General features: G+C 39.7%; 1 protein-coding gene and 1 pseudogene across 4 annotated transcripts in view; both read left to right on the top strand.

Moving 5' to 3' along the window:
• The window catches only part of LOC101423060 (zinc finger protein 596-like), an 88,718-nt gene extending 72,128 nt beyond the window's left edge, over positions 1 to 16,590 (top strand). For all 4 annotated transcript variants that reach the window (XM_004482014.4, XM_012521011.4, XM_071215067.1 and 1 more), the window contains 5 exons: positions 9,558 to 9,640; positions 12,124 to 12,250; positions 13,072 to 13,164; positions 13,682 to 13,764; positions 14,211 to 16,590. In XM_004482014.4, coding sequence (XP_004482071.2) covers positions 9,635 to 9,640; positions 12,124 to 12,250; positions 13,072 to 13,164; positions 13,682 to 13,764; positions 14,211 to 15,164 — 1,263 coding nt within the window. In that variant the 5' untranslated portion in view covers positions 9,558 to 9,634 and the 3' untranslated portion in view covers positions 15,165 to 16,590. The remainder of the gene's footprint in view (positions 1 to 9,557; positions 9,641 to 12,123; positions 12,251 to 13,071; positions 13,165 to 13,681; positions 13,765 to 14,210) is intronic.
• A 43,696-nt stretch (positions 16,591 to 60,286) lies between these two features.
• Positions 60,287 to 70,484, top strand: LOC101427187 (DCN1-like protein 4 pseudogene; annotated as a pseudogene).
• Positions 70,485 to 72,089: the final 1,605 nt, after the last annotated feature.

The following is a 72,089-nucleotide window of genomic DNA, read 5'->3' as shown; positions in this document are numbered from 1 at the left end:
CCGAAGGGAGCCCCATCATGCACTGTCAAGTCCGCTGGTCTGAAGATCCACTCAGTGTGCTCAGAACATCCAGCCTGCTACGCCAAATGTCGGAGTCTGAGCTGGGCCCCTCAGTCAGAGTGGAAGAGTTAGCCATTACAAAGAAAAAGGCACACAGAGCTGCAGGGAGTTCATGCATGTTGAATTTATTCCATGTTCTTTTCCACCTTCCTCTGCTGGCTCTCTCCTGTTCCTTTAAGCTTCCTTGGTTCTCTCCTTGCCTCTGTTTACATGGGAGCTGCTTTTAGATTGCTACTATCAGAATATATGTTTGGCTCTTACAGTGGCATACCTGTCCTGTTACATGTACTGATTAGCTGGTGTATGGGTCAGTTGGATCAAGTTCATCCCCCAGAAGCTCAGTGCAGTTCTGTGTCTTTGTTTCCCGGAAGTAGCAAAGAAGTATCTAGGATGCTTAGGGTGTTTAACTATTGGACTCTAATCTCCCCCTGCACAGGGTACCTTTATTGGTGGCAGCTAAAAGGTGAGCCTATCCCAGAACCTTTTGATTCCCTCTACTATTCAGTAGACCTACTATTGTGAAAGTAATTCTAAATTAAACTTACCTTTGTTTATGGTTACTTCAAGTCAAGCCTCACCCTCCTGTAGGCTTGCTATTGTCATGGTAATTTTGAACTGAGTTTGCTTTTGCATGTGGGTATTTCAGAATAGGCTTCACCTTTCTAATGGTAACTATTCTTCCCTGTTTGAATTTTTGAAAACTTGTGTTCCCCATGGCTTAAGAGAAGGCAACTTTGAGACACCCCATTCTCCTCACCTTCCTCTGGTGTTAATAACCTTGCTTTCTCTCATGAGGAAGTGCGGACTCCACCTGCTCCAGGCAAGAGTCCTGAGGGACCCCACAACCTTTGAGGAGAACAGTGCCTGATCAAATCCTTCGGTTTTGGGGTTGGGCATCTACTCTTGCTGTCCAGTAGCTGCCAGGGACCTGTTATCTCTGAGGACTGGGGAGTGGGGCCTCCCACCTCGATCCTAAAAGCAGCACGTCATGGGAGAAACCTGTTTCCCTGAGACTTCAGTGACCTCAGTGAGTATATACTGCAATTTGTATTGCTCAGCTGAGGTCTCTCAGTCAAAATAAGAAATAAGCAAAGCTCTAAAGTAAACAAAAAAAGTTCTAGATTGTATTTTAAAGCACTGAGAGCAATTTGATTATAACCAATAACTAAAAAGAAAGTTTTTGTGCAAAACTGCATGGATCACAGTACAGGTTAAAATAATCAGAAATAGCCTTCAAAGAGATATTTTGAATGTAGTGCTGTTTTACAGTTAAAATTATTTTGTAAGAGAATGAAATTTTTAAGTAACATTAGTGGGTTGTGTGTTTTTTTCATATCTTTGTGCCTGCCTATTTGCATAGTGTATATTTTTACACTCAGAATGGTAATATCAAATTAACAAATGAAAATCCTTAAGAGAGTTATATTCAAATTGCTTAAGTTAAATAAGCACTTATATGTGAATGAATATTCCTAGAGCCCAAAGTAGAGATGCGAAGCAGGATAGAAAGGTCATATAGAAATCTGAATATAATAACTGTTGGGAAAAGGAAAAAAGTTTTTCCTGATCTCCCTAACCTATCCAGTCCCCTGGGGTTCCCTTCTCTTTGCAAGGGGAGGGACTGTGCGTAAAGAGAGAGAAATGCAAGTTTACCTTAAAACTCTTAACTACTAGGCCAGGGAATTAAGAATCATAGTTTGTCCTGTAATTCCTCTTAAAATAAGAGTAATTAATAATCCAATCGTCAAATTTCAGTAAAGAAAAAGTCCTTGAAAGCTATGAAACTAGAGATGGAAAAGCATTGGATTTCTCTAGGTTCTTGGCTGTAATATTTAAAAGAATTTATGAACACACCAGTTTAGTTAGACCGGTAAAAAGAATGTATTTTGGAAATGGGGGGAAGAACAGAGCTTGCTGAGTAATGAGAGAGAAAGATGGAAATACACACTTAGATTTGGTTCAGGCTCCTCCGGGCAGAGAGTGAGCTCTGCCTCATGTGAGTACCTTTTAAACTATTAATTATTCCACCCCCTTGCTAATAGTAAGGGAATGGTTCCCAGCGGTTATTGGTTACCCCACCTATGGTGGGAACCAGTGGTACAGCCTTTTTGGAATATCCAGGGCTAAGCGGAGGTCCCAGAAAGAGAAACTGGGATCTCAAGATTAAACTCAGGGTCTCAGTGAGGTCTTGCAGCGATGTTGTCTGCTGGCCACATGGTCTGCCGCCATGTTGACTATCAGGCATGTTGTGGGTTGTCTCCTCCATTATCCTGTACTAACCTGCCTCAACTGCCGCTCAGAAAGTTTATGCCCTTATTCTTAAGGGGGTTTTGAGGGGTGATGGTCATTCCTCTGTAGTTACTTCCTGCTGGTTAGGGCAATAGTCCTGCCCGACAGGGCATAAACCTTTCTGGCTATTCCACTGTGGGTGGAACTGGATGAAATCCCTGTATGACTAATATCTTGTTTTGGAAGGCATTGATTCTGGAAGAAATAAACTTAGTTAGAATTTTGAAGATACGTGGTCCCACTAAAAGGATAAAAAAGATGGTGGTAAGTGGGCCCAAAAAGGAGTGCGCTAGGACATGCTGGACCATGAGAATGAGAAAGGCCAGGTGATTTTAGCGGCTACATCCTCCCAAAGTTGGTGGCTTCATTTTGCAGGATTCGAGTGCTGTTTAGGACCATTCAGGAGTGATTTGTAAACAGTATTTTTCCTTAATAGGCATGTACCCTGCTGTGCTGCCGTTAGCATGTTGAGGACTCTGTGGTTTTGTAGCACCACAGTAGTGAGAAAGTCCATTTCCTGTCTAAGACCTTCTAAGGCATGGCTTGTTGCTTCTGTGCTGTTAGTTAGCTCTTAATAGATAACAAGGTTTGGTATAAATTGATAAACCTAATTTTTCATGGTGGTGGTTATGTTTGAGACAGCTGAGAAGGGGATGAGAAGAGATATTTCCCTTTAGTCGTTGTACAAGGAGAAATTACAGGAAATGAAAACAGACAAGATTTTGTAAGGGATGTCTGGCTTGCTTTCCCCCTAACAATAGGTGGTTGGGCTAGGGTTAGTGGTTACAGCTGGCTTTGACACAGACACTACTTAGCTTAATTCTTAAAGAGGTATTTCAGGCCATCCAATGACTGGCACTCATACATCCTGCCAGGTGATTCAGGTAAGCTGGCATTTCCTTGGGCAACTGGCTTCACTCAGGGTAAGTGCACCAAGCTAGCAAGTCCTTTAACTTTAATACTGTGGGAGTGATCAGAACCACAGAGTAAGGTCCCTTCTATTTTGGCTCTAATTGAAAGTGAGACCTGTTCTCCTGCCAGGCTTTGATCAAAACCTGGTTTTCAGGTCCTGGTTGAGAATAGGTTACCCATTGACCACCTTGAAGGGGCTAAGCTGAAGTGGGTCCTAGCCACCTTGTTTGCCATTTCTCTTCTTGTGGGAAAATGCTTAGCCCTGGCAGGATGGTCTGTGGGTTTGCCAGTCCTCGCCGGGGTATGAGTGGAACAGGTTCTGGAATAAGGGCTAGAGGGAAGAACTGGGTTAATTAAGCACGTCTTTCACCTGGTATGGGGTGAAGACTGTGAGAGGTCAGGACACCCTCAAGTTAATTTGGTGGCCTTTCTAATTAAGAGAGTTGTTGCCCCTACTGCTTTTAGGCAAGGTAGGCCATTCCTTTTTCTAACAGGCATATTTATTAACTACTTAGAAAATGAAGTTTACTAGGGCTATTAACATTTACAGTATCCTTCTGCATATGATCTAGAAAAGATGTCATAATTATCAGGCATGTATATACAGTACTTAATACTAATCACTGCACTAACCAATGCATAGGTTTCTCTTTGAGCTACAGTTAAATAGGCCCAAGCTCCAGGTTTGCAATACCATACATGTCATCTCTCCATGGGAGCAGGCCATAATGCCAATTGTGTTTAAGTTCTACTTACATTATTCTAGTAATTATTGCTCCACTTGTTATGTACTGCACACAGCCAGCATGCTGCAGCACCATTGACCCTAGAGAGAAACTAGGAAGATAGGCTCCAGTATTCCATTGGCCTGGTGCATAGAGGCCTTCAGCACTGTGAAATAGTTCCAGTATGGAAGCAATATCTATTGTGCATATGGCCATATTGAGCCATCACTGACTGCTGCAGGAATTTGAAACTGCATCATATTCTCTATCCACTTAAGGACCATAACCAGAGATGTAGTAGGTTACCTGTAATAGTCAGCCAAAGGGGTGCTGATGCAAAAACCAGGAATTATAAAGGGTATTTATTTGGGGTAGGAGCCTATAGATACCAGGCCATAAGGCATAAGTTACTTCCCTCACCAAAGTCTATTTTCGCCTTTTGGAGCAAGATGGCTGCCAATCTCTGCTAGAGTTCAGGCTTCCTGGGTTCCTCCCTTCCAGAGTCTTGCTTATTCCTGTGCTCACTGTTCCGCTCTTCCTGGGGCTTGCTTCTCTTTTCAACATTAAAACTCCAACATCAAAAACCCTCAACTCTGTCCTTTGCCATGCCTTTTACCTGTGAGTCCCCATCCACCAAGGTGTGGGAACTCAGCGCCCTAATGACATGGCCCAATCAAACCCTAATCGTAACTTAATCATGTCCAGGTACAGACCAGATTACAGACATAATCCAATATCTATTTTTGGAATTCATACTCATATCAAACTGCTACACAGCTTTCCTATTTAGGCCCCTGAGTTGCTCTTCAAGCTGCTGGTATTCATCAATCAGTTACCCAGCAGCCTGCCCTCTGCAGGTTTTGAATTGCATTTTGGTGAGTAAACTAAGTTAAATTTTTAAAAAGGAACCTTTTTAAGATAATAAGAGACCCAAGAGAAGCTAATAAAAATACTGTCTTCGTGTTCCCTGTCCTAAAGTATCAGCTCAGTGTTTGATAACCCAGGATATCACCACCCAAGGACAGCTGGAAATCAAGCCAGGGACCTCATATATTCAAAATGGAGATTCCTCCCCTGAGCTAAATTTTCTCATTGGGTCTGTTAACTAGAGAGCTATCCAGTTACTTTCCCTAGGGCAGGTTTGACTCCTTGCAGTTGGGGAGATTCCTGCTGATTAGGAGCCTGTCTGTCTCTGTCCCCTTTCTATTCTTACTGCTTTCTCTCCCAGAGTAGCAGGATGGGATAGCCTGTGTGATCAGATCCTCCCTCACCTCTCCTGGTAAGATTGAGTTCCCTTCTGAAATTCAAATGGGACCCTGGTATCAGAACTCACCACAGAGAATTACTCTCAGCCTTTTCCAGACCTCCCCCTCCTCCCAGGGGACCCTAAATAGACCCTTGCAAGGTTGTTAAGTGCTTCCTACTGCCTGCCTCCCTTAGGGGGGTTGGACTTTTGATAGTTTACTGCACCAGACTAGTGAATTGTCTGACTCCACCCTCTCCCACTCAAGCTCTTCTCCCGAGGTCAGCTAGGTAAACCAAGCTGCCTGGGCAGATTGCCTCTTGCCTCTTCTCTCTTCCAGGGGCCACCTCTTGCCAGTTGGTATGCTCCCTTTAGTTCAAAGGGGGTCCAGGTAACCAAACCCACAGAAAGGAAACCCCTCTCCACCCTTTCACCAGAACCCTCTTAATCCTGGAGAATGCTCCCTCCTGCTTGGTGGCTAGTTTGAGTCGGGGAGTTCGCAGTGGCTTTTTGTCTTGAGGGTGGAGTTTAGCCACTACTATTTTCAGCCACTGGGATGAAAACTCGTGGTTTTCCCTTGGGCTTTTTATCTCTTTGTCCCTTTCCCTCCAGATCGATGCCCTGGATCCTCCTGCTCTGTGGGTTCCCAAAACAGCTCCCTCAGGCAGGATCTTTTCCCTTCTCAGCCGTTTTTTAGTGAGAGATATGGTGAGTGCTCACTTAGACCAATGCCATCTTGTCTCAGTCTGAATAATCTTAAAAATGCACTGCTAGTGTTTGGAAAACTTAAAAGATCATTCCATAGCTTTCAAGGACTTTTTTTTACTTACTGAAATTTGGTAATAAGATTATTAATCACCCTTATTTTAAGGCTGTCTAAAGGTGTAGATTGAGGGGTTACAGAATAAACTATGATTTTTAATTCCCCAGCTTTGAAGATAGAATTTTAATCTGTCACACCTCATCTTTCCCCCACAGCTCTTGCAAAGAGAACACCTTGTGGGTAGGGCAGGTTAAAGGGTTCTGAGGGGCTCCTTCCCTCACGTGCTCAGCTTCTTGTCTAGCTTTATCCATAGCTATCTGTCTTTCTTCTAGAGTCAGTAAAACATTCAATAATGCCTGAATACCTGCCCAACTACATGTGTGTGGCAAAGATAGATACCACAACCTTCTCATTTGTTCAGGATCTTCTCTATAGCCAGGGATGCTAATTTTCCAATTTATTAAATCAGAGATTGAGAACATGGTGTGTACCAGCATGAATGATTGTGACTGTCCTTGATCATCAATTCCTAAAGGGACTTGGAGCATTGGGAATTGTCCTACTCCAGAAGCAGTTGCTCTCTGACCAGATTGTACACCACTACAGGGGTGGTGAAGCCATTCCATCTGTACCCTCTCCTGGATCATGAGGAGGTGCCAGAGGGGCATCAGGAGCCACCACCAAACCTACAGGGGGTGGCAGAGGCAGGAACAGGATATCATGTAAGGCAGGGGTTCTTAACCATTTCTTTCTCATGGACCTGTTTGCCAGTCAGGTGAAATGAATACTTCTCAAAATCAACACATCCCCAACCTCAAAGCAAAAATATGATTGCAAAATCAACAGGTGAACTCTAAACCTGAGATCATGGATAATGGGACTCAAACCCACCAGGTCCATATTCATGGACTCAGATCAACTTAAAATTCAACAGTCGCCTTTGCATGAGCAGTGTGAGAAAGTTAAAATAAGTGCAAATCAGAAATTTCACATACTTACCTAACACAGGGAATAATTCAGCTTAAGAATCACCTTAACACAAAGTGCACAGTGTCTGCCCATGGCAAAAATCTCATGCAGAACCTCCAGCCTCTGTCCTCCAGGGAAATCCCTGGGCAGCTGCTAGGCGTGGAGCTGAGGGATCCAGGGAAGCCCCAGGGGGTTGCATCCCAGAGCAGATGACTCCTGGCCAGAGCAGCATGACTCCTGGCAGAGCAGCATGGCTCCTGGCAGGCTTGCCGAATTGTTACCATAAGCATGGCTATTTCTAATAGGCCCTTCCAATCCAATGCTACAAAGGACAAACATGCCTCTCAGTGAGAAGGTGATTTATTGCAAGGGCAATAGCAAGGAACTGGGGAAATTTTCCCAAATCTAGTTCAAAGTTGAGAATAGGAGTTAGGGTTTTTAAAGGTAAAGAAAAGAGAAGGGGGGAGTAGTTGAGAGGAAAAACAAGTAAAAACAAAAGACAGGTGATGCCGGGATCCTTTGAGGAGGGTACATGCAGTTTTTCAGTCCTGTGTTGTCTCAAACATGTTCAACTTGTCCTTAGTTTCAGGAAACTATGTGCAAAGAGTAAAATTCTAATTTTAGAATTTTCAGAGCTGCTTAAGTGAAATAAGCACATTTTCCACCTCTCAGAAAGACAAGAATTCAGTTGGAGGCATTCAGCTCAATCAGGTGTAATATGACCTAATGAGAGAGAAGGAAAAACTAAGAGGTATAAATGCAGGAGTAATTGTAGAGATTATGGTGCTAGAATGGGGTGATTTGTAAATTACATCATTCATATGATTATTATAAGGTAATCCAGTCTGGTAAAAGCAATGTGAAATGTGATAATATGTAATATTCAAAACTATGGGACTTAAGTGATTATGAAAATATGAGAATGATTCAATTACCAAGACATAGTTTGCCAGATATATTTTATAGAACTAGTAGTCCTGGCTCTACATTTAGTCCTAAAGCAATAGCTTAGTAATTTGCTGTGTCAGATGCAGTAATGAATGAGACAGGATATTAGAGTCACCTCCTTTGAGGGCAGATGTGGTAAATAGATATTTATTGAGAAGGGGGTAAATACAGCAACATCAGAAATGTTCACGGATGTTTATTCTGAAATGTGTATGTGTGGATTACCTGGGCGGTAAACCATAGGTAAAGTTGAAGCTAAGGTTTAGGAAATAGGTTCAATGCAATGGAGGTTTCCTTGTGACAGAAAAAGTGCAATTGTATGAACGAACTATATGAAGAGATAGTTTGACAACAGAGTGAGGACTCTGGTTATTGAAATGAGAGGTAACATTCCAGGTAAAACCTCCTAAGTGTGTCATGTAATGCTTAAGGAATTTGAGATTGGATGAGAGAAAGAAAATGTGTCTTTTTGCCATGTAATTTTCTCCATCTACTATTACTAAGGCCTTCTGAGCCCTTCTTTGGAACATTTGTTAAGTGAACAGGATTAGTGTGAGGATTAAAATTTTTTTTAATGTGATTGTCCCAGCATATTTAATAGAACCCTTTTCTTAATGGACTTCAGGTACAAAGGGCTAAGTTAATCCTAGCTCTGCTTATGACACCTTACCATTAATTGCCCATGAAATTCATAAAATTAGTAATGATATTTTAGAGGAGAATTTACAATAAACACATCCTTACACATATGTAAATAATGAAATATAGGGAGGTTGGAGCTGATGATGATTAATATAGGACTAGATTTCAGCTACCTCTTCATTAAAATATCAGACAGTTCTAATAGATTTTTTCCCATCCCTTCATTCTATATCTTCTGAGCCTCCTAATCCTATGAGAATTGTGGAACTTGACAAGGATGTTATGACCCATACACTTCTGCTGTTTTCTGAAGCAGGAGATATTCAGGACTAGATTGGCATGATGGGAGCCATTGACCCTTCAAATTGATCAAGACCTTGAATTGCTTATCCCCATAATAAAATATATGCTTAAGTTTCTTGGTTGGTAAATCCATTGGGGTGAAATCTAGAATTCAGTATTGAGGGACTTAAATTTTTAGACATCACATATAGAAAAACCAAGGTAATTTAAGGTAAGTGTAATTAGAAGATCAGGATCAGGGTACAGCAGGAAACAAGTGCGAGTCCAGAAGATGGGGATAGATGTTGGAGAACCAAGGCTAGTTCAAAAACCAAGAATAATTGTATCTGAGAAATTCCAGACTGCTTTCTCTGGTGGTAGAGACTGAATTCCAGATGTGACATAGGTTAGGAATTCCTGTGTTTTAGAATCAGGGATGGAATTGAAAGTCTCTGAATGTCATAGGCTAATTAATAAACACAATTCACTGATTTCCATGTTCTTATTTGTACAGTGAAGGTATTCATATCATCTTTATTTGTCACAGAAGCCAAGACCTCTTATCTTTTGACCCTGGGAGTAAAGAGTCCTTCCCTATTTTTCTTGAAGCACACTTCATGTTCCTGTTGATTGGATTGGGGTCGAAGGGTCTGGGATTGTTGACAGGCGTGTCTAGAAATTGTGGTCAGTACTTGAGTCTGATAGTTTCTTTCTCCATTCTCAGCTTTGGTCCCTACTGCTTGTCTGGTTGTGAGTAAAAATCCAGAGAAAGACAGTTGTCAGCTGAGTGAGCTATTGACAATGCAGGTGAGTAGAAAATTCTTCAACTGAAATTGCATCTCTATTGCCAGCAGATGATGAAGTTTCTCTTGTTGGCATGGATATTCCAAGTGCATTTAGGAGCTATTCAAGGATGTGGGATTTTATTAAGTTTACACATGACTCTGGAATAATCATGGTACATTAGGGACTCACCAATAAATTATCTCTTTCCAACCATTACAGTTATGTGTTCCAGCCTCTGTTAAGTCTGTGTGTTCTCTGAAGAAATGAAAGTTGTTTTCTTTTTCTCACATGACCCATGGCCTTATTGGATAAATAATGTATTCATGGATCATGTTAGTTCCTCAAATTGGCATACTCATGCAATGACCAGAGGTGATAGAGATTAGTAAGCACAGAGGTTTACAGTCAGTAGGGAGACTGAGGTTTCAGGGGGTGCTTCAATCAATCCATTGTTACAGGTTTTGGCATGTAAGACTGTACATTGTTGCTAAAAGCATTAGAGAAGGTTTGTAAATAGAAGGAAATGAGGAATCATTTATTCATCCCAATTTTAATTTTCTTAAAGTTTTGATGGAATATATTTGTACATTATGAAATCTTAAAAAAAAGAAACCTAAAATTCTTCTTTACATTAATTTTCCCAGTTCCTCAACCTCATTTTTAAAAAATTTTATTGAAGTATACATTCATACATGAATGTACATAAACAATAAGTGTATAGTAAATGTTGTGAACTTAAAAAACACACATGCATAGCATCATATAGGTGTCGCATGTATCAATCCACCACCAACACTTTGCATTGTTGTGAGCATTTGTTACAAATTATTAAAGAGTATCATCAAAATCTTACTACTAACTATAATCCATATCTTACATTTGGTATATTTTTCCCCCAGTCCCCCCTATTTTTTTTTTTAATATATTTTTACAACAGAAGTTGTGAACTTACAAAACAATGATGTACATGTATAGAATTCCCATACAACATCCCTTCACCAGCACACCACACCATGGTGGAACATTTGTTACAGATTATGAGATAATATCATTATACTATTACCACCAACTATGGTCCATAGTGTATATTTGGCATACTTTTTCCATACTCCCCGATTATCAACATAGTACATCTTTGGTATAGATGCATGAATATTACTGATGCTTAATGTATTTAGGAGTTTTAATTTTACTGTAAAAGTGTGGAAATTTATGGAATTGATGTTAACACATTATATAGTGAGTGACATCTGGTTTCTAAATGGGAATGTGGTTGGAAATGGTAGTCAAGGGGTATAACTGTCAGTTGAAAGGAAGCTAGGGAATAACCCAGGGATTGAATAACACAGTGAACCCAAAGGTGGATGAGAATTGTGGCTGATGGTATAGATGCAAGAATGTCCTTCTGTGAGCTCGAGCAGATATACATCACCATTGTAGGGTGGTGGGAATGTGGAGAGGCATGAGAAAAGTACAGTTGGTGTGACCTGTGAATTGTGTTTAACAGCCTCAATTTTTGTAAATCAACTTGATTCAACTTTTATAATTCGATACAGGAATGGGAAGTGTTTTTTTCCTAATTGTGGTTGTGCATTTAGGAACCATGTAATAGGTAGGAAAAAATGTGTTACTATTAAAACTTTTGAAGATTTGAAGAGACCAGAAGAATGAAGTGGCTGCTTTTAATCTTAAACAGACAGATTAGATGTAGATACAAGAGAGTTAATAGAAAGTGATATTTGTAGGCCCCAGAAAAATTTGAGAATGGCAGCTCTCCTACCACAGGAATAGTCAGGCTAGGGCCATCTTTCAGTATAACAGTCTCACAGGTCCCTGGCATGTGATCTTGAACTGTATTTGTATATGATAATGGACACCTAGTCATGTAGAGTTGAAGGAGCCAGCACTTCTTATTTCTGAGTTTTGGATGAAACCTGTTCAGTTCATTTTAATGAATAATAGACATGTATTGAATTTAGACAGAAAGCACTTGACAGCTGATTGGACAAGTCAAAATCCATAACATTGTTAAACCAGTTTTTTAAATGAGAAATAAGTGAGGTCATCTGTATATCTGAATAACCGTACTCATTATTTAAAAGTGACATATCATGGATATTGTTTGCCTTATGATGCGTCTGTGGATTTACTTGAAATTGGTGGAAAGGAGTGTTATAATTGTGAAAATTTTTGTGAAAATTTTATAATCAACATCAGGAAGTTATAATTACAAGTGTATCAGGAAAATTCCAGATATATATCAAACTACAAGTCATGCGATATTCCTTTGCAATGGATTTTTATGTATTCAGAGTTCGTATGTGTCTTTGAGTGCATCTGAAAGGCAATGGCAGTTAAGCACTGAGAGTGATCTAACTAGAACTCCAAACACATTTTGAGCTTAATATACACAGTTCCTGATTCCTTAGTGATATCATTTTGAGCATCACACTCAGGACTTTAAGGATGACCCTGCATGAACGCAAATTTCTGTGATGTTTTAGGAGTTAGTGACCTTCAAAGATGTGGCTGTAGACTTCACCCAAGAAGAGTGGGTCCTGCTAGACATATCCCAGAGAAAGCTTTTCAGAGAAGTGATGCTGGAGAATATCAAGCACCTTGTCTCAGTGGGTGAGTCTCTCAAAACTTATTTATCATCTACATTTATCTCTGTTCCTATCTATCCATCTCTCTCTCTCTAAACTATCTACCTGTACATCTGTCATAAATCATATTCTATTCATTTATTCAAGTTTCTAGGTCAGATCCTCCATATTGTATAATCCTTATATTGTCATTTTGTATTTTTATATTTTATATTTTTAATATATTTATATTATTTTATAACCCATACAACTGCCAAAATGAAATTTGTTTCCTTAGCTTTTACTTACATCTGTTTCACACCAATGGAATTTAATTCTCTTGAGGACAATTTTATGTCTTTCTTGAATCTCAGTTTCTAACACACAGGGCAGTGTTGAGAACTCAATGAATACATTTGCAGTGAATAAGTAAGTGGCTATTTTCAAATAAGTACTCTACTTCAAGTGCTATGCTCATGCATCTAATTACAGTAATAAAAACATTACGTATATAATTTTCCACATATAATTTAGATTGTTGTGGTGGAGTTTATGTTTATTGGATTATTTTTTAGCAAAATCAGTAACTGTAGAAACATGAAATTGCTCCCCATTTAGAATATAGTGGATTTTGCAGTCTCTCTTTGACCTTGTACATGGGCAGTAACAATGAATATTCCCCACTGAAATATGCACAAGGCCAAGTTACATCTTTCCTGTTGAAATATTGTCAGTGTTCTATGTTCAAGGTAATGTTGCATTGCTGACCTTCAATGCTTACCTTATTTTTTGATAGCTTGCCATGGACTTGATAGTGCACTGTTACAAATGAAATTCAAAATCTAGGTATCTTTTTCATCCCAACAGGATATCAGGTCTGCAAATCAGATGTGTTTTCCCATTTGGAACAAGGAGAAGTGGGTAGAGATGGAATAGGATTTCCCCAAAACCAGAGTCCAGGTGAGCTCTAAGAACCTGTGCATCAATAGAAGAGATACCTCATCAGATAGTGAGTAGGTGCTTGAAAATACCAACTTCAGGTCTCCTTAAGTGAGTTATGATTTCTGAAATGCAGGTGAAGATATTGGGAAAATTTTCCTCATGTATTGTCATTATTCCATATACTTCTCAAGCGCTAATCAATTATCTTTGACTTTGGGAAAGGGATATTCATTTGCTATTGGAATTAAATTTTCACATAATTAACATTGTTCTACTCCCACTCTTGAAAGGTTTTCACTTTTATATGTCCCTGACACCCCATCTTCTTTTTCTCATATTTCAATCCTGAAAATCTTTTCTGATTGTAATGTCCTATAAGTTTTTCATCTGCCTAGAGTATTCATTAATTTGATATCCTTTCCCAGCTAAGTTGGAATGTTTGAAACATACTGACAAGGCTATTTGGAACTTTCCAACATTTTCATTTCCCAAATGCTACTCTAACAGTTTATTGTGTTTTCTCCAATTACTACAGGGAGGAAAAGTGTCTTTAAAAAACCAGAAATTATATTCATCCAACCTATCAGCAGGAAAGACTCTTCTAACATGATATCATTGGTAAGTTTCATTGTATGAACCCTAGTTTTCCAAATAGATATCCCAAATGAAATCAATTAGGAATTCAGTATAATCACCTGTCATTAATGTTGGGATTAAATGTTAATCTAGCAAAAATCTGTCATAGGTTGAATTTAGGGAAAAATTAACCTGACCACAAAATTTTAACCTGAGTTCATAGATGATTGTATATATACCTGTTTCACATATATAATCTTAGAAATGTCATTAAGTTCTAAATTGATCAGATAGCACTGCAGTTGGATTGCTATAATAGAGAAAATATCTGTACATAGAGGAAAATAATGTGTATATGATAATAACATGGGAAAGATTTCCATTGGAGGTTATCACTGGAAATTTAGACTAGAATCACTTGGTACAGAAATGAAGAAATTTTTGTATATGGACAAAAACCTTACCATCTTTTATCTAATTCCCTACAGCAGAGCTACCACACTGAAAAGAATTCCATTAAATGTAATTATTTGCAAGAAGATTCCTCTCACACGTCCACCGTAAATCAACCTACATTAACTCATATGACAAAGAAACAATATTTAAGCAAACCACTTGCAGAAGTCCTCAGTGACCATTCATCTTTTAATCACTGTAAGCAGATTCACAGAGGGAATAAATCATATGAATGTCAGCAAAATGGTAAAGCCTTCATGAAAAGCCCTGGCCTCAGAAAATACAAGGGAACTCCAATTGGAGAGAAACCCCATGTATGTCATCAATGTGGTAAAACCTTCAGCCATCGTTATTGTCTTCGATACCATGAGAGAACTCACACTGGAGAAAAACCCCATGAATGTCATTTGTGTGGGAAAACTTTCACTCAACGTTCTTATCTTCGAAACCATGAGAGAACTCATACAGGAGTGAAACGCTATGAATGTCATTTATGTGGGAAAGCCTTCTATCATTTCTTTTCTCTTAAAGAACATGAGAGAATTCACACTGGAGAGAAACCCCATGAATGTCGTATATGCAGGAAAGCTTTCAGTTATATTTCAAATCTTAGACGACATGAGAACAATCACAATGGAGAGAAACCCCATGAATGTCAGGTATGTGGGAAAACCTTCAGACAACGTTCTTATCTTCGAAAACATGAGAAAAATCACACTGGAGATAAACCCCATGAATGTCATTTATGTGGGAAAACCTTCACTCAAAGATCTTATCTTCGAAACCATGAGAGATCTCACACTGGAGAGAAACCTCATAAATGTAATTTATGTGGGAAAGCCTTCACTCACAGTACATATTTTCGAATGCATGAGAGAAGTCACACTGCGGAGAAACCATATGAATGTCATCTATGTGGTAAACCTTTTAATTTTATTACTAGTCTTAGACGACATGAGAGAAGACATAGGAGAGAAACACCATAATTGTCAGTTATATGAGAAAACCTTCAGTCAATATTATAATCTTAGCATTAAGAGAACTCACACTGGAGAGTAACCCTGTGAATGTCCTGATGAGGGAAAGCCTTCAGTCAATGTTGTCATCTTAGAGTACATGAGGTAACCGAAACTGGAAAGAAACCCCAGTAATGTCATATATGTGGGAAATTTTTCACAAGTAATTCCTCCCTCAGGCAACATGGGAGAATTCACACAGGACAGAAGCCATAATAATACCATCTATGTGGGAAAACCTTAATTTTCTGAACTTAGACATGAGATTACTCATTGGAGAGAACCTCTGTGAATGGCTTCAACATGAGAAAGCCATCAGTCAATATTCTGACTTTAGATGAAATGAGTGAACTCAACCTATAAAGGATTTGGATATGGAAAATACTTCAGCCATAGATTTTAACCTGAAAAACAACAGATAGAGATCAACTCACTCTTCTGTTCTTGTAGGCACACTACATTCTGTTAGAGTTGTGCTGCCCAGTTACAGTCCTGGCCAGTCTGCTGATCAAATGAGAACATTTTCAGCATGTCTATCCTCCAACCTATATCAGTCATTTCTATATAATGCAATCTAACCTGTTGGGCATGTATTTGACATATCCTGATTCCATGAGTTACATACTTATGAACTATAAAAATAATAGATTGTATAGAAAATAATTACTTCAACACTCATCTGTCCTGCAAAATTTGGGGCGGGGGGAAAGATTACAACTACTCCTGAATGTACAACATGCCATGCAAGGAAGCAGTAATTCCAGTGATTGCAACCAAGAAGAGCTCTGGGACCCAGTCACATTCCTTGAATCTTTTTTTGTTTGTTTGTTTGTTTGTTTTTGAACCTTTGCTTTTATTAAGTAAAGGAATAGTGAGGATCATTTATGTTAGTTCAGTGGTTACACAGCCAAGTGGGTACTTTTTCAGAAATTAGGTTGTAAGTCGCTTCCTGTATCCTGAGATCACTTTCCTTCCTTTCAATTTTGTAAGAATTTCATTTTAAGAATTTTCGTGGTCATTTTTGTATTTTCATGGTGCTGTGAACATTTTTGATAGGAAAATTTTTCTGAAAAAATATAACTCATATACTCAAGAAACACTTGTCTTCTCAATACAGAAGTTCCTGTAGTCACCCATACTACTTCAGTTAATCTCAGAAAATTAGTACTGGAGAGAATCCATATGAATGTCATCTATGTAGCAAAGTTCTTAGTTGATGATTTGATGATATACCATATGAAAGAATTCACAATGTAAATGTAATGGAAGTGGAGAGTCATCATCTACCACACAGACAGGCAAAGCAGGGAAATCACATGTGAGGAATTCTATATCTGTCTCAATGTGGGGTTGCTTTAATTATAATTTATCCTTTAAATAAAATGAGTGAACTCCACAAGAGTGAAACACTGAGTTTATAATTCCTGTGCGCTATCATTCCATCAAAGCCAAGGGTTGATGTGCTAAACAAAACTTAGGGATAACTACAAAAACATGAAATGAGAAAGTCTTTACAGGATGAGACCCCTTGGAGGATTTCCAGAAAATTCATGATGGAAAATATATTCAGTGGAAAATCATTTATTCAGAGACTGGGGAGCTTGTGTGCCTCAGTTTTGTGTTTCTGGGAGAGATATTGTTTGAGGGGCTTGGGCAAATATTGAGTATCTGAGAGGTAAGTTGAGATGATTGGTGGAAAATTATAGGTTTGGGGTAGGAGAATGTGTGAAGTCTGATTTGGGAGTCTTTTAAGATAAATAATCTCTGGTTGCCTCTAATGGGTCAGTGATGGGCATTACTTTCTGTCGGTGATTAAATATCTGAAGGGTGGGAAAAGTAAGTTGTCTTTGTTTCTGGTCTTAGAAGAAACAATACTTCATCTTGGTGATTAGAATCTATCAGTAAGTACGAGGGTCCTGCATATGGTATTCACCTACCCAAGCAGAGGTCCAGATAGTTCCCATTGCCTCTTGCTAATGGCCTAGCAGGGAGCATCAGTCAGAACCACTGCCTAGTATCAAACAGATAATAGATCCAAAAATAAGTCCATAGGTAAAGGTTATATGATGATCCAAATTTGGAAATCCTGTCATTGATACTAATTATTGAAGAATAAAGATCTAGATGATGCACATAAACCTTTTGGCTATCTGAGGAAACTGCTCTTGGGATCTGCAGACCAGGAGAGTGCTGTGCATCTTTCAAGTGGGAGAGGGATAGACAAGGAGGCCAAATGAAAACCATATTATCTCTGTGACTGGGACTGGCACACCCCACCCTCAAGGCAAATAGCCTCTGTAAAACCCTTGGCACACCTGGGACAGGCTTCTAGGGATTGTGTGAATGTACATCTTCCCATAGTGTGTGATATCAGTGGGTGGAGACCCACATAATGACTGGCAAGGTGGTGGACTCCTATTCTGGGTAGGCCTGCTATGTTCTCAAATACAGGGGAGGAGTCTTTTGAGAGCATGGACAGTGTCTAATAGGGGAGGGCAGACCAATATGTCAAGACTTCAGTGTTGTTGAAGTAACTATGAATTTTTTCCTTCACAGAGTGAAGCCCGGGTGTTGCCATGGGTCCCAAGGGGAGGAGGAGGCAGGAATAAATAGATGGAATGGGGCATTTTGGGGGAGATGGAAGTGTTCTACATAATCTTGCTATGATGGAAACAGACTGTGTTGAATTGCCTCAATTGCCTCAAAGTTTATAAAGTGTATGGTTCAAAATGTAAACCATAATGTAAACCATTTACCATAGCTGGTAGATATGTTTCAATATTTGTGCACCAGTTGTAACAAATGTACAATCCACATATGAAATGTTATTAATAGGGGAAGGGGGGAAAGGGGGAGGATGTTGAGTATATGGGAGTCCCCTGTATTTGGTTCATGACTTTTCTATAAACTAAAACTTCTTTGAGGACAGAATGAAAGAAAAAAAAAAAAGTAAGTCCCTGAAGGAATAAACAAAGAACAATGTCACTGTACATATAGCACAACAGATCTTATTATGATAAAAAGAAAAATGTCAAAAAAAGATTTTTTTATTTTTTTCATTTTTATTAGCCCAAATTTTTATTTTTTAACTTAGTTTTTTATTTATTTTTAAATTATCATTATTCATTTTCTTATCAGTCATATTCAGCTACTTTATTGGCTTCATTTTTTAAGACGTTTTGGATCACAGAAGAGTTACAACTAGTAGGTGAGAATCATTGGTGTGGGTTGTCATGGGGGATACATGGGAGGAAGCTCACCTGGGCATACATATAAGGCATATAAATGTGTTCAAATGTTCATGGGACATTGTCGCTGCAGGTAGAGTTTAACACAATAACTGAAGGAATATCAAATTCCCATCCTGGGGAGCTCTGCCACATTCTCTAATAGATCAGCAAGAATCCCCTGAGTACAGGGCCAATGACTAGTGAAGGAGGATGGTCCACTGATGGACCCTTAATATTGATGAATGTGTATGAAACTTTACTCTTGAAATTGAAACTTAGCCTAGTATTATAGGGTGCCTAAGAGTTGCCTCCTGGGAATCTCCTTGTTCACATGTAGCCTCTCTAAGGCAAACTCAGTATATAAATACATTACCTTCCCTCCAGTGTGAGACTTGACTCCCAGGGATGAGCCTCCCTGGCACCAAGGGATTACTACCAAGCACCAACTAGCAATGCAACTGGACAAAAGACTGACCAAAAAAGGGGAAAAGGTAAAGACAAATGAGTTTATATAGCTAAGAGACTTCAAAGTGAGTCAGGAGGTCATTCCACAGGTTATGTTTATGCATGTCTCAGCAGGATGTCTTTGACTGCCAAAGTTGCCACTACCACATATAGTGGGGCTCCTGAGGGCTCTGGAGACATCCACACACTATATAGTCAGGGCAGATAGCTCAGGAGTTTGGTGCCTTGCAAGTGGGCCCTACTTTGAAATTTATGCTCCCCAGAGTGACAGAGTTGGACTCAGTTCTGGGTTCCCTACACACTGCTCTTCTCTCCTTCCATTTGTCCTTATAATTAGTACTAGGGTTGGTAGGTGTATGTCAAAGAGACTTAAATCCTTGGGCTGTCCATGTGCCAGCTGGATGCTGAATCTCATTGGAATTATAACATCTACTCTCCAGTTCATTGGTCTCACCCAGGACAACTACCATACCTAAGAACTGAGAGAGTCTACAACTGCAAGAAAGAGAGTCCCATCCATCAGCTCTATGGCATCACAGCCCCCTCTCAATGAGAAGTGGATTGAACATCACCATTCCAGAATCCTCAGGATTGGGGAATGAACTATGGACTAAAGTAGACTTATTGGTATTCTACTATAGACTTATTGTGATTCTAGCAATGAAAGAAACTATATCATTGATGTGGAGGCAATGGCCACTGGAGGTTCTGAGGGTGGGGAGAGGGAAAAACAGGTGTAATACAGGGGCACTTTTGGGACTTGGGAGTTGTCCTGAATGACATTGCAATGACAGATACAGGTCATTATAAATCTTGTCAAGACCTACAGAAATGTGTGGGATGTAAACTATAATATAAACTTTAATCCATGCTTAGTGGCAGTGCTCCAAAATATGTTCATCAATTGCAATGAGTGTACCTCACTAATGAAGGATGTTGTTAGTGTGGGAAAAAGTGAGATGTGGGAAGTGGGGCATATGGGAATCCCTTAATTTTTTATGTGACATTTGTATAATCTAAGAATCTTAAAAAAAAAAAAAATGAAGACACTGGGGAAACATATTGAAAAAATTGTAAACATATGTAAAAAGATAATGAACTTGATGGTGATGAATGGCACAGTGCAAGAAATAAATACACTGGAAGCACACAGCAGATTTGAACAGGCAGAGGAAAGAATTAGTGACATCAAAGACTACATTTGAAATTGTACAGATGGTAGAAGAGATATAGAAAAAAAAAATCAGCAGGTACTCAGAGTTGAATGAAAATATGAAATGCACAAACATGTGTTTCATAGCCCAGAGGGAGAAGAGAAGAAAAAGGGGTCAAAGGACTATTGGAGGAAATAATGGCTGAAAATTTCCCAACTTTTTGGTGGGACATAGATGTACATGTTCAGGAAGCACAGCACACCCCAAACAGTATAAATTCTAACAGGCCCATGCTGAGACTTATCAAATTGTCAAATGTTCAAGACTGAATACTGGGGAAACGGACTTGGCCCAGTGGTTAGGGCGTCCATTTACCATGTGGGAGGTCTGCGGTTCAAACCCCGGGCCTCCTTGACCCGTGTGGAGCTGGCCCATGCGCAGTGCTGATGTGCTGATGTACGCAGGGGTGTCCCCCGCGTAGGGGAGGCCCACGCGCAAGGAGTGCATCCCATAAGGAGAGCCCCCCAGCGCGAAAGAAAGTGCAGCCTGCCCAGGAATGGTGCCGCCCACACTTTCCGTGCCGCTGATGACAACAGAAGCGGACAAAGAAACAAGACGCAGCAAATAGACACAGAGAACAGACAACCGGGGGAGGGGGGGGAATTAAATAAATAAATCTTAAAAAAAAAAAAAAAGACTGAATACTGAAAGCAACAAGAGAAAGATCCATAGCATACAAGGGAAGCTTGATAAGACTGAGCACTAATTTCTCATCTGATGCTATGTAGGTGAGAAGACAGTGGTATGACATAGTTAAGGAGCTAAAAGAAAAAACTTTCAGGCAAGAATTCTGTATCCAGCAAAGCTGGCACTGAAAAATGAGGGAAAGTTCAGAATATTCACAGATAAACAGAAACTTCCCCTTCAAGAAATAATAAAGGGAGTACAGAAGGTTGAAGGGGGGAAAAGGGGGAGGGAGGGATGGAGGAGAGTGCAGAAAGGAAGAGTACTAGAAGAACTAAAAAGAAAGATAAAAAGAAAAACAAAATATAATACATATAAACTTAAAATATGGCTAATGTAAGTAATACCTTAATAACATTCAATGTCAATACCTTAAATTCTCCAAGAGATGCAGAAGGGCAGAATGGATAAGGGAATATGACCTGTCTATATGCTGTCTACAAGAAACTTACCTTAGACTCAAGGATGCAAGGTGGTTACTAGTGAATCATTGGAAAATGATTTTATGTACAAATAACCAAATATGGTTGCGAGTAGTATATTAATATTGGATAAAATACAGTTTAAATGCAAAACTATTATAAGACTCAAAAAAGGACAATATATATTAATAAAAGGTGTAATCTCTCAAAAAGAACAATCACAAATATTTATGCACCTAACCAGAGTGTCCCAAAATACACAAGGCAAACATTGGAAAAACTAAGTGAATAGATGACTCTATAATTCTAGTGGGGGACTTTAATGCACCATTATCACCATTACACAAACAATAAAGAAACAGAGACCTTGAATAATATGTTAGAGGATCTAGACTCCAAAATACAGAAGGATATATACTTCTCAAGTGTGCATGGATCATTCTCCAGGATAGACTACATTCACAGAACAACTCTCAATGAATTCAGAAAGATTGAAATTATACAAAATAATTTCTCTGACCACAATGGAATGAAGTGGGAAATATGTGAGGAGCAGAGAACCAGAATAGGCACAATTATGTGGAAGCTTTAAAAAAAGGCACACTCTTAGACATTAATGGGTCAAGGAGGAAATTGCAAAAAGAAATCAGTAAATACCTTAAAATTAATGAAAATGACAACACAACATATCAAAATCTATGAGATGCAGCAAAAGCAGTACTGGGAGGCAAATTTATAGCCATAAATGCCTATATTAAAACAGAAGAAAGAACTAAAAACAAGGACCTAACTGCACACCTAGAGGAATTAGAAAAAGAATACAAACTAATCCTAAAGCAAGTAGAAAGAAGGAAATAGCAAAGATTACAGCAGAGCTAAATGATTTTAGAAAAAAAACACTAGAAAATTTTTAAAAAACAAAAGTTGGTTCTTTGAGAAAATAAATAAAATGGACAAATCCTTACTTATACTAACAAAGGAAAAGAAGATTCAAATAGATAAAATTAAAAAAACAAGGGAGGGGATAACACCACTGATCACACAGAAATAAAGAGTATCATAAGAGTTTACTTTGAAAAATTGTATGTTAACAGGATAGATAACACAGGGAAATACATTGGCAGCTTCCCTTGATGAAAGAAGAAATTGATGAATTCAATGGAATAAGACAAGGTTGCCCATTGTCACTGCTCTCATTTAACATTGTGTTAGAAGTATTTGTTTGGGCACTTAAACAAGAAAAAGATATAAAAGGTATCCAAATTGGAAAGGAAGAAGTAAAAATTTCACCATTTGCAGAAAACATGATCCTATACATAAAAAACCTGAAAATTCTACAGTGAAGCTTTTAGAGATTATAAGCTCAGTAAAATGGTAGGATATAAGATCAATGTGCAAAAACCAGTAACATTTTTGTACACCAATAATGAGCAATCTGAGGTAAAAATCAAGAAAAATTTCACTTACAAAACAACTAAAAGAATCGAATACCTAGGGATAAACTTAATTAAAGATGTAAAGGACTTGTATATAGAAAACTATGCAACACTGTTAAATGAAATCAAAGAAGACCTAAATAAATGGAAAAATATTCCATGTTTATGGATGGGAAGACTAAACTTCATTAAGATGTCTCGCCTACCCAAATTGATTTACACATTTAGCACAAAACCAATAAAAATTACAACAGCATGTTTTACTCAACTGGAAAAGCTAATTATGAGCTTTATTTAAAAGGGCAAGGGGTTCTGCATAGCCAAAAACATATTGAAAAAGAAAAATTGAAGGAGTCATGCTACCTGACTTTTAAGCATACTACAAAACTATAGTGGTCAAAACTGCATGGTATTGGCACAAGAATAGACGTACCAATTGAACAGAATTGAGAGTTCTCATATAGATCTTCACATATATGGTTAAATATTTGTCAAGGCCATGAAACCCACTCAACAGGGACAGAATGGTCTCTTCAACAAATGGTACTTGAAGAACTGGATATACATATCCAAAAGAATAAGAGAAGATCACAATCTCATGCCCTATATGAAAATCAACTCATGATGGATCAAAGAACTAAATATAAGAACCAAGGCTATAAACCTCCTACAAAATAATGTAGGGAAGCACTTATGAGGTCTTGTGCTCAGAAATGGTTTCATACACTTTACACCCAGAGCATGAGCAATGAAAGGTAAAATAGATAAATGTGACCTCCTCAAAATTAAAAACTTTCCACTTCAAAGGAGTTTGTCAAGAAAGTGAAAAGGCAGCATACCCAATGGGAGAAAATATTTGGTAAACATGTATCCAATTAGGACCAAATATCTAGCATGTATGGAAAAAAAATCCTACATCTTGAAAATAAAAAGTCAACCAACCTATTTAAACAATGGGCAAGAGATTTGAATACACACTTCTCCAAAGAAAAAATACAAATGGCTAAAAAGTACATGAAAAAATAGCATCATTAGCTATTAGGGAATAGCAAATAAGAACTACAATGAGATATCATCTTACACCTATTAGACTGACAACTATTAAAAAATCAGGGCTACATCTATTGGAAAAGGCCTGCAGGAAAGGGAACTCCTATCCGCTGCTGTTGGGAATGTTGAATGGTGTAGTCATTGTGGAGGACAATTTGGTGGTTCACCAGGAAGCTAACTGTAGAACTGCTATATGATCCAGCAATACACTTCTAGGTATATATCCATAAGAATTGAAAGCAGGAACGCAGATATATGCTCACCGATGTTCATAGAAGCATTATTCACTATTGCCAAAAGATGGGAGCAACCCAAGTGTCCATCAACAGATGAATGGATAAGGAAAATTATATATACATAGAATGGAATATTACTCAGCTGTAAGAAGGAATTCAGTAGTAACACACAGGGCAACATGGATGAATCTTAAAGACCTTATGTTGAGTGAAGTAAGCCAGACACTGGGACAAATACTACATGACTTCACTGATATGACTTAAGCAAATTGAGCAGGATGCACAGAGCTAGTGTCTGGAAGATAGACTTATTAGGAGTCAGAAAGGGAGTAGAGAATGGTGTGGGCTGATGCTCAATACGGGCAAAATCTATGATAAGGTAGAACGAGGTGGATGGGTAGGGGATGGGGGTGATAGTGGTATAGTGATGTGAGTAAGTTCAATGATGCAGGAGTATGAGGGGGAGTAGGATGGAGGGATTAGGTTATACTATCAATGGAACTGGGGTTAGGATTGGAGGAAGAAGCAGGTAAACTCGGGATCTGCAGGTCTGTAGTTAAAACTATAATGGTAGGTATGCTCTTTAGGCAAACAGTAGGAAAGCATTACTTTTGCAGGGCATGCAGGTATATGCAGGGTAGTGCACACCTGGGGCATGCCTTTATGGAATATGAAATTGTTCATCTTGCCATAGTGGGTGGAGAGCCACAAAACAAACAAGGAAGTATTAAATTCCCATACTGGGGAGTTCTGCTATGTTCTCAACTAGAGGGGCAAGAATCTCTCATGAACAGAGTCAGTGCCTGATAAAAGAAAACAGACCAATATATCAAGCCCTCAGTATTATTGCATATAACTATGAACCTTATTCTTCAAAAATTGAAACTAAGTCATTAGCATGGGGTCTGAGGAGAGTGGGAGGGAAGAATAGAATAGTGGAAGATAGGGCAATTTTAGGGCATTGGAATTGTTCTGCATGATCTTGAAATGACAGATACAGGCCATTTTAAATATTTTCAAAACCTATAGAAGTGTACAGTGCAAAATGTAAGCCAAAATGTAAACATTGACCATGTTATTAATAGGGGAGAGTAGGAAAGAGGGAGGGGTTTGGGTATATGGGAATCCCCTATATTTCCTAGGTGACTTTTCTGTAACCTAAAGCTTCTTTGAACATAAGGCAAAGAAACTAAGTCACTGGGGAGGCATATAGAAGAAATTGTCAATAAAAGATAACATAAAAGTCAATAAAAGATAACATGGTGATGAAAGACACAGTGAAAAAATTATTTTATTATTTTGTTCTTTTCTTATTATTTCTTTATTCTTTTGGCTTTGTTTTGGGATAGGTTTTGGACCACAGAAGGGTCACATCTGTGGCAGTGGAGGATCACTGGTGTGAGGTATTGGTAATGGGGGATTTGTGGAGAGGGGTGAGCCTGTGGCATGCCTCTATGGCATATGAATATGTTTACATGGTCATGGGGTGTTATCTCAGTGGGTGAAGACCCACACAATAACAAAGAATATTGAATTCCCATCCTAGGAATTCCTGCTATATTCTCTACTAGAATAGCAAGAATCCCTCAAGTACATGGGCAGTGCCTAGTGAAGGAGGACAGACCATATGCCAGGCCCTTGCTACTGATGGTTGCACTTATGGACCTCTTCTTGTGAAATTGAAACTTATCCTAGTGTTATATATTGCCTAAGATTTACTTCCTGAAATCCTCCTTGTTGCTCAAATATGGCTTCTCTAAACCAAACTCAGCATATAAATACAGTGCCTTCCCGCCTGCTGTGGGACATGCCTCCCAGTGATGAGTTTCCCTGGCACCAAGGAATTATTACCAAGTGCTGACTAGTGGTGCATCAGGAATAAAATCTTGACCAACAAGGGGAAATATTAAATACAAGTGAGTTTTTACGGCTGTGCAGCTTGATATTAGTTATGAATTTCAAAAATAGATATTGATTATGTTTTTAAATGTCTCTTCCTCTCAGCTTAATACCCTTTGATTGATTTAAATTCAAAGGCTTTACCTTTACTTGATTAAATCAAGATTAGGGCTTTGATTCGACTATGTAGTTAGGGCAACTCAATTTGAGTTCCTGCCCCCTTTGTGGGCTATGTAAAACAGGACACCCAATCAGAGATATACAAAAGTAGATATGCAGAAGAAATGTGCAGAGAATAGAGAGAGCTCCTTAGACATGGAAGAGGAATAAACTTTGATCCTGCGCCCTGGGAAAAGAAATGAGCCATTTGCAGATAGTCTACAGTTGACTTTGTGAAGAGACCAGAACAGCTGAGCCCATAAAGAAATGAGCCCACAACCCTACACCTGAGGTTGGAAGAGCTGGGCCCATGAAACCTTAAGAGGAAAAGAAAGGCTGAACCCTCTCAGACATCACCTGCTATCTTGCTTCAATATATGGCAACATTTTGTGAGAAAGTACTACTTATGATACCTTGAGTTGGACTCTTTAGTGCCTTATAACTGTAAGCTTCTACCCCAAATGAATGCCATTTATAAAAGCCAACAGATTTCTGGTACTTGCATCAGCACCCCTTTTGGCTGATTCATACAACAGCTAAGAGATTTCAAAATGACTCAGGAGGTCATTCCAGATGTTACACTTGTGCATATCTCAGAAGGATTTCATTGACTGTCACTGTAAGCATTGCCTCAAACAATGGGGCTTCTGAGGGCTCTAGAGACATGTAAACAATATAGGCAAGGCAGACAATCTCAGGAATTTGGCACCCTGTCAGTGGGCCTTACTTTGGAATATATGCTCCCCAATGTAACAGAGTTAGGCTCATTTATAATTTCCCTACATATGGCTCTTCTACTCCTTTTATTTGAACTTATAATTAGCACTATACTTGTTAAATATATGTCCCAGAGACTTAAATCTTTGGTTCATTCATATGCCAGTTGAGCCCTGAATCTCAGCAGAGTTGCAACACCTACTCTCCAGTTCATTGGTCTTATCCAGGACAACTAACTAAAGGATGATGATATACAATGCTCATCCCAAAAAACAGAGTTTCTACAACTGCAAGGAAGACAGTTCCATCTATCTGCCCACTGGAATCTAAGTCCCCTCTCAATAAGAAACAGAGTGGGCATCACCATCCCAAAGTCCTCAAGATTTAGGAATGAATAAACATAAGGGGGGAATGCAACTATGGACTAAAGTAGATATTATTATGGAAGAACTTGCATCATTGATTTAAAGGCAGTGATGACCAGTGCTTCTGTGGGGTTGGAGAGGGAAGAATAGGTGTAACATGGGGGTATTTTGGGGGCTTTGGAACTGTCCTGCATGACATTGCAGTGACAGATATAGGCCATTATACATTTTATCTAAACCTATAACATTGGGACAAAGGGCAAACTATAATGTAAATGATAGTCCATGGTTAGTAGCAATGCTTCAATACATGTTCAGCAATTGTAATAAATGTGCCATCTCTTTTCCATTTTTTAATAGCAGTCATCCTAACAGGTTTGGTTTGCATTTGGTTTGCTTTGCATTTCTCTGATGGTTAAATATGGTGAGCACATTTTCATGTGTTTCTTGTCATTTTTAGATCTTCTTTGGACAGATGTCTGTTTGAGTCTATTGCACATTTTTTAATCATGTTGTCTTTTTGTTGTTAAATTGAAGGATTTCTTTATGTATCTACTGGATATTAATCCTTTCTTGGATATATGGTTTCTAAGTATTTTTTCCCATGTGTAGGTTGTAGTTGAACTTTCATGATAAAGTCCTTTGAGCAACAAAAGTTGTTCTTTTTTAATGAAGTCCCATGGAGTTTGATAGTTACAAATTCTAGTTCTTATATTAAGGTGTTTGAGTCAATTTGATTTGATTTTTGTGTATGGGTTGAGGTAGCAGGCCACCAATTTTTGTCCATGGAGATCCAGTTTTTCTAGCACTATTTGTTGAAGAAACTATTCTTTCCCATTGAGTGGTCTTTGCCATCTTGTAAAAATCAGTTGGACATAAATGTGAGGGTTGATTTCTGAGATTTAAATTATATGCCATTGTTTTATATGTTTATCTTTGTGCCATTACTATGCTGTTACTATGCTGTTTTGATTACTGTGCATGTAATTTTGATGATTGGATTTTCCATTTTGGCAAGAAGGTTATTGGAATTTTAATTGGGACTGCATTGAATCTATAAATTGCTTTGAATAGTATTAACATCTGAGCAATATTTATTCTTCTAACTCATGACCATGGAATATCCTTCCATTTATTTACATCTTCTTTATTTCTTTTAGCAATGTCTAATAGTTTTCTCTTGTCAAATTCTTTACATCCTTGGATAAATTTATTCCTTGATGTTTGATTTTGTTAATTGCTATGTGAATGGATTTTTAAAAATTTGTTTCTTCTTCCAATAGTTCATTGCTTTTATATAGAAGCACTAATTATTTTTGGTGTTGGTGTTGTACGCTGCCAATTTGCTGAATTCATTTATCAGTTCTAGGAGCTTTGTTATGGATTTTTCAGGATTTTCTGTATATAGAATCATATCATGTGCAAACAGGGAGAGTTTTACTTCTTCCTTTCCAACTTGGATGAATTTTATTTTTTTATCTAGCTTAATTTCTCTAGCTAGAACCTCCAGTATAATCTTGAATAACAGTGGTGACAGTGTTCACCCTTGTTTTGTTCCTGATCTTAGACTGAAAGCTTCCAGACTTCCACCATTAAGTAGGATCTTAGCTGTGGCCATTTCATATGTGCCGTTTGTCGTGTGGAGGAGCTTTCCTTTTTTTTTTTTTTTTTTTTAAGATTTATTTATTTATTTATTTCTCTCCCATTCCCACCCACCTGCCCCGGTTGTCTGTTTATTATGTTTATTTGCTGAGTCTTCTTTGTCTGCTTCTGTTGTTGTCAGTGGCACCGGACCACGGACACCCTAACCACTGGACCAAGTCCGCTTCCTAAGCTTTCCTTATATTCCTAGTATTCTACATGTTTTTTTCAAGAAAGTGTGTTTGATCTTGTCAAATACCTTTTCTGCATCAATTAAGATGATCATGAGAATATTTTCTTTCATTCTGTTAATGTGTGTGTTTCACTGATTGGTTTTCTTGTATTGAACCACCCTTGTAAATTGGGGATAAATCCCACTTGGTCATGGTTTATAATTCTTTTAATGTTCTGTTGGATTTGGTTTGCTAGTATTTTTTAAAGGAGATAAAGAGATTGAACACAGGACCTTGTACATGGGAAGAAGGAGCTCAAGCACTTGGGCTACATCTACTCCCTATGTTTGCAAATATTTTTATGCAAATTTTTGCAACTATATACGGAAGAGATATTTATCTGTAATTTTCTTTTAAAGTGGTATGTTTATCTCACTTTTGTGTGAGGGTGTTGTTGGCCTCATTGAATGATTTAGGGAGTTTTGCCTCCTCTTCAATTTTTTTCAAGAGTTTTTCCAGAAAGTCTTCTTTGAATGTTTCTTAAAAATATCCTGTGATGCCATGTGGACTTGGGATTTTCTTTGTTGGGAGGTGGTTTTATTTTTTGTTTTTTGTTTTTTTTTAAAGATTTATTTATTTATCCCCTCCCCCCCCCCGGGACCCCGGTTGTCTGTTCTCTGTGTCTATTTTGCTGCATCTTGTTTCTTTGTCTGCTTCTGTTGTTGTCAGCAGCACGGGAATCTGTTTCTCTTTTTGTTGCGTCATCTTGTGGTGTCAGCTCTCCGTGTGGGTGGCGCCATTCTTAGGCAGACTGTACTTTCTTTCCCGCTGGGTGGCTCTCCTTATGGGGCGCACTCCTTGCGCGGGGCTCCCTTACGCGGGGGACACCCCTACGTGGCATGGCACTCCTTGCGCGCATCAGCACTGCACGTGGGCCAGCTCCACATGGGTCAAGGAGGCCCGGGGTTTGAACCGTGGACCTCCCATGTGGTAGACGGATGTCCTAACCACTGGGCCAAGTCCGTTTCCCTGTTGGGAGGTTTTTGATTACTGGTTCAATCTTTCCACTAGTTCTTGGTTTATTGGTTACTCCTGTTTCTTTTGGAGTCAATGGGTAATTTCTGTGTTTCTAAGAATTTATCCATTTCCTCTAGTTTAACTAATTTATTGGCAGATAGCGGTTATTGTATCCACTTACAGCCCTTTTTTTATTGCAGCAGAGAGTAGTAATGCCCTCCATCATTTCTGATTTTCATTATTTGTATCCTCTCCCTTTTTTTGTCAGTCTTGCTAAATGCTTGTAGTTTATTGATCTTTATGAAGAACCAACTTTTTCTTTTTTAGTTCTATTGTTTTTATTTTCTATTTCATTTATCTCTGCCCTGTTCTTAGTTATTTCCTTCCTTCTTCTTGTTTTGAGTTTAGTTAATTTTTCTCATTCTTCCAGTTTTGAGTTTATTTTTCTCATTCTTCCAGTTTCTACAATTATTTGTTTGTTTATTTATTTATTTATTCGAGGAGGTACCAGGGGTTGAACCCAGGACCTTGTATGTGGGAAGCAGGCATGCAGCCACTAAGCTACACCTGCTCCCCTGTCCTCAATTTTAGTAAGCATTTAGAGCTGTAAATTTCTATCCCAGCATTGCCTTTGCTGCATTCCATAAGTTTTGGTAGGTTGTATTTTCGTTTTCATTCACCTCAAGATATTTCATAATTATGCTTCTGATTTTCCTCTTTATCCCGTTGGTTGTTTAGAGTTTCTTGTTTATCGTGAATTTCCCCTTTCTCTGTTATTGATTTCTAGCTTCATTCTGTTCTGGTGGAAGAATATACAGTGTATGGTTTCAATATTTTTCCATTTTTTTGAGACTTGTTTTGTGATGCAACAGACCTGGCAATTGAACCACATGCACTCAAGAAGTATGTGTATTCTGTTTTCGTTGTGTACTGTGTTCCATATTTGTCTGTTAGATCTAGTTTATTTAGTGTATCATTCAAATCCTGTCCTTCCATATTGATTCTTCTGACTAGATGTCCTATCACTTACTGAGAGTGGTATGTTAAAGTCTCCTCCTATTAATGTATAACTCTCAATTTCTCCTTTCAAATCTGTCCGTGTTTTCTTCATTTATTTTTAGGTTCTGCTATTAGGTGCATGTTTATTCTTAACTGTTACACCTTCCTGCTGAATTGTCCCCTTTATCAGTATGTAATGAGAGTCTTTTTCCCTCATATCTGTTTTGGACTATGTCTATTATGTCCTATATTAATATAGCTATCTCAGTTCTCTTTTGATTAAAACTTACATAGTACATTTTTCCATCCTTTTACCCTCAACCTAGTTGTATCTTTGAATTTAAGATGATTTCTTTGCAGGCAGCATATAGTTGGGTCATACTTTTTAAAATCCATTCTGCCCATCTCTGCCATTTAGCTGGAGAGTTTATTCACTGTACATTAAAAGTCACTACTACTCATAATTCAGGACTTTCTTCAGCCATTTAGCTATTTAATTTTTGTAAGGCTTATACCATTTTTGTACCTCATTTCCATTTAAGTCTATGTTGATATTTATTTGCTTTCTTGTGTTGTAACATATTGAGTGCCTTCTCATTTTTACCTGGAAATATTTTTCATCTGTTTTCCTTGTTGTTACTATGGGATTAAAATATCACATTCTAAATAAATAACAAGTATCTTTCATTTGATATGTACTTAACTTCAATTACAAGCACATATACTGTACTCCTCTGTCCCCTCAAGATTATTTTGTATTTTTTACCATTTATACCTTTGTTCATTATATTTACAAAAACCTTGAAATAGCATTACTTTTTATTCATTGTCATTTTAACACTTTTAGGAAGAAGTGGATTTACCTACCAAACAATACAATACAATAATACTGGTGCTTATTACTACCCAAATGGTTACATTTACTGCAGTTTATTATTTCTTTATGCTGTTTTGAGCCATATACATTCATTTCAGTCTGAAGAACTCCCTTTAGCATTGCTTGTTGGGCAGGTCTAGTGGTGATGAGCTCCTTCAGCTTTTGCTTATCTGAAAATGTCAGTTACCTCCTGATTTTTTTCTCTCTTCCCTCCCCCTTCTTGCCGTGCTGTTTTTTTGTTTGTTTGTTTGTTTGTTTTTTGCTGTCTGTGTTCATTTGCTGTGTGATCTTCTGTATTTATTTCTTTTTTTGTCTTCTCATCTTTCTCCTCTAGGATTCACTGGGATTCCATCCTGGGGAACTCTGATGTGGAGAGAGGTTCCCTGTCAATTGCACCACCTCAGTTCCTAGTCTCTGCTATGCTTCACCTTGACTCTCCCCTTTATCTTTCTTTCATTGCATCATCATCTTGCTGCATGACTCATTTGCATGGGCACTCAGCTCACTGCGGGGCCACTAGCTCACTGCATGGGCAGCAGCTCACCATGCAGACACTCACACAGGCACTCAACTTACTACATGGGCACTCATGCAGGCACTCAGCTCACTACATAGGCACTGACTTGCCATGCAGGCACTGGGTCACCATGCAGGCACTCACATGGGCACTTGGCACATCATGCGGGCACTCACATGGGCACTCAGCTCACCACGCAGCATTCAGCTCACTGCATGGGCAATTGGTTTGCCAGCAGGCCCTCGCTTGATGTGCAGGCATGTTTTCTCTTCTTTTTCACCAGGAGGCCCCAGGGATTGAACCTGTGTCCTCCCATATGATAGGCAGAGGCCTTATCACTTGAGCCACATCTGTTTCCCATTTCCCTGATTTTTTAAATGTCTTGCTGGATATAAAATTCTTGGCTGGCAGTTGTTTGCTACAACACTTTAAATATTTCATACCAATGCCATCTTGCCACCATGGTTTCTGATGAGAAATTGACACTCAGTCTAATTGAGACTCCCTTATATATAAAATGTTCTTTTTCTCTTGCAGATTTCAGAGCTTTGTCCTTGTGCTTTGCATTTGACAGTGTCATCAGTATAGGGCAGGGCTTGTTTTTCTCCATGTTTATCATATTTAGTGTTTTCTGCACTTCTTAGATACGCATATTACATCTTTTGCAAAGTTTGGGGGGTTCTCTGTCATTATGTCTTTTAATACTCCTTCTTCCTCTTTCTCTCTTCTTTGAAAACTCATAAAATTCATATAAATTGTGGTGTCTGATAGATGTTTTAGGCTATTTTAACTTTTAATATTGCTTTTCTTTTTATGGGCCTTGGCCTTACTCATTTCAAATATCTTGTCTCCAAGTTCACTGATTCTTTTTTCTGTCAGCTCTATTCTGCTTTTGTAATCTTCCTGGGCATTTTTCATTTCTGTTATTGTGTTTTTCAACTCCAGTACTTCTGTTTGGCTACTTTTTAAAATGTCTATCACTTTACTTAGACTCTCATATTATTCATTTATTGTTTTGCCAATATCCTTGAGTTCTTTATCTGTATTTTCCTTCATCTTCTTGAACTTTTTTGAGATCATTTTTTGAAAGGTTGTGTTCTGTAGGTACACATAATCTCTGTATTTTTATCCTCTTCCTTTGGATGAATCATCATTTTCTATTTTTGTTTGTACTGTACTCTTCTTTCACACTGTACAATTTAATATTTAAAATGTTAATCATGGAACTTATTCCCTGGAATATTATTTCTTTGTGTATTGTATCCAGCTGGTGATAAGACCTTTTTGTTTTTTTTCTCTTTGGTCAGCTTATCACGTCTGCCCAAGGTAAATGCAGTGTGCATGGGTTTCCCTGTCTTTCTGGACCTGTGTCTTGTTTTAAGATTTTGTTCCTTAGTGGTTTTGGAGTTCCACTGTTCGCTGGAATTTGGTTTTTCCCTCTTTTCCCAGGATATAGACCTCCCTCTGCAGGTATTTGAGGCTGGCAGGCCTTTGTCCCAGATGGTCCACCTCTGTAGATTTCACATTGCTTTCATTGTTTCTTGCTGTCTTCCTCTGGAAGGCAAATTCTGTGAGGTAAATCACCCCAGGAAGAAATTTCCAAAATCAGCCTTTCCCAACCAAAACAAGGACTGGGATCATGAAGGGGGCACAGACTGGATCCAAGGTGGCCTTTGTAGGGTGACAGGATGGGGACCAAAATCTTCTCCACTGGATCCCATCATCTGAATTTTGGGTTTTATTCACATAATCTATTTATGGAGAGTGGTGTGGTGGAATAGTATTGTGATGGGATGTAAGCAGGACAGAAGCAGCAGGACGAGCAAGGCATGTTTGTGGGCAGGGGAGCAAATAGTTGTGTCTAGCCTACCATGGTAGGGAATACACTAATGTGTTAGAAGATGTTTCTAACCAACTTACTGAACCTATCCTAAATTTTGTGTCTTAAGGAAATTTACTAGTTGATGACAAAGAAAGTAGAGTAGAAAATATTGGTAGGCCTATTGCAGTTGGCCTTGACTATGTCACTCCTTGTCCTGCTTCAACAAACTTGTTCAATCCTCTAAGATATCACTCTCTCTCTCTGGCTTTCCCTTAGCACATAAGCATGCTCTCACTCTCTTTAAATCTCATGCAACACCAAGAGAGCAGCTTCCCCTTGAAGGCTCCCACCGCTCTAAGTACTGCCCTCTCATTACTCTCTCAGAGCTAAGCTTCATATATGAGTCTTCTGCCAATATCCAACACAATGTACTTATTGTCAATTTGACCCACTGCCATCCTGCCACACTTCAGCCAACTACTCCACTGAAACAGCTCTCCCTTTTTTTTTTTTTTAAAGATTTATTTATTTATTCTCTCCCCTTTCCCCCTCCCCACCCTGGTTGTCTGTTCTCTGTGTCTATTTGCTGTGTCTTCTTTGTCCACTTCTGTTGTTGTCAGCGGCACGGGAATCTGTGTTTCTTTTTGCTGCTTCATCTTGTGTCAGCTCTCTGTGTGGGCGGCACCATTCCTGGGCAGGCTGAACTTTGTTTCACACTGGGCGGCTCTCCTTACGGGGCGCACTCCTTGTGCGTGGGGCTCCCCTGTGCGGGGGACACCCCTGCGTGGCAGGGCACTCCTTGCGTGCATCAGCACTGTGCATGGGCCAGCTGCACACGGGTCAAGGAGGCCCGGGGTTTGAACTGCAGACCTCCCATGTGGTAGACGGATGCCCTAACCACTGGGCCAAGTGTGCCGTCTGAAACAGCTCTCCTAAGGTTGCCAGTCACATTCAAGTTCTCATATGCAATGGGATCCTTCATTTCTTTATACTTCTTGATCTTTTCTTCTTCATTTCTCAGTATTGTTTATAGCTTTGTTTATATTCTTCCCTACCACCACCGTAGCTTCCAATGATAACCTTTTAGGTTTCCTTCCTATCCCTTCAGTTTCATCCTTCTCGGTGTCCTCTTCCCCTATTTAACCTTTACATGTTGATGTTCCCCAAAGTTCAATCCCCTGCACACTTCCCTCACATTCTACTTATGCTTTCTGAGTGACCACATACAAACCTACGTCTTCAACTGAATCTATATCCACATGACACCTGACTCTTCACATCTAGCTCAGAACTCTCTCCTGAGCCCACATTTTAATTTCCTAATTAGATGGCTACCTCAAACTAAAGCTCTTCCCCCAAAATTCTGTCCCCTCTTTTCTGTCGGGATGTATGTCATCACCAATTTCTAAGCCAGAAGCCAGAATGTTTCCTTGACACCTCCTGCTCACTCATTCTTTTAGTCATGAAGATGTTTCAACTCTACTTCCTAAATATGGTTTCTTAATTTCACCCCTCCTGCCTATTTTTCTCTTAGATGTAGTCCAAGTCTTCATCACTTATATCCTCTATCATTGCCTAAAACTTCCCACTAGTTCCTCTGTTTCTTGCATCTCCTCCTTTCAATTCATCCACTACACTGCTGCTAAGATATTTATAAAATGCTAATAAGATTACATAATTCCATTATTTAAAATCTTTCAATGGTTTATGTTGTCTATACAATAAGTTTCAAATTCATCTGCATTTTTACCAGAAATCTCATGGCCTGGCCATGATCCACCTCTCCAGGTTCATCTCCCAACAGCCTTTCAGAGCTATCTTACACTAGAGATCAGCATATTCCAAACAGGGTTCTGAGGAGAAATTCTCAAGATATTAATAAAATTCTTGTCAAATAAGCCTAAGTTAGTGAAAGTGGGGAAATGTATTGAAACACAATAATGGACATTGAAAATGTCCAAGAAAAAAACAGGGAAGGTAAAGTTAGAGAACTTAACTCCTATTTTTCACTGAATGCCCACTAACTTCCCTAAGAGTTCAATTCGAAAAAATGCTACTGAGGTCTTACTATGTAGCACACCCACACCCGTGTCTGGAATTGTGTACTATCTCTTTTCTTGTTTCTCCATGAACTCTTTACTCCTTGCCTACCCTAGGGTGTGTCCTTAAATTTCTTAAAGAAATGTTACTAAAAGGCATCTGGAACAACTTATAATAGTTCCTAGAATATGCTCTGACTGGAGTGTCATTGATTCATTCATGCTTTCCTTTGTTCATTCAAATGCAATTATTGTACATCAACTGTATATACTAAAACCCAGTATAGGCTGGACTTGCAGAGAGAGAACATGCTCTACATAAGCCAAATTCATAAATATATGAGTAAAATAGGCTAAATGTTGTGAACTTGGCAGCATAAAGTGGGAAGAACTGAGTTGGAGGAAATCAAGAGTCAGCAGACTTGTCCCTTCCTTATTTACAGGGATATCCTGAGATAGATGTTAAAAATTTACTTCATGGGAGGCGGACTTGGCCCACTGGTTAGGGTGTCCGTCTGCCATGTGGGAGGTCCGCGGTTCAAACCCCAGGCCTCCTTGACCCGTGTGGAGCTGGCCCATGCGCAGTGCTGATGCGCACAGGGAGTGCCGCGCCACGCAGGGGTGTCCCCCGAGTGGGGGAGCCCCATGCGCAAGGAGTGCGCCCCGTAAGGAGAGCCGCCCAGCACGAAAGAAAAGTTCAGCCTGCCCAGGAATGGTGCCACACACACTTCCCTGTGCCGCTGGCGACAGCAGAGGCGGACAAAGAAACAAGATGCAGCGGGTAGACACAGAGAACAGACAACCGGGGGAGGGAGAGAATTAAATAAATAAATAAATCTTTAAAAAAAAAAATTTACTTCAGGTGTTTTGAGGCTTAGGTGTTAGGTGAGTATAAATTTACAAGTTCTATATTTTCTTGATGTATTGATTCTTTCGTTATTGTGAAATGTCCCTGTCTCTAGTAATATTTCTTCTCATAAAGTCTTTTTCACCCTATGTTATATATAAAAAACCCCTCCAATTCTTTAATGATTACAGTTTGAATGGTGTCTTTTTCAATCATTTTATTTTAAACTTATTTTGTGTCTATGAATCTAAGGTGGTGCTCCTGTAGAGAGTACACAGTTGGTTCTTCCCATTTTTATCCAATCTGACAATCTCTAATTATGATTAGGCTCTTTAGGCTATTCAAATTTAATGAAGTTTTTGGCATGTCTGGGTTGACACATCCCACATTGCTAGTTTGTTTCTATGTCTGCTCTCTTGTTTGCTCCTCTGTTCCTTTTGACTGTCTTCATTTGTGCAATTTATTTTTAGTGTGCAGTTTAAATTTATTAGATTATTTTTAACTTTTCCTTTAGTTATTCTTTAGGGATTGTAACTGAAAGTTTGGAATACAATTATTTTATGACAATGTATTTCAGATCAATGCTAAATTAATTCCAGAAATATAGAAACTGCTCCAATATATCTCTATTTCTTCTCCATTTTCTGAATGCTATTGGATAAATGCCATCTCTATATATGTTACAAATGCACCATGTAATGTAATATTTAGTAATTTATACAATTTTACATCTTTTGAAGAAGTTAAGAAAATAAATGAAAAAAGTATACCTATAAAGCTTTTATATTAAGAAACATAATTATAATTTCTGGTGCTCATCATTGCTTCCCATTTAGAGTAAGTTTTTCTCAGTCTGAAGTACTTGTTCTCAGATTTCTAGTAAGGCAAGTATGGTAGATTTAATTGGTTGTCCCCAATACAGGTTAGTTTTTATTCTTCATTCTTATTCCCATGGGTGTGACTCTATTTATAAATAGGACCCTTGGAAAATGTATTATCCATTAATGTGCGGACTCATTTGAGAATAGGATTTTCTAAGTTCCTATTTGAGTGTGAGACAAATGAATCAGGGTGAGCTTTAATCCTTATTAATGGGTCCTTTATAGGTAGAATTAATTTGGCCGAAGTGAGCAGGAGAAAGTCACAGGCAGAGCTCAAGCACATCACCACATGATGAGGGACTGCCATCACCAGAATGACTGACTCTGAGAATGCATAGCTTTGCAGAAAACTTGGTTTTGGACTTCTAACCTCAGGAATTGTGAAGCAATAATTCTCACTGTTTAAGCCAGCCACTGCATGGTATTTGTGATAGGAGCCTGGCAAACCAAGGCAGCATATTTTTAGCAACACATTCTCTTAGCATTTGTTTATCTTGGATTGTTTTTATTTAAATTTCATTTTGCTGGATATAGAATTCATGGTTGACAGTGATTTTCTTACAGTGTTTTGACCATGTCATTCCACTGCTTTGTGACTGCCACCCATTAATCTTATTGACATTCCTCTCTGTGTGATGAATAGTTTCTCTCTTGTTGCTTTCAAGATTTTCTCCTTGTATTTGATTTTCATAGTTTGACTGTGATAAGTGGATCTCTTTGTATTCGTCGTTCTTAGTTTTTTTGGAGTTTCTTGGGTATGTATATTGTATATCATTAAATCTGGGAAATTTTCGGTGTATATTTCTTCAAATATTTTTCTTCCCCTTTGTCTTCTATCATTCTGGAAATCCTATTTTCATGGATGCTGGTATATTTGATTTGATATAAAGTATCTCACAGGATTCTAAGGTTCTATTAATTTTTCCTTGATACTTTTTAGCTGTGATCATTAAGAGTAGATTATAAGTTCATGGTTCATTTTTTTTCCATATTGAAAGAGCTGTTCAGCTCCTCTACAGAATTTTTCATGAATTATTGTTTGCTGACAGTAAAATTTCCATTTGTTTTATTAAAAATATTTTCAATCTCCCTCTTGGGAATTTCAGTTTGCTCCTGCAGTTTAGTCATACTTTGTTTTCATTCATTACATATGCTCTACTTTAGCTTCGTAAATATATTTATAATAACTGATGTCTTATCTGTTTATCAAACTTCTGAAGGTAGTTGTGGACCATTTTTATTCATTGCATTTTCCCCTGTGTATGCATCACTGTCTTTTTTTCTGAAAAATGATCATTTTAGATGGAACAATATTTTTATTTATTTTGACATAAATACAGTTTAGCATCTCTGGATTCTGATTTTTACTTGTCATCATGGTTTTCATTCCTGCTGAATGCTGTTGATATTTTTTTCATACATGTTTCTGTTTGGATACTGCTTGGACTAAAACTATGAACTCTCTCTTGCCTGTACTAAACAACGGAATATGTCTTTACTCAGTAAATGCATGTGCATATATGTACATATGCATGCATATACACATAAATAAACATACAAATTTGTAACATACACTTTATAACATATATTATATCATTCTTTCTGGTTTCCTATGGGTAGCACCTGTGTCTGTGTAGGTTAATTGTCAGGTAATATTTGGGCAGATGTTGTGTTCAACATTAGGCCACTAAGGCTCCAGTCCTCTGTTCATAGGTCTGTATGTGTAGAGAATTATTGAAAAATCATGCTATTTTAGCATCTGCTCTGACTTTTCCTTTCTACTGGGCCCTTTCATTCTCCCTGGTGCACACGTGCAGCCTCAGGATCAGCCAGGGGCTTGTGGGTGACCGGGACCCTATCTGGCCGCCTCTGCTCCTGCATGCAGCCTCAGCTGGGCAGGTGCTTTCCCGGAACTCAGCCCCAGGCTAGCAGAGTCCTTCACCCTCCCCAGCTTCCTGCCTCTGGAATTGTTACTTCTTTTTTTAACAAACTTTTTATTTTTATTTTTTTAAGATATTTAGATTACAAAAATATTACATAAAAAATATAGGGGAGTCCTATATGCCCCACTGCCTACCCCTCCCACCCTCTCCCATATTAACAACATCCTTCATTAGTGTGGTACATTTGTTACAATTGATGAACACATATTGGAGCATTGCCACTAACTGTGGATTATAGTTTACATTATATTTTAATCTCTCTCCCACACAATTTTGTGAGTTATGACAAGATATATAATGTCATGTATATATCTGTCATTGCAATGTCATTCAGAGCAATTACAATGTCCCAAAATGCCTCCATATTACACCTATTTTTTCCTCTCCCTCCCCTCAGAACCTCTGGTGGCCACTGCTTCCACATTAATGACAAAAATTCTTCCATTGCTAGAATAGCAATAACTCTATAGTAGAATAGTGCAAAGTCTAGTCTGTCATTCATTTCCTAATCCTGAGGATTTTGAGATGCTGATGCCCACACCACCTCTAATTCTAAGATTGTCACTACTTTTTATTTATTTATTTAATTGTCTTTTTTTAAAGATACATAGATTGCGAAAAATGTTACATTAAAAAATGAGTTTTCCCATATACCTCACCCCCCACACACACTCCTCCCGCATCAACAACCTCTTTCATCAGTGTGGCACATTCATTGCATTTGGTGAATACATTTTGGAGCACTGCCGCACCACATGGATTATAGTTTACATTGTAGTTTACAATCCCCCCCAGTCCGTTCAGTGGGTTATAGCAGGATATATAATGTCCAGCATCTGTCCCTGTAAATTCATTTATGACAACACCAAGTCCCAAAAATGCCACCACATCTTATCTCTTCTTCCCTCTCCCTGCCCTCAGTAACTACCATGCCACTGTCTCCATATCAATGATACAATTTCTTCCATTGCTAGAGTGACAGTGCCTCTTCTGTCACTTTTACTGAACTGTGGTTGGCACTGGGGTTGGTGTATACTCAGGAGACTTGAATCTCTGGGGTGGCCATGTTCCAGCTGGGCCCTGAGCCTCAGCAGAGTTGCAACTCCTACTTTCTTGTTTGTTGGACTTACCCAGGTCAACTAACAGGAAGGTGAAGATCAACCACCACACCAGGAAACCTAGAGTGCCTACAAGTGCAATCAGGAGAATGAGCATCCATCAGCCATGTGGGATCTAAGCTCCCTCTTGATTTAGAGGTGGAGTGGACATCACCATCCCCAGGTCCACAGAATGGAGGAATAAAACATGAATTAGAGTTAGAGTGGACCTACTGGTATTCTCCTAAATATTGTCACTTCTATGCTGCTAAGAATGGATGTGCCAACTGCTCCATGTTTAATGAGCCTTCTTAAACTGTGGGACAGGTGCTCCTCATCTTATTCCTACCCTTCCTTGTAGATTCTCTGCAATGACTAAGCTTGGGTGGGGAGAGGAGTGGAAGTAACCTCATATCAGATGCCACAGATTCCAACTCCTCTCAGAAACATAAATGTTACTAAAAATTAAGACTAATGTATGCCTTTCATATCTTCTGAGAGAGCTGAAATGATGGCTTTGGTCAATTTTGTCAGTTCATGGTCATATTCTGGAGAGAGGACATATGGGCCTTTTTATATGACCATAGCATGAAGTCCAGGATTGTAGGCTTTTGAGGTAGCAATGAGAGAGTCCATTGGGGGAGGATGGATGAAATAACAGGTGAAAGACTAAAGAGTAACACAAGGTCAGACGTTGAGTGGCTGGAGAAAGTTACTCACAGCCCATCCTGATTTGTCAGCCACTTTTAGCTGCTTGTGCCATGGAGTTTAAAGTAGATTCCCAAATCAGCAGAAGTCATGGTTTGTACCAGAATGAATATAATTGGAGCCCTTCTTGAAATGATAAGACCCAGAAATGAAACAGAGAGAAAGCTGAGGGTAACATGGGACCTTTCATTTAAATGGAGTAACTATTCCTTCCTGCACAAAAGGTCTGATGTGTGGCTGGATGACAACCTTGCCATGATGAAGAGATCAGGAAATAAAGAGTCTTGGGATTCATCCCAAAGAACAAAGAATGACTTTATCATAAGAATAAACTATATCCATATAGACTGGATTGTGTTTAGGAAAATGAAGTTTGTATTTTGTATTTCAAAAGACTGTCTCAGGGAATGCTGACATCCTGTTTGAAGGCAGTTTGTGGGATTTATTGTATGTAAACTTTTCTCACAGTTACCTTTGCCTCATTCATAAGCCTGGTACTTAAACCAATATCTACACATTTTTTTGCCAAAGGTGGAGATTACTGTGCTTACTGGCTGGTTGTGAGATGGTCTGTTGAATTATACTCATGTTCATAACAAGGTAAGCAGAAAAACAAACCTTAGTTCTCCACCTGTAATATTTGAAATACATCCACTCTCAGAAAATACAAGAGTATTCTTCTGGTGGACGATATACATCCTTAGAAATGCAGAGCTTTCAACCCAAACTACTTACCTCATGTCTACCAGCTACCAGTGAACACACAGCCTGGGGAGGAAGCTACCTGTGTGTTATTCAGAGAGTTCTCTTCTGCTGGATAAATGTAGTAAAGATACTGAAGAATTAAGTGTTTGGAAAAAATGGATAAAATAATAGAATTATTTTTTTAAGTTAGGTTAAAAGGAGTAATAGAAATGTCAAAATACAATGGGAACTTTTCTTTTTATATTATATATGACCTCTATGAAACCCTATAACCTTGATCAAATAAATTGTGCATGGAAATACAAAAGGAACACATTACAAAATTGTAATGTTAGAGATTACAGCTGATTAGAAAGCAATCTTAGAAACTGAAGGGAACAAAAAAAAAAGAAAGAAACTGAAGGAAAGATGAGAACAATCATAAACTTTAGGTTGGATAAAGGAAAAAATTGAGACCTCCCTGTCCTTATTTTTTTTTAAAGATTTATTTATTTATTTCTCTCCCCTCCCCACCCCCCACCCCAGCTGTCTGTTCTCTGTGTCCTTCTTTTGTCCGCTGCTGTTGTTGTCAGCGGCATGGGAATCTTGTGTCTCTTTTTTTATTGTTGCGTCGTCTTGCTGCGTCAGTTCTCAGTGTTTGCAGTGTCATTCCTGGGCAGGGTGCACTTTCTTTCACGCTGGGCGGCTCTCCTTGCCGGGCACACTCCTTGTGCGTGGAGCTCCCCTATGCGGGGGCACCCCTGCGTGGCACAGCACTCCTTGCACAATCAGCACTGCACATGGGCCAGCTGCACACGGGTCAAGGAGGCCCGGGGTTTGAACCACAAACCTCCCATGTGGTATACAGATGCCCTATCCACTGGGCCAAGTCTGTTTCCCTCCCTGTCCTTCTAAACTGGGAAAAAATAGTAATTTCTGCTTGACCAAATCCATCCATTTTCTTAATCCACAGTCATGTACTCAACAGCCATCTTGAGCTTCCACGTATCCTCCCAGTGCTCTGTCCTGGGCCCTGGCTGTCTGCAGACAGGTTTCTTTTGAAAGACCCTTGAAACACAGACTAAGGTTCTGAGGGTTGAAGTGGGGTTAGGAGCAGATGCTTACCTACCACCCCAAATCCCCAAGTCATTGCCTACCCTTCCCCACCCCCAACTGGCAGCCCCCATGTATTCTGGATGCCAAGGTGGATTCTGACCTGTACAGTAGCAGAGCTTCTGAAGATCCATTGGAGGGAGAACACGGTCCTTGATGTTTCCAAGACTTCGGGAAAACATGAGTAGAGGTGCTTCTGGCCAGTCAGGGAACCTTCACCCAGTCAGCTATCACTTGGGTGAGGGAGTACTTCCTATCAACTGTGCTTAGTTCCTGATATCAGAGGAGATTGGAGTTCAAGCTAGTATAGCCATGGTTACCAACTACCCCAGCCTGGAGCCTCAAGTGTCATGCTGCACAATGGGCCCTGTGGAGCCTTGCCCAGCTGCAGATGCTGAGGGGTCCTGGTGCTGGGCTCCTACATGCCAACCCCACCTCACTGCCACCAGTCCCCTAGGAGCCCTGGCCACTGCAATAAACCTCCTGTCAGGTTCATGCCACAATTTAAGGGCAAGAGTGGCAGCCAGAATGCAGGAAGTGAGATAGCCCTGGCAGTGACTGGCCACATGTCTGGCTGACCAGAGGCCAAGGGCCAACTGGGACCCATCACTCCACCCTGCAGATTCCAATGAGACATGCCTCCCCTTGACTTCTTACACCCCACCAGGTAAGGCATCCTCAGGGGGTGTGCCCTTGGATCCTGGCTGCTGTCCTGCCCTCTCTAGCCTAGCTCAGTCCCTGAAAGGCCTGACACACCCTCAAACCACCTGCACAACCTGATATCTAGCCCACTCACTCCCCTGTGGTGACCAGTTTGTCACAACATGCAGTGGCACAGCCTGTGCCACTGGAGCTAATGGAACTTGTTAGTCCTATGGAGCTATAGGTCTCAGTGACTTCTACCTACATGGATGGTAGTCTGTGGCAACAAGAAATTGCTATTGGAGCATACTGGTCCTTGAGTTTTGGACATACAAAATATCTGAGGTGGCCACTAAGTACCCATTTCCCACCTTGACTGACAGCTTTTACCCCATTATTGCTCAGCAGAGACTGAGCATTTAACTACTAATGTACCCTCTGTGACTCTAAGACCAGAAGTGCCCATCATTGTGGGTACTCAGTAGTCCTACTAATATAGTAGGACAGGTTCACCCCAGCTCCATCATTAAATGGAAATGATATATCCAAGATCAAGCCTCAGTAGGACTTCAAAGAGTTAGCTGGCTCTATGAACAAAGTTCTACTTTGCTGGATGGGGCTGAACAGCCCACAGGGGACAGTTCTGCCCCTCCCTTGGCTAAGTGGGGTCACCCAAATGATAATATGTCTTGTTTCACAGATCAAATGCAAAACTCATAGTTGATTGTATCAGTTTGAAATTATTTTATGGATCCCCAAAAGAGAAATTTATAGAAATATTATGCTTGTGGGTTCAGCCACTCCTGTAGGTGTGAGATCTTTTTTCAATTGGACTACCTCAGTGAGAAGTGAATGAGGTTGCGTGTCTGTCCTCTTTCTGGGTCTGATAAAAATGGGGACACTGGAAAAGAGAGCTTTGCCATATTTGATGCTGCCATGTATCAGAAAGGAGAGGCTCAAGGAGCTGAGGACCCAGGGAAGGATGAACCATTTGCCTGATAGCTTGTAGCTGATATCAGGAAGAAAGTGGAGCAGCTGAGCCTGAGAGAGGATGCCAGGTAAGAGACAAGCCCTATGCCTGGTTGCCTTCAGCTGAGCTCTGGGAGGTGGTACAGCCTGGAGGGGAAGGCAGTGATCAGGCAGGGATTGCCTACCATCTTGTTTCAACATGTGACAACTGACTTGGTAAGAAAGCATTTAGTGAGGAGGTCCAGTAAAAGAAAAGCCTGGTTGCCCTCAGCTGAGCTCCAAGAGACAGTACAGCTTAGAGGAGAAGGCACAGACCAGGTAGAGCTGGCCCGCCATCTTGCTTCAACACTTTGCAGCTGACTTTGGTGAGAAAGCACCTCTAATTGTGCATTGAGTTAGACTTTTCATGACCTTGGAACTGTAAGCTTTTACCCCAAATAGATGCCCTTGATAAAAGCCAACACATTTCTGGTACAGTGCATTGGCAGCCCATTGGCAAACTAAAACACTGATAGAGTCAATTGGACCCTGTGGCCATCTGGCCCAAGAATGACCACCTTTAGACCAAGGGTGTTCTGTCCAGTGGATTTATCTCCATGTGGTAGGGATGGCTGTGCAGGCTTCTCTAACGACAAATTTCTGCTACATATTTATAGATTCAAGGGCTCTTGCAAATTGACTATCCATATTGTCCAGTGACTAGAAAATCAGTGATTGGATTATAAGAAGTTCTTCCATGTGAGCACAGAGGCCATGGCAAGAGCTTGTTGCGGCGGCTTGCTCGGTCGGTAGAGGTGGGGTCTGGCTGCGGACGAGGGGTCGGTCCAGCTCTGGACGAGGGGTCGGTCCAGCAGCAGACGAGGGATCGGTCTCACAAGGGGTTGCACGGTTCGGCTGACGGGGTCACCTGGCGAAGCCGGCGACAAGGGGGTCGCCCGGAGAAGCAGGCGACGAACTGGGGACAAGGGAGGCCAGGCCCTTGTCGGGGGCTCTCAGGACTGGAGGGCGCACGGCAGAAGAACTACCGTGGAGACAAGGTAAACACGCAAGTCCACTTTACTGAGGGAGAGGCAACAGTTTTATAGGGGCTGGGGAAGGCTGATTGGTCGAAGCCACGCCCTGTTCTGATTGGTTGCCGGTGAAAGGTCAGTGGGCGGTACTGGACGGGGGAGGGGTGGTGGTTAGGGATTGGCTGTCGCTGTTGCTGGGGGAAGGGGCAGGGTTTAGGGATTGGTGGCTGCTGTTGCTGGGGTGGAGGGCAGACTTGAGTTTCCCGCCCACGCCTGGCTGTTGCTGCTGTCGGGGGAGGGGAAAAGGGCAGACTGGATTTCCCCACCCACGCCTGGCTGTTGCTGCTGTCGGGGGAGGGGAAAAGGGCAGACTGGAATTTTCCGCCCTGCGCCTGCGCAGGGAGAAAGAAGAAGAAGGGTGCCGCCCCACAGGCATCGTGTGGCACCATCCGGGAGGAGGGGCGGCCGCGGAAGCATGGCTGCCTAGAAGGGGAGACCCGAGGGCACTCTGCGCCCATGCCAAGCTCCCTTCAGGGGTGGCGGTGAGTCCGATCAGCCACCCTATTATGGGGGCAGTGGCTTGGCCTGCCGCGGCTGCTCCCCCGCCAGGCCAGCAGACCACACTTCAGCCCGAGGGGTGACCGCAGCTTGTGAGTTGGGAAGATCAGTTTGTCACCATTATTGACACCCATTGCAAAAGGCCATTTGAAGCAGAACATGGATGAGATTTCCATGTCAAGCAATCATGTGCTCAAAAAAGTTGCAATGATTTCTCACTAGAGCCACCATAGAATAGGACACAAAAGCCCCACTCAGATGAAAGAATGAGCAAATCATAAGGACACACTCTTAAAGAGGCCAAATCTAAAGACAGTACAGTCATGTGACTCATGACAATGAGCTTAAACCACACTGTATGGTGTGGTGGGCCATATCAGCTGGGTCTTAGGCCTTGTCTGAGGATGACAACTCAACCACATTAGACTGCTTATTATGAGTCATGGATTTCAATGGTGTATCATTAATGTAGACAAATCCTCTAGATAATGGGACAGTAATTCACATGCACTGGAGCCACCTTTGCAGTCTTACAGAAACACCTAAGGTATGTGATGTGATATACAACAATCAGATCAAGTTATCTCATTTGCATCTAATGTAGCCCAGCAAAGGACATGCTACCATTACATGATATTGGCTTTCATGCTCCCTATGACCTCCAAGCAAAAGGGGTGATAACTCATTGAATGGATAACTCAAGTAACAACCCCACATTGGTCATCAGGAAGAACAACATATTGGGTGGGACCTTTGTGGAATTAAGGCTATTTAGACATTGACCATTGTGTTCCAGGGGAAGAGAAACATGACACTGCAGCATATGTTGGGAAATACAGAGCTCTGAGGAGGTGGAGGTCCAGGCAGCTGCCTGATTAGGCTATGTCTTTGGAAAGGAATCCTAAAATCAGTGTACCCAATGGAGAACACAATCCCTGGTGTGATTTGTGATGTAGGTGGCAGTGGTGTTACTGAAAGAACCTCCCAATTCAAACCTGGAGCTGTCGCAGGTGACTCCTTCTTGCGGGGTACCATGGGAACATTGGTAAAGGCAACAGAATACCAAAGCACTTGCTTCCTCTGGTTGCACTTGAAACTCCTGACCTTTCAGAACAGATGGGCAATATCATTGGTTCTATCAAATTTCTTCAGGATATACTTTCCTCCCTAGATTGAATGATCAGTCCTGGAAGGTCTGGGTTAAAAAATGGAGGTAATTGGTCCTTTCAGAAATTGTGGCTTCAGAGCATGACAGAGAACCTGGGTGGCCATAATCTTGGAAATTGAGTTATTGGGCAAGATTTATTTTTATTTATTTCTCTACCCTTCCCCCCCTCCCCTCCACCCCAGTTGTCTGTTCTTTGTGTCCATTCGCTGTGTGTTCTTCTGTGTCTGCTTCTATTCTTGTCAGTGGCACTGGGAATCTGTGTCTCTTTTTGTTGCATCATCTTGCTGCGTCAGCTCCCATGTGTGTAGCCACTGCTCCTGAGCAGGCTGAACTTTCTTTCGTGCTGGGCGGCTTTCCTTATGGGGTGCACTCCTTGCATATGGGGCTCCCCTACACGGGGATAACCCTGCGTGGCACCGCATTCCTTGCGCACATCAGCACTGCACATGGGCCGGCTCCACACGGGTCACGGAGGCCCGGAGTTTGAACCGCGGACCTCCCATGTGGTACACAGATGCCCTATCCACTGGGCCAAGTCCGCCTCCCCATATTGATGTTTATTACAAGGGATCTATCTTGATAGACATCTTTGAAATGACATAACCAATGAAGAATGCGTCCAGCTGCTTTTCACTTGCAATGGAACTGGAAATCTTCATGGGACAGAGGATGAGGATGATCTCTGCCTGGAGAAGGAGAACAATGAACTTACTCCTGGTGAGTGACATCCAAGAAATAACTAAATTTCCCATGGCTGCTTCTGGTTCAGGGTGGATCCACCACCAAACTAGACATGGAAGCTCTGACACCATGAAATTATAGTCCCAGGAACATGGGGTACCTCACTCATTAAATTTCTAGTATATAGAAATTAAAGTTTATTTTGACTTTGGACCATGGGACATTTGTAAATTTGTTAATTACCTCTAAGTGTTTTGTGAATTTAATAATGGTTCCTATATACCCAATCATGACACCTACAGACAAAAATTTTCCTTAGTTTTCTTAGTTTTCTGATTTTTATTCCACTCTCTGATGTATTACACTAATCTCACAATTACATCAATATGTAATGGAAGTGTCAAGAGAAAACATCTTTTTCTTGGTCTCTACAGTAAAGCATCCAGGCTTTCAATATTATATAAAATGTGAGGTGTAATGGTGAGAACAAATATACTTCTAGTGGGCCCAATTTTACTAAAAGCATTCAGCAGTCTTCCAAAATTATGTATGAAATCTGCAGAAATTAATTCATGTATATATATATGCTCTGGATTATAAACTTTCAAAAATTAATATCAAAGACAGGATTTCCAAATCTGGACCATCATATTGTCATTGCCTATGGGCCTTGTGGATTTTGAATCTATTACATGTTGATTATGAACAAGATGATTCTTGCAGTGGGTTCTGACTGATACTCCCTACTGGACCATTAGCAAGGAACAATGAGAACTATCCGGACCTCTGCTTGGGTCACTGAACTACTGTGTGCAGGACCCTCTTACCTACTGATAAAGATTCTAGTCACTGTGATGGTTTTATTTCCTCTAAAATCAGAAACAAGGCAAACATCTGTTCCCACCCTTTAAATATTTAGCCACAGACACAAAGAAATGTCCATTATTGATCCATGGGAGACAACCAGAGAACAATATTCATTTACTCTGGAAGACTCCCAAATCACAGACATCACACATTCTCCAATACCAAATCTATAATATTTCTACCACTTATCTCTGTAACTCAGCCCCCAGATATACAGTCATTTTCCCAACCCCCTCAATATCCCTCACAGGAACACAATAACTGATGCACACAAGCTCCCCAGTCTCGGAATAAATGATTTCCCTTGATTTTCCATTGAGTATATTTTCCACCATGGATTTTCTGGAAATCCCCCAAAGGATCTCATCCTCCTCATAAATAATTTCTCCTCTCATTTCATGTTTTTATGGTTATTCATAAACTCAATTTTCTTTAAAACACCAAGGATTGTTATTTAGCTGAATGGTTGTGCACAGTGATTACAGACCTAGTGTTTCACTTCTGTGGAGTTCACCCATCTTATTTAAAGGATAAATTATAAATTAAGGCAATCACATTTTGAGTACATATATAGAACTCCTCATATGTGATTTTTATGGTGCTTATCTGTTAAAGTAGTAGATGAGGACTCTCCACTTCCATTACAATTATATTGTGAGTTCTCTCATGTCATCAAACCATCTACTAAGGGCTTTGCTACATAAATGACTTTCATATGGATTCTCTCCAGTATGAGCTTCCTGAAATTAACTGAAGTAGTATGGATGACTACTGGAACCTCCATATTAATTATAAACATAGTGTTTCTTTAGGATATGAGTTTTCTGGTGTGTTTAAAAGTTAAATCTATGACTGAAGTCTCTTGAATGTCCAATACCTTTACAGTATGAATTCTTTCCTATCTTTTAGGTCAGAATATTGAGTGATGGCTTTCTCACAATGATGACATTCATAGGGATTCTCTCCAATTTTCACATATAAATGATATACTTATGGCTTTTGTCCCGTGTGCATTCTCTCATGTTGCCAGTTGGGAGAACTATGAATGAAAGATTTCCCACATTGATGGTATTCAGAGCCTTTCTTTACAGTGTGAATTCTCTCGTGTTGATGAAGAATAGAAGATTGATGGCTTTTCCACCTAAATGACATTCATAGGGCTTCTCTGCACTGTAAGTTTCTTCATGTTGTCTAAGGTGAAAAAAAATATCTAATGAAAGCTTTCCCATATAGAAGACATCCACATGGTTTCTCTCCAAAATGAAGTTTATTGTATTGTCTGTGGTCAGAGTTTTCAATATATGCTTTACCACTTCAATAACATTTATATGATTTGTTTCTACTGTGATTCTGCTTACGTGGATCAAAAGTTGACTGGTCACTAAGAACTTTTCCAAATGGTTTGATGAAATATGATTTCTTTCTCCTTTGTATTAATGCATGTTGAGTTCCTGTGGATCTGTGAGTGGAATGTTCTTGCAAGCAATTACATTTAAAGGAATTCTTTTGAGTGTGAGATCTCTGTTGTGAAGAATTACATGAGAGACTATAAAACATTTGTCCACATACATATATTTCCACTTTCCCACACATGAATTCTAGACTAATCCTTCAGTGATAGTGTCCAATTAAAATCTTTCCCATATTAGTTTCCTATACACATTACTCTCCTTCATACATAGTGAGAGTTTCTCTACAATAGATACTACAATAGTATCCCAATTGCAGATCTATCTGATCAATTTAGAACTTCAAGATGTTTAAAATTCATGTATGTGAACCATGTTTATGGAATTATCTTTTTATAAGAGCTCAGGTAAGAATTTTCTGATCTGGTTAATTTTCCCTAAACTCAAATTATCAGATTTTTTTCTGGATTAACTTTTAATCTCCAAATTAATTAAAGTTATGTGATTGTACTGAATTCCTTATTTATCCCCTCACCAGGTATCCATTTGGAAAACTAGGGTTCACATCAACGATGTTTATCAATGATATGATTTTAGAAGTGTCTTTCCTGCAGATAGATTGAATGAATATCATTTCTTTTATTTTAAAAACAATTTTCCTGCCTGTAAAATTTGTGGGGGCTTTCATAAGGTATTTACCTGGACACAGAATTGCCTTAATAGCTGGTAAATGTCCAGGCAATATGCACTTGGTCTCTGCACTTCTTAAAAGTTTTTAATTATTCTGAAACTTCTCCCCCAAAGTACATTATGAAACCAAACAGGATTCACCTGGGTGTTCACAATTCTTGGTTTGCCTCTTTGGGCTGATTGTTGCTACCTTTGTGTTTTAGATTGCTGAAAGTTACTGGATGTAATATACCAGAAATTAGCTGACTTTTACAATGTGGATTTACTGACTTCCAAGCTTACAGTTCTGAAACTTTGAAAATTTCCAAATCATGGCTTCATCAGGCGATGCTTTTGTCTCTGAGGATGGGCTGAGGACTCCCTCACATGACAGTGTCTCCTGGAGCTCTTCGTCCTCCTCTGGGCTTCCTTGCCTTCAGTTTCCTGATTTGTGGTTTTCCCTTTGCTTCTGTGTTCTATTTATTTTAACTTTTTGCTTCTGGGCTTTTCTTTCTTAGCTTCTGGGGTGTTCTCTCTGTCTATCTCTTCGTATTCATCCCTTTTATGAAGGACTCCAGTAAGAGGATTAAGACCCACCCTGTGTCACACCCTACTGAAGTAATATAATTAAAACATTCCACCTACAACAGGCTTACACACACAGTAATGTATCAGCCCTAAAGACACAAATTTGCAGGGTCCATGAAAACCTCAAACTGCCACATCTTGCTAGGGGTTATCATAAACAAAAAAATGATTAGAAGTCTTTCAATCACAATAGGAAATTTCCTGAGTCTACTGCTAGAGCTATAGTTGCAACACAAGTGTCATTAGATCCATTAGCTAAACTTGTTTTGGACAATAGCTAAACAAGGATGCATTTTTGTCATCACTAACACCATCTGTTGTTCTTGCATAAACACTTCCAAGGAAGCTGAGACACAATTGCATGAAATAATTGAACAAGGGAAGCAGAGTTGGCTCAATGGATAGAGCATCTGCCTACCATATGGGAGGTCCATGGTTCAAACCCAGGGCCTCCTTGACCCATGTGGAGCTGGTCCACGCACAGTGCTGATGCACGCAAGGAGTGCTGTGCCACACCGGGGTGTCCCCCTTGTAGGGGAGCCCCATGCACAAGGAGTGTGCCCCATAAGGAGAGCTGCCCAGCATGAAAGAAAGTTCAGCCTGCTCAGGAGTGGTGGCTGCACACATGGGAGCTGACACAGCAAGATGATGCAACAAAAGGAGACACAGATTCCCAGTGCCACTGACAAGAATAGAAGCAGACACAGAAGAACACACAGTGAATGGACACTGAGAACAGACAACTGGGGTGGTGGGGAGGGGGGAGAAGGGGAGATAAATAAGTAAAAATAAATCTTAAAAAAAAAATAACTGAACAAGTCCCATAGTTCAAATGGGTAAAGTCTACATCAGTGCCCTTGTTTAAAAGTATATTTTTGTTGTTGTTTTTTAAAAAGAATCTTAGATTACATAAATGTTACACAAAAAATATAGAGGATTTCCATATGCCCTGCTCCCTAGCCCTCCCACATTTCCCCATATCAACAACATCCTTCATTAGCGTGGTTCATTTGCCAAAATTAATGAACACATCTCAAGCATTGCCACTAAGTGAAGATTATAGTTTACATTGAGTTATCCCACACATTTTTGCAAGTTACTGCATAATTTACAGTGGCCTGTCTCTGTCATTGCAATATCATTCAGGATAATTCCCAAGTCCTAAAAATGCAACCAAATTACACCTATGTTTCCCTCTACCTCCCTTGAAAACCTCCAGTGGCCACTACCTCCACATCCACTATAAAAGTTCTTCCATTACTAGGATCACAACAAGTCTACAGTAGAACAACTGCAAGTCTACTCTAGTCTGTTGTCCATTCCCCAAACTTGAGGATTCTGTGATGGTGATGCCCATTCCATCTCTGATTGAGAGGAGACTTAGATTCCATGGGGCAGATGGATGAGACTTTCTTGCTTGCAGTTGTGGACTCATTCTGTTCCTCGAGAAGTTTGTTGTCAGTCATCATCTCCTTGTTAGCTGTCCTGGGTGAATCCAATAAACCGGAGAGTAGATATTGCAACTCTGTTGAGATGCAGGGCCTATGTGTAGGGAAAACATAACTGAGCCCAACTCTGTCACACTAGGGAGCTTAAATTCCAAAGTAAGGCCCAGTGGCATGAAGTCAAACTCCAGAACTTTCTGCCCTGACTCTATTGCCTGGATGCCTCCAGAGCCCTCAGGAGCCCTGCTATTTGAGGTAATATTTACTTTGACAGTCAATGAGTTCCTGTTGAGACATCAACAAGTGTAACCTCTGAAATGACCTCCCAAATCACTTTGAAGTTTCTTAGCCATACAAACTCAATTTGTCTTTACCCTTTCCTCCTTCTGATCAAGGTCTCTTTCTGGTTGCATTGCTAGTTTGTTCTTGGCAGTATGCGGTCACCCCTTGGGCTGAAGTGTGGTTTGCTGGCCTGGCGGGGGAGCAGCAGCGGCAGGCCAAGCCGCTGCCCCCATAATAGGGTGGCTGGTCGGACTCACCGCCACCCCTGAAGGGAGCTCGGCATGGGCGCAGAGTGCCCTCGGGTCTCCCCTTCTCGGCAGCCATGCTTCCGCGGCCGCCCCTCCTCCGGGATGGCGCCACACGATGCCTGTGGGGCGGCACCCTTCTTCTTCTTTCTCCCTGTGCAGGCGCAGGGCAGAAAATTCCAGTCTGCCCTTTTCCCCTCCCCCGACAGGAGCAACAGCCAGGCGTGGGCGGAAAAATCCAGTCTGCCCTTTTCCCTCCCCCCAACAGCAGCAACAGCCAGGCGTGGGCGGGAAACTCAAGTCTGCCCTCTACCCCAGCAACAGCAGCCACCAATCCCTAAACCCTGCCCCTTCCCCCAGCAACAGCGACAGCCAATCCCTAACCACCATCCCTCCCCCGTCCAGTACTGCCCACTGACCTTTCGCTGGCAACCAATCAGAACAGGGCGTGGCTTCGACCAATCAGCCTTCCCCAGCCCCTATAAAACTGTTGCCTCTCCCTCAATAAAGTGGACTTGCGTGTTTACCTTGTCTCCGCGGTAGTTCTTCTGCCGTGTGCCCTCCAGTCCTGAGAGCCCCCAACAAGGGCCTGGCCTCCCTTGTCCCCAGTTCATCGCCTGCTTCTCCGGGCGACCCCTTCGTCGCCGGCTTCACCGGGCGACCCCGTCAACTGAACTGCGCAACCCCTGTGAGACCGACCCCTCGTCTGCTGCCAGACCGACCCCTCATCCCAAGCGGGACCGACCCCTCGTCCTAAACTGGACTGACACCTCGTCCGCAGCCAGACCCCACCTCTACTGACCGAGCAAGCCGCCACAAAACTGCGTGTCGGTCCAGCCTGGCTGTTGCTGCTGTCGGGGGAGGGGAAAAGGGCAGACTGGAATTTTCCACCCTGCGCCTGTGCAGGGAGAAAGAAGAAGAAGGGTGCCACCCCACAGGCATCGTGTGGCGCCATCCCGGAGGAGGGGCGGCCGTGGAAGCATGGCTGCCGAGAAGGGGAGACCCGAGGGCACTCTGCGCCCATGCCGAGCTCCCTTCAGGGGTGGCGGTGAGTCCGACCAGCCACCCTATTATGGGGGCAGCGGCTTGGCCTGCCGCGGCTGCTCCCCCGCCAGGCCAGCAAACCACACTTCAGCCCGAGGGGTGACCGCAGCAGTAAGCCCTTGGTTCCAGGGAGGCTCATTCCCAGGAATCATGACCCACACTGGGGGAAAGGGAATGCATTTATATGCTGAGTTTTGGCTTAGAGAAAGGTCACACCTGAGAACAAGGAAACTACCAGAAGGCAATGCTTAGGTGCCCCAAAATACTATGCTAAGTTTCAATTTCAAAAGCAAAGGTTTTCATAAGTACAGTCACTACAATTAAGGGCCCATCAATGATCCATCCCCCTTTAGTAATCATTACCCCTGTACTCAGGGGACTCTGGCTGTCCCATTAGAGGATGTGGCAGCACTATCCAGGAAAGGAATTCAATATTTCTTGGTTATTGTGTGAAACTCCACCTACTGTGACAATGTCCCATTAACACTTGAACACATTCATATGGCTTATAGGTATGGCCCAGGTGAACCTCCTCCCATCCATTCCCTATCTCTAACACTCCACACCAGTGAACCTCCCCTAACACAATTGTGACCCTTCTGTGATCCAAAACTTCAAAATTGAAGCCAACAAAATAACAAAATACAATTAATAGGAAGATAATATAATAATGATGGTTTTAAAAATAATGAATAAAATATAAAATTTTTAAAAGTTTGAAATAATAAAAAAATATAATTTTTTAAAAAAAATTTAACATTATGCTTTCATCACTGTAAGATCTGTTGTCTTGTATGTACAGTGGCATTTGCTTCTGTTTATTCCCCCAATGTCTTATTTTTTTCATTTTATCTTCAAAGAAACCTTAGGTTACAGAAAAGTCACATACAGGATATAGGTGATTCCCAAATACCCAAGTCCTCTCCTTTTTCACCTTTCCCTTATTAATAACAATTTACATGTGGATGGTACATATGTTAAAATTGATGGACAAATGTTGAAACATTGCTACTGACCCCATGGTCAATGACTTACCTCGTGGTTTACATTTTGGACTGTACACTTTTATAAATTTTGATGAAGTTTGACATGGTCTATATCCATCCTTGCAGGATCATGTAGAACAGTTCCATCACCCCAAAAATGTCCCATGTTCCATCTGTTCTATTCCTCCTTACCTCTCTCCTAGGGACCCATGGTAACCACCAAGATTAATTCATTGAAGGACCAGACTCATAGTTACTTGCAACATTGAGGGCTTAACATATTGGCCTGCCCCCCACCCCCATTAGGCACTACCTATGCTCTCAAGAAACTTCTGCCCCTCTATTTGAAAAATGTCAGGAATTTATAGGATGGGTCTCCAACACATTCAGGCTCATTATGTGAGTCTCCAAATTCTGATACTAAACAATATGACAAAATGAATGCAACACATTCCCTAGAAGCCAGCCCCAGATATGACCTGTCCCACATGCCCCCAATATTGAACATCTTAAACCAGTAACACTCCCCTGCCATATTTGCCAAAAGAACATTGTAGTTTCAACCACATACCCACAAATACCAAGTTTACCTGCTCCCTCCTCCAACCCTCACCCCAGTTCCATACACAGTGTAACTCACACTCCCCATCCTATCCCTCTCACAGACCAGCACCACCCAGCCCAATATCATCACTGCACCACGGTGCAGTGCCCATCCACTGCACAAATACACCATTTCACCTTATCATAGATTTTGCTCATATAGGCAATGACTCTCAACCTTCTCCATTTCTGTCTCCTGTAAACCTATCTTCCAGACTCTAGCTCTGTCAGCCTGCTCAATTTGCTTAATTCTTATCAGTGAAGTCATGTAGTATTTGTCCTTCAGTGCCTGGTTTGCTTCAATCAACAAGATTCATCCATGTTATCTTGTTTGTTAATAATGCATTCCTTCTTACAGTTGAGTAATATTCCATTGCACGTATGTACCATAACTTATTTATCTATTCATCTGTTGATGGACATATGGGTTGTTTCCAACATTTGGCAATAGTGAATAAAGCTGCTATGAACATTGATGTGCCTATATCTGTTCATGTCCCTGCTTTCAATTTTGGGTATATACCCAGAAGTGGGATTGCTGGATCATATGGCAGTTCTATAGTTACCTTCCAAAAGAATCACCAATCTGTCCTCCACAATGGCTGCACCATTCTACACTCCCACCAGCAGTAGATAAAGTCCCCATTTCTTCACATCCTCTCCAATACTTGTAGTACTCTCTTTTTTTAATGGCCACTAGTCTAATGGGTGTAAGATGATATCTCATTGTAGTTCTGATTTGCATTTCCCTAATAACTAGTGATGTTGAGCATCTTTTCCTGTGCTTTTTAGCCATTTATATTTCTTCTTTGGAGAAGTGTCTTTTCAAATCACTTGCCCATTTTTAAAATGGGTTGCTTGTCTTTTTATTGTTGAGGTGTAGGATTTCTTTATATATGCTGGATGTTAGGACCCTATCAGATATATGGTTACAAAATATTTTCTTCCATTGAGTAGGCTGCCTTTTCACTTTCTTGACAAACTCCTTTGAGGTACAAAATTTTTTATTCTTGAGGTAGTCCCATTTTCTTTCATTGCCCATGCTTTGGGTGTAAAGTTCATGAAACCATTTCCTAATATAAGATCCTCTAGATGCTTCCCTACATTATCTTCTAGGAGCTTTAAGGTTTTGGCTCTTATATTTAGATCTTTGATCCACCTTGAGTTAATTTTGTATAAGGCGTGAGGTGGTATTCCTTTCGCATTCTTTAGGATATGAATATCCAGTTCTCTAAGCACCATTTGTTGAAGAGGACATTCTCTCCCAGTTGAATAGCCTTGGTGGCCCTGTCAAATATCAGGTGACTGTATATGAGGGGATCTATCAGAACTCTCAATTTGATTCCAATGGTCAGTATGTCAATCCTTGTGCCAATTCAAGCAGGATTTTATATATATATATATATATATATATATAAAAATTATATATATATATAATTTTTTTAAAAGATACTTAGATTATAAAAAATGTTGACAAAAAATATAAGGATTCCCGTATGCCCCACTCCCCACACCTGCCACCATTCCCCACATTAACAACTTCTTTCATTAGTGTGGTACATTCATTGCAATTGATGAACACATCTGGAACATTGCCACTAAGCATGGATTATAGCTTACATTGTATTTTACAATCTCTCCCACTCAATTCTATAGGCTATGACAGGATATGTAACAGCCTTCAGATTTAACCACTGTAGTCTTGTAGTATGTTTTAAAGCCAGGTAATGTGATTCCTACAGTTTCATTTTTCTATTTCAACTTATTTTTGGCTCTTCAGGGCCCCTTGCTCTTCCAAATAAATTTCATAGTTAGTTTTTCCAATTCAGTAAAAAATGATGTGGTAACTTTCATTGGGATTGTGTTAAATCTGTAAATGAGTTTGGGTAGAATAGACATCTTAATGATGTTTAATATTCCTATCTATCAACAGGGAATATTCATCTATTTATTTAAATCTTCTTTCATTTCCATTAACAGCATTGCGTAGTTTTCTGTGTATAGTCATTTACATCTTTAAATTTATTCTTAGGTATTTGATTCTTTTAGTTGCTATTGTAAATGTGATTTTTTTCTTGATTTCCTGAACAGAATTCTCATTATTGGTGTACAGAAATGCTACCAATTTTTGTGCATTGATCTTATAACTTACCACTTTACTGAACTCATTTATAAGCTCTAGAAGCCTTGTTGTAGATTTCAATGTATAAGATCATATCATCTGCAAACAGTGAAATTTTTTCTTCTCCCTTTCCATGTTGGATGCCTTTTATATCCTTTTCTTGTCTAAGTGTTCAAGCAAGTATGTGTAACAATGTTAAATAAGAGCGGTGAAAGTGAACATCCTTTTCTTATTCCCGATCTTAAAGGGAATGCTTTTAGGATTTCACCATGAAATATGATGTTACCTGGTTTTTTTTTCATATATACCCTTTATCATGTTGAGGAAGTTTCCTTTTATTTCTATCTTTTGAGGTGTTTTTGTCAGGAAAGGGTGCTACATTTTTTGAATGCTTTTTCTGTGTCTATAGAGAAGATCATGTGGTTTTTTTCTTTTGAACTGTTTATGTGGTGTATTACATTGGTTTTCTTATTTTGAACCATCCTTGCATAACAGTAATGAAACCCACTTTTTCATGGTATATAATTTGTTTGATGTATTGTTGAATACAATTAGCAAGCATTTTGTTGAGTATTTTAGCATGAAGTTTCATTAGAGTGATTGGTCTATAGTTTTCCTTTCCTTTTTTCTGGCATCTTTGTTTGGCTTTGGTAGTAGGGTGACATTCACATCATAAATGAATTAGTCAATGTTCCCTTCATTTACATTTTTTAAAAGAGTTTAAGCAGGATTGGTATAGTTCTTTCTGGAATGTTTGGTAGAATTCAACCTTGAAGCTGTTTGGTCTTGGCTATTCTTGGTTGGGAGGTTTTTGATGACTAATTCTGTCTCATTACTTGTGATTGGTCTGTTGAGTTCATTAATTTCTCCTTTCATCAATGTAAGCTCCATGTGTTTCTAGGAATTTGTCTATTGCCTCTAAATTAACCATCTTGCTGGCATACAACTTTTCAGTATCCTCTTGTGAACTCTTAATTTCTGTGGGGTCAGTGGTGATACCCCCTTCCTTATTTCTTATTTTATGCATTTACATCTCTCTTTTTTTCTTTGTTAGTCTAGCTAAGGGTTTGTCAATTTTATTAATCTTCTTAAAGAGCCAGTTTTTTTGTCTTATTTTTTCAAGTGCTTTATTATTTTCAATTCCATTAACCTCTCCTTTAATCTTTGTTATTTCTTTCTTTCTTCTTTCTCAGGGGTTAGTTTGTTGTTCTTTTTCTAATTCCTCCAGGTGTGCAGTTAGGTATTTGATTTTAGCTTTTTCTTCTTTTTTAATATAGGCATTTATGGTTATGGAATTCCCTTTCAGTACAGCTTTTGCTGCATCCCATAGGTTTTGATACATTGCATTGTCATTTTCATTCATTGCAAGGAAGTTACTGATTTCTTTTGCAATTCCTCCTTGACTCACTGCTTGTCTAAGAGTGTGTTGTTCAACTTCCATATCTTTGTACACCTAATCTGCTTCTCTGCCCCTTACTGATTTCCAGTTTCCTTCCTTTGTGGTCAGAGAAATTACTTTGTATAATTTCAGTCTTTCTGAATTCATTGAGAGTTGTTTGTGGTCTAGCATGTGGTCTGTCCTGGAGAATGACCCATGTGGACTTGAAAAGAATGTATATCCTGCTGTATTTGAATGTAAGGTTCTGTATATATCTATTAGGTCCAGATCCTCTAATGTATTATTTAAAGTCTTTGTTTCTTTATTGATTCTCTGTCAAGATATTCTATCTAATGGTAACAATAGTGTATTAAAGTCCCCCACTTAAATTGTAGAGACATCTATTTCTCCATTTAGTTTTTCCAGTTTTTGCCTCATGTATTTTGAGGCACCCTTTAGATTCATAAATGTTTATGTTAGTTCTTTCTTCTTGATAGATTACCCCTTTTATTAATATCACCACTGACCCCATGGAAATAAAGACTATCATAAGAGGATACTTTGAAAAACCATATTCCAACAAGAAGGACAATTTAGAGGAAATGGACAAATTCCTAGAAACACATAAGCAGCCTACATTGATAAAAGAAGAAATTGACGATCTCAACAAACCAATCACAAGTAAAGAGAATTGATCATTAAAAACATCCCAACCAAGAAGAGCCTCAGGCCAGATGGCTTCACAGGTGACTTCTACTAAACATTCCAGAAAGAACTAACACCAATCTTGTTTAAACTCTTCTGAAAAAATCGAAGTAGAAGGAACATTGCCTAACTCATTCTATAATGCCAACATTACCCTAATACCAAAGCCAAACAAAGACACCACAAGAAAGGAAAATTACAGACCAAACTCTCTAATGAACCTAGTTGCAAAAATCCTCAACAAAATACTTACTAATCGTATTCAACAACATATTAAATGAATTATACACCATGAACAAGTGGAATTCATTCCTGGTATGCAAGGATGGTTCAACATAAGAAAATCAATTAATGTAATACACCATATAAACGATTGAAGGAAAAAAATCCCATGATCATATCTATAGATGCAGAAAAAGCATTTGACAAAATACAGAACTCTTTCCTGATAAAAACACTGCCAATATTGGAATAGAAGGAAACTTTCTGAACATGATAAAGATTATATATGAAAAACCCACAGCTAACAAAATTTACAATGGTGAAATCCTAAAATCTTTCCCTCTAAGATCAGGAACAAGATAAAGTTGCCCACTATCACCCCTTCTGTTTAACATTGTGTTAGAAGTACTTGCTCAAGCACTGGGGCAAGAACCAGATATAAAAGGCATCCAAATTGAAAAGGAAGAAGTCAAAATTTCACTGCTTGGAGACGACATGATCTTATACATAGAAAACCCTGAGAAGTCTACACAACAAAGGTTCTAGAACTTATAAATGAGTTCAGTAAAGTCACAGGTGATAATATCAATGTGCAAAAATCAGTAGCATTTCTGTACACCAATAATGAGCAATTTGAGGAGGAAATAAAAGAATAAATACCATTTACAATAGTAAATAGTAGCTGGAGGACAGTGGGGGTGTTCCATGGGATTATGCAATAATGCATATAGGACATGATAAATTACACCAAAAATGTATAAAAATCTATAGGCTAAAATGTAAACCATAATGTAAAACATAAGGAAACTAGAAATTTAGAAAATTGTACAGTGTGGAATGTAAGCCATAATGTAAACCAGAATGGAACCATGATTGAAAGCTGTGTTTTGGTGTCTGTTCATCAGCTGCAGCAAATATAACATGAACATGTAAGAGGATCATTGCTGGGGAGGGGGAAAGGGGGTTTGGTGTTGGATATATGGGAGACCCCTATATTGTATATGTGAATTACTGTGAAGACAAAATTAAAAATTAGAGAAAAAAAATGTAGAAACTGAGAAAGAAATGAAAAAAATTGCCTTGCCAATATACATGCAGGGCAAGACCTATTGCAGTGATGAAAGGCAAAACATCAAAAACAAAGCTTTATAATATTGCTCATTTTTAATATCTCAGTTTGTTTTTACTTTATTTTAGTTTTCCTAAATTAGTATGTATTCTATTTCTAATCTTTAAACCCATCACTATATTTCATTTTCCTATTGATTGAATTTGGCAATATATTAGGTTTCATTTTTGAGGAAGTTTTGGACCACAGAGGGTTTCAGCTGTGGCAGGGGAGGAACACTGGTGTGAGGTGTTATTGATGTGGAGTACATAGTTGGGAGGGAGTTCTCCAGGGCATGTGTATAGGGTACATAAAAATGTTTGGACATATGATGGGTATTTTCATTGTAATTACAGTTACAAACATCAACTAAGGGAGTGCTGAGTTCCTACTCATGGGAGCTCTATCACATTCCCCAATGGAAAAGCAAGAATCTCCCAAGTGCAATGGCAAAGACCAACAAAGAAAGATGGTCCAACAATGAGCCCTTGATGCTGATGACTATGCTTATGAGCCTGTGTTCCTGAAATATGAACTAGGGCTAGAGCTGCAAGGTGCCTAAGAGTTACCTCCTGAGAGCCTCCATGTTGCTCAAATGTGGCCACTCTCTGGGCCAAACTCAGCATGTGAATGCACTGCCTTCCCTCCAGCATGGGACATGACTCCTGGGAATAAGCCTCCCTGGAACTGATAGATTATTACCAAGCACCAGTTGGTGATGTAACTAGAAAAAGACCTTGAATAAAACAGTCAACCCAGATCAGCAGAATATCTCAGCCTACATGTAGGATCATGTGTTAAAAACTGCTTTTTCACCTTGAATAAAAGGGGAAATGGCAAAGACAAATGAGTTTATATTGACTAAGAGTCTTCAAAAAAGAGTCAGGAGGGAGAGACAGCAAGATGGTGGCAGATTAAGAAGCTCCTAGAGTCAGCTCCTGCTACAGGGCAGTTTGTAAACCCCCAGAGATCTCTGGAGCTAGCTGAAGCACCTGTTTGGGGGCTTTAGGAGGCCAGAAGGGATCCTGCAACATCCTTGAAGGAATGGAAGGAGGCTGCCCATCTGCAGAGAAGACTCATAAGTAGAGCTCTCCACACCCCGGAGGCCGGTACCCTTCCTCCACTGGAGGCAAAAACCACCTCAGGAGCTGTTTTGTGACTGGAATTGAAAGCTCCACTTCCCAAAAATGGGGGAAGGAAGAGACGGTTGGGCTCCAACTTCAGCTACTGATGAGTAAAATTCAGCAGGCTAAAGTATAATCCTGTGAACAGCTAAAGTTTGAGCCTGTACAAGTCAGAAAGAGGCTGGGAGCTGCCATCTTAACTCTGCATCTGGCACAAGGGGAAGTGGGGCAGACTGAAAATCCCAGTGGTGGGGACTGGCTTCTTTCCATCCAGGTCAGATTGTAGGTTTAGCCTAACACCCAGCACCACCTCTGACAGGGAGGAAGCTGTAGGGACCAGGACCAGCATCTTAGGGAAATTGCCGACCAAGCCAAGAAGACCAGTGATTGTCCTACCCTGGTGGAAAAAGCCACCCCCAGGAGCTTTTCTGTGACCAGAATTGGAAGTGCCATTTCCTAAAAACAGGAGAGGAAGAGATGGTTGGCTGCCAATTGGTAGATTTGGATGGCTAAGGAATAACCCTAGGAACAGCTGGGATGTGAATTTGTCCAAGTTGGAAAAAGGCCAGTGGCTGCCATTTTGATTCCACCCCCAGTCTGAGGGGAAGCCAGCCTGACCAAATATCACACTGACAGTAGGAACCAGTTTCTTTCACCTGGGTCAGCCTGCAGCCCTAGCCTAGGCTTTAGTCCCACCTATGGCAGGGAAGAGGCTGGCTAGATCAGCAACAGTCTATCTAGGTAACTGAGGGTACTTTTGGCTGGCACAAACTGAATAATTAAAAGTCCGCTAGGGCAACTGTCGTCATCTTGGATCTGCTTTGCATAGATTGTAACCCACACCTGCAGCTCCAGGGGAGAAAGGGGCATGAAGCTTCATCAGTCTCTCTGGGCAGCTACAGTCAAGGCGTACATGACTTGGATTATTCCACACAACTGTGACTCTGTCCCTATTTCTGGGAAAGGAGAAAGTTGGGAGAAGCTTAATCCATCCCTGGGGCAATGAGGGCAGCTTGAGCCTCTACAATTTATAGCACCAATTACATCCTTGGCTTCTACTGCACAACCAGCAAGGGAGAAAGGGCAGGAAGCCCTAACCTAAAGAGAAAAACTGCACCCAGAATAAATACTGTAGTAATCCAGATGCCAAGACACCAACCAAAAATTACAATCCACACCAAGAAACAGGAAGGTATGGCCCAGTTAAAGGAACAAGATAAACCTTCAGATGACATAAAGGAGTTGAGACAACTGATCATAGCTGTTCAAACAAATCTCCTTAATAAATTTAATGAGATGGCTAAAGAGATTAAGGATATTAAGAAGACACTGGATGAGCACAAAGAATTTGAAAGCATGCATAGAAAATAGCAGATCTTATGGGAATAAAAGGCACAATAAATGAAATTTAAAAACATTAGAATCATATAATAGCAGATTTGAGGAGGCAGAAGAAAGGATTGCTGAGCTTCAAAAAAATGGCCTCTGAAAGTGAACATACAAAAGAACAGATGAAGAAAAGAATGGAAAAAACTGAACAAGGTCTCAGGGAAATAAATTACACCCATATGTGTCATGGGTGTCCCAGAAGGAGAAGAGAAGGGAAAAGGGGCAGAAGGAATATTTAAAGAAATAATGTTAGAAAATTTCCCAGCACTATTGAAGGACATAGATATCTATACTGAAGAAGCACAATGTACTCCCCTCCAAAAAAATCCGAATAGACCAACTCTGAGACACACACTAATCAGAATGTCAAATGCCAAAGACAAGGAGAGAATTCTGAGAATAGCAAAAGAAAAGCAATGCATAACATATAAGGGATACCCAATAAGATTAAGTGCTGATTTCTCACCAGAAACCATGGAGGCAAGAAGACAGTGGTCTGATATAGTTAAGATAGTACCAGAGGAAAACTTCCAGCCAAGAATTTTATATCCAGCAAGACTCTTTCAAAAATGAGGTCAAGATTAGAATATTCACAGATAAACAGAAACTGAGAGAATTTCTAAGCAAGAGACCAGATTTTCAGGCTATACTAAGGGGTGTGCCAGAGTGTGAAAAGAAGACAGGAGAGCGGGGCCTGGAAGAGAGTCTAGAAATGAAGATTATATCAATAAAAGCAACTGAAAGTGTCAAAAGAGTGGTGAAAATAAAATATGACAGATAAAACTCAAGTAGTCAGGAATAAACTTAACCAATGATGTAAAGCACTACAAAAACTGCAAAAAAACTGAACTGATGATGTAAAGCACTGCAGAAAACTGCAAAAAAAGGCCTAAATAACTGGAAGAACATTCCATGCTCATGGATTGGAAGACTAAATATCATTAAGATGTCAATTCGACTCAAATTGATATACAGATTCAATGCAAGCCTGATAAAAATTCCACCAGCATTAAAAAAAAATGAAAACACAATTAGCAAATTTATTTGGAAGGGTAAGGAGTTCTAAATAGCCAGAAACTTCATAAAAGGAAAAGCAAACCCTCATCTCCAGACCTTAAATCATGCTATTAAGCTATAGTGGTAAAAACAGCATGGTACTGGCATAAAGACAGATACATAGACCAATGGAACCAAATTGATGGCTCAGAAACAGACCCTCACATGTATGGTCAAGAGATTTTTGAATAGCCTGTCATACTCAGACAGCTCAGGCAGGACATTCTATTCAACAAATGGTGCCATAAGAACTGGATATCCATAGTCAAAAGAAGGAAAGAGAACCCATATCTCACACCTTATCCAAAAATTAGCTCAAAATGAATCAAAAGCCTAAAAATAAAAGCAAGAACTATAAAACTTATAGAAGAAATTGTGGGAAAATATCTTCAAGATCTGGTGGTAGGTGGTGGATCCTTAATGGAGATAAGAGAAGGACTGAGATGGACTACTGATGTTTAATGTACATAGAAGCTTTAATTAACTTTACTGTAAAAGTGTGGAAATGTATAGAATGGATGGTAAAAATAGTAATAGCTAGTTTATAAATAGGGATGTGGCTGAAAATGGTAGTCTAGTTATGTAAATGCCAATTGAGAGAGTGCTAGGGAGTAATCTAGGAATTGAATAGCACAGTAAACCGAGAGGTGGATCAGAATTGTGGTTGATGGTACAGATACAAGAGTGTCCTTTGTGAGCTAGAGCAAATGTATATCACTACTGCAGGGTGTTGGGAACACATGGGAAAAATGCAACTGGAATGACCTATGGACTGTGGTTAACAGTAATAATATAATACTCTTGCATGTATGCCAAAGATGTATTATGTTGATAAAGGGGCAGTATGGAAAATGTGAGCCAAATGTGTATTATGGACATGCTAACAATCAAATGATATTATCTTATGTGTAACAAATGTTCCACCACAGTGTGGTGTGTTGATAGAGGGGTGTTGCTTGGGAATTCTGCATATATGCATCATTGTTTTATAGGTTTACAACTTATGTTAAAAATATATACATATATATATTTAAAAAATAATAATGAAGTGTGTTGGGGGGAAAACACCAAATTAAGATAAGGACTATAATTAGTAATAAGATTTTGACAATATTCTTTCATAATTTGTGACATATATCTCACGACAATGCAAGGTGTTGGTGGATGGTTGATGTATGGGACCCCTGTATGATGTTGTGCATGTTTGCTTTATAAGTTCACAACTTCTACTATACACTTAATTGTTTATGTATGTTCATATATAAATGACATAAAGATAATAATAGGGAGGGTTGGGGGAAAATACTTTCATTAGTAGTAATATTTTGACAATGCTCTTTAATCATTAGTTAAAAAGGTTTAACAATAATGTAAGGAGTTGGTGGTATGAGAGTCCTGTAAGATGTTATATATGTTTGTTTTGTAAGTTCGCAAGTATTATTACACACTTATTATTTATGTATGTTTGTGTGTGTGTGATATATTTCAATAAATTAATTTTTAAAAAAAGAGTCAGGAGGTCATCAGAGGGGTTGTGTTTATGCATGCCTCAGCAGGACACCAGAGACAGCCAAAGTAAATACAATCCCAGGTACTGGTTCTCCTGAAGGCTACAGAGACCCACAGATTCTATGGTTTTGGCAGATGACTCTGGAGTTCAGTGCTGTTTTAGTTGGCCCTACTTTGGTATTTGTGTTCCTGGGTGTGATGGAGTTGGACTCAGATGTGCTCTTTCTACACATGCATCTTCTGTCACTATTACTGAACCTGTGGTTGGTGCTAGGGTTGGTGTATGCTCAGGAGACTTGAATCTCTGGACTGGCCATGTGCTAGCTGGGCCCTGAGCCTCAGCAGACTTGCAGCTCCTACCCTCTGTTTCATTGGACTTACCCAGGCCAGCTAACAGGGAGGTGAAGATGATCAACCATCACACCAGGGAACTGAGAGTGCCTACAACTGCAAGTAGGAGAACTGCATCCATCATCCATGTGGAATCTAAGCTCCCTGTTGATATAGAGGTGGAGTGGACATCACATCCCAGGGTCCACAGGATGAAGGAATAAAGTATGGATTACAGTGGACTTACTGATATTCTACTATGGAACTATTGTGACTAGTAATGGAGAAAATTGTAGCATTGATATGGAGAAAGTGGCCACAGTAGTTGCTGAGGGCAGGGAGAGGGAAGGGGAAATGTGATGTGGGGGCATTTTCAGGACTCAGAGTTGTCCTGGATGATATTGCAGGGACAGATGCTGGACATTATATATCCTGCCATAACCACTGAATGGACTGGGGGAGAGTGTAAACTACAATGTAAACTGTTATGCATGTGGTGCGTCAGTGCTCCAAAATGTATTCATCAACTGCAATGAATGTGCCACAATGATGAGAGAGGTTGTTGATGTGGGAGGAGTGGGGTAAGGGGGGTAGGGTGTGTATGGGAACCTCATATTTTTCTTAATGTAACGTTTAAAAAAAATAAAGGGATCATAGGAAAAAAATACAAATACTGTATGATTTCACTATAATGAACTAAATATATTGTATAGACTCATGGAGTTAATAGTTAGAACATAGGTCACCAGAAAATAGAATGAGGGTAGAGAAAAGAAAGCTTTGGGTTAATCCATGTAGAACTGGTGAAAAAGTTGTTTGTAATCTTTGGAAATAAATAGAAATGGTGAGAGCACATCATAGTGTTTGTGACTAGCTGAGAATTACATGGGTATGATGGCAGTTGAAAGGGGAAGTCTACGGACATGCATATTACTAGAAGGAAAGCTAAAAAAATGTAACATGGAACTGTATAACATAGTGGCACCTCATGTGAAATACAAATATAGGTAATAATTTTTTTAAAAAATATTTTTACAAAATATAAACAAATAAACTAGAGAGACAGATACAGGATAGCAGCTATGTATGGCAGGGGAAGCATAGAGAGATTGAGAGGTGATTAGTTTTGTTAGTTTGTCTTTTTTTGAGTTTTTATTGTTATTATTATTGGAATAATAAAAAAGATCTAATAAAGATTGAAGTTATGAATGAACAGCTATGTGATTATACCAATTACCATTGAGTATACACTTTGGATGGGTTTATGCTTTATTAATATGCATCAGCAAAATTGATTTGTTTTTTAAAAAGGGGGAAAAAAGGCAACCCAGTTCTGGTATATTGCATTGGCAGCCTATAACAAGCCAGAACAGTCTATAAACTATTTTGAGTACATTTTTGTGCAAGATGTAAACTTTATGTCTTTGTTTACTTTTTAATATGTGGTCTCCAGTTTTTCAATCACCATTTGTTGAAAAGATTATGCTTACTTGACTATGTTTGCCTGGGTCTACATACCACCCTGAGTGGACTCTATTCTTGTAGCATTTTTCTGTATGCCAAGGTCACACTCTCTTAATTAATGTAGATTTATAATAAGTATTGGATTTAGGCAATATGAACCCTTCAACCTTGTTCTTTTTAAGCAATCTGTGCACTATTCTAGGATCAGAAACAGTTTTGTCCATATTTACAAACTACCATGCTATGATTCTGATTGACATTGCTTTCACTCTTTAAATCAAGTTGAGAGCAATTACCATCTTAAAAATATTGAGTCAGGGATACCGTTGTCCCCCTGCCCCTTGAGCAATGGGAAGCAAGACTTTCAGCTGAACTCTCATCTCTCAACATTGGCAAATATTTGTAATATCTACCACACCCTTAATAAGCTAAATCTAACAGAAGACATTGGCCAAGACAATCACCAAACAGGAAGTCTTTGGTCTGATTTATTTACCAAGAAAAGTAGACATGATAGCATGTATAGAAAGTATGATTCAACCAGAACAGAGCCTGAAGAAGAAACCTTTTCAAGTAAGTGGTGCTTAGAGTGGTTCTGTGAATATTCACTACAGATGAAGTTGTTGTAGGTTTTCAAGGCATTGGTGTTGAACCAGAAAATGGGGTAATGCTTGTCCTGACCTGGAAATTGGATGCACAGAACATGGGTTATTTTATTCTACAGGAATGGTTAAAAGGAATTACTTCTCTACAAGGTGATACAACAGAAAATCTAAGAAATGCTTTTAATTACTTAAATTATTAAATGATTCTACAAATTTTAAATTTATTTACTGATATGCATTTGACTTTGCATGGTGTGATGGTTAGGCTAATGTGTCAATTCAGCCAGGTAGTTGTGCCCAGTTGTTGGGTCAAGCAAGCACTGGACTAACTGTAATACAAGGACATTTATGGACTTTCGTCACCATTGACTTGACTGCAGTGGTAAATCATAGAGAGCTGGTTATAATCACACCAGTCAAGGAGATTGCCATCAGCAATGAGTGATGCTTAACCCAGTCAGTTGAATGCCTTAAAAGGGGAAGTGATTCCAGCATTGAGAGAGAATTTCCCAGCTCATCTTTGGACAGCCACCATCTCCCAGAACTCATCAAGAACCTTCACTGGACTTTTATTGGCGCCCCTGGTTGCAGCCTGCCTGTGGAACTGGACTTGTGCATCGCCACGGCTGCCTGAGAGACTCTTACAGAATTGCATACTATTGACAGATATCTCTTGTTGATTCTGTTCCTCTAGAGAACCCTGACTAATACACTTGGCTATCAAAATGTAAAATTATCAACAAAGACCAGTGGTGTGATGTGCTAGAGTTGATCAGAACAATTAATCTTGACCTCAGCAACTACAATGAAGATGGAGCATGATCAGTTTTGTTGGACAAGTGCGTAGAGTGATATAAAGACAGACAGATGCCATAGGACTTTATGCATAGCTGCGAGAGAGTCACTGTTAAAAGTTATGTCAGCCACTAGCCATTAATTGCTGCTTTTCTTGCACTGTCTCCCTTTTGCTGGGAAGTTTTGGTGTTTGCTTGAATGGGCAAGCTCTGCTTGCTGTGTAGCATTGTTCTCTTGGAAGGCTGCTTTGCAGTTTGTATTTACAGACTGGTGAATTTGCCAACATCCTCACTGTGATTATCTGTATATTGCTACTTAAATTTTGTACATGTGTATAAAAACACAAAGCTTCACCTAGAGATTATTTCTGCAAAAATGTATTGTAAAAATAAGTTTGGGGCTTATTTTTAGTCCCGTTTTTCAATGAACCTATTATACTTTATTTGGTCTCAAATGCATTTCAGAAAACAAGACAAACAACTGTTACTATGAGGAAATGTTTCCAAAATTAATCTTATTTCTTAAGGGGTCAATTTTTGGGAAGAAGTGGGAATCATAATTTTTAAGATGTATATGTCAAATGTTACATGGTTGACTTAATATTAGCATTTTAAAATAATGAAAGTTATAATTATTTTAACAAACTACAAATCATTTTCACCATGCAAAGTTAGGTTTTTTGTTTTTTAATGTTAAAACTGGTAGTTTGGGAATAGGTACAAAGGAATAAATTAAAATTTCACCTTTTTAAAAATGGGTTTACAATCTTCTGAACTTTATTTAGCAGTTTTTTTTTTTCCTTTCACATACTTCTAGCCACTATTTGGTCTGCTGATGCTTTCCATGCCATTCTAAGTAAGATTTATTTTGCCTTCTCTGTGAAAGCCTACTGGTTTGCTGGCAATTCATCACTGCTGAGCACTTTTAGTTGTTGCTTTCATAATGTATAGTTTTCTAGGTTTTATTCGGTAGGGGAGGAAGCACATCATATCATGAGAGGTTTTGATTTTTTTCCATTTCTTTCATGCTAGGCTTTTCCTGGCAGAATGTCCATTGTAGGCATGTTTGAGCTAAATCTATCCTTTCCTGGAGGGGTCACTCATCATTATCTGAGTAATTTGTACAGAAATGTTATAGCCACTATTTATGTGGATGAGGAAACAAGAGTCAGCAGTATTTTTAGGTTTGTATTTTATGTCTGGTTTTGTTTGCCTTACTCTTTTTGTGAGTATATATAGTTAACCTGTTTTCCCCCCAACAATCTGGTGCTATTGAATGACTACTTCAGTCCCTAAGATTTTGTGTAAACACAAAAATCTAATGGTGCCTTTGAATAAGTGAAAACTATGTGAGCAAGATTCATGATTGAATATGTAATGACTGGAAAAGGTTTGGGTCATTTCTAAATCTGGCCAAAAAGTCCTTTCCATTAAATGTGAACCTTTAAATGACATTGAATGAGTAAAGCACACAGACAATGCTACTCCCAAACACTCTTTCACAGTTTCTTTGCAAACAGTGTTCAGATTTTCACATTATTGTTTTCCCAACTGAACCACCAAAGACAGAAATTTTGTATGCATATGCAATTTGTGCGCAGGTACAGAATCATTGTATTGTAGAATGCAACTACTTCCTTTGTTTACCAAATAGGAAAGTTTGGTTTGCTGTGAAATAAAGTGGAAG

This window comes from Dasypus novemcinctus, chromosome 5 (genome assembly GCF_030445035.2).
Source record: "Dasypus novemcinctus isolate mDasNov1 chromosome 5, mDasNov1.1.hap2, whole genome shotgun sequence".
Lineage (NCBI taxonomy): Eukaryota > Metazoa > Chordata > Mammalia > Cingulata > Dasypodidae > Dasypus > Dasypus novemcinctus.
Note: the sequence above shows the minus strand (reverse complement) of the source record. Positions and strands in the feature narration are given on the sequence as shown.